At 43.6% G+C, this 72089-nt stretch overlaps 1 protein-coding gene across 1 annotated transcript; it reads right to left on the bottom strand.

Moving 5' to 3' along the window:
* Positions 1–26458: 26458 nt before the first annotated feature.
* Saysd1 (SAYSVFN motif domain containing 1) lies at positions 26459–32204 on the bottom strand. Its single transcript, XM_055605720.1, has 2 exons — positions 31976–32204; positions 26459–26980 (listed from the first exon to the last, which is right to left on the bottom strand). Exons 1-2 carry the CDS (start codon positions 32177–32179, stop codon positions 26630–26632), a joined length of 555 nt encoding a protein of 184 aa, XP_055461695.1. The 5' UTR covers positions 32180–32204; the 3' UTR covers positions 26459–26629.
* Positions 32205–72089: the final 39885 nt, after the last annotated feature.

Here is a 72089-nt window from a genome sequence, read left to right as displayed (position 1 = left end):
GTTAATGTGTGGTGTAGGCTTAACACTAAGTTTTGAGTTAGTTGTAGGAAAAAGGTCAGTGTATTGTTTTGGGTTAGGGCTAATGTTAAGTTTAGGACTGAGGCTAAGTCATGGTTAGGAATAGGCTAAGGTCCAGTACTATGTTTAGTGTTGGGCCTAGAGTCAGCTTTAGGATAGGGCTAATGTTAGGGTTTAAGTCTGCTTTAGAGTGGGGTTAGAGTTGGTGTTAAGTTTAGCAATAGACTAAAGTTAGGTGTGGAGTTGGTGTTGCTGCTGGGACGAGGGTTGGGGTGAGGCAAGCTTAGGGTTAGTCTCAGACTATGTTTAGTTCTAGAGCTGATGGACGAGAGTTAGGACTCTAGATATTGTTGTATTGCTGGAGTTCAAGTTAGGGTTAGGCCTTCTGTTAGGAATAGGGCTGGACTGTGGTTGTAGGTAAGGTTGTTGCTGGCATTATAGTTAGGGCAATGATTAGCTTTTGCTAGGGTTAGGTTTTGAGTTATTGCTAGGGTTAGGGCTATAGTTATGGTTAGGTTCAGGGTTAGGGTTAGGGTTACTGTTAGGGCTTGGCTTAGTGTTAGTTCTTAGAATGGCTTTAGAGGTAGTATTCCCATGGTTAAGACTAAGTATAGGGTTTGTGTTATTGTTTGATTTAGATTTATGTTTTGAGTTCATGTTTAAGATGAGCCAGGGATGGAGCTGGAGAGATGGCTCAGTGGTTAAGAACACTGTCTACTCTCCTAAAGGACCTGGGTTCAACTCCCAGCATCCACATGGCAGCTCACAACTGTAACTCCAGTTCCAGGTGGTCTGACAACCTCACACCAGTGGACATAAAATACAATTAAATAAATAAATAAAAAAAAGATGACCAGGGCTTGGTAAAGTCAGGTTTAAGGTTTAAACCTTAAACCTTTAGTTTGTTACATGGTTTAGATTTAGGACTTGTATTAATGTTTTTCTAAAACCTTGGAAAAAGTTTAGAGTTTCAGTTATTGTTAGAGTGAGGCCGGGGCATAGAGTTCTTTGGCTCTGCTTATAGTTGAAGCTAGGAATTTGAGTATTGATAGGTCTAGTGATACATTTAAAGTTAGGGTTAGGTACCATATCATAGCTACTGTTAGAGCTTTGGCTCTAACACTAGTTTTACAGCTGTTTCTAGAGTTATGTTTATGTCAGGTTTGTGTGGTTTGATATTTGGTCTTTTTTTGGGGGGGGGTTAATATGCTTGTGCAAAGAGGAGAGAGCCCTGAATAAGTGATGATTGGAGTTAATATGTGTTGTTTAAAAATGGTGTTGGTTACGTTTGGGTTGTATCTGACACCAGTGTCAGGGTAAAGGCTACGATTAAAAATGGAGATAGGCATGGGTTACATTTAGGATTAGGTCTAGGTTTAGCATTGGAATAGGGGTAATCTAGGCTCAGATTAGAATTAGGCCTAAATTGGTTTAGGATTAGGCCATTTGGCTGTGTTAGGTTTATGGCTAGGTTTGGGCACTCTTACGAGTTAGTATCAGTTTTAGGATTAATATTAGGGATAGGAATAGTCTAGGTTCAAGTTAATGTTAGGCCTAAATTTAGGGTTAGTTTTAAGGTTTTTGCTAATGTTAGGGATAGGAATAGGGTTAGCTATGTAGTTAGGTTAGGATTAGATGTAGAGTTACGATTAGGTCTAAGATTACATTTATGGTTAGCCTAGAGTTTGTTTTAATATTTGAGTTATACTTTAGGTTAAGGTTAGATTTATAGTTACTACTAGGGGTTCTGTTTTCTATCAGGTTACTCTTAGCCCTTACCTAATATAAGCATTCATGTTTAGTATTAAGAGCATGATTTTGGACTAGAGAGATAGCTCAGAGGTTAAGAGCACTGGCTGCTCTTCCAGAGGTCCTGAGTTCAATTTCCAGCAACCACATGAAATGTATGAAAACAGAGCACTCAAATGCATAAAGTAAATAAATAAACCTTTTTAAAGGGAGTATGGTTTATTGCTAGATTCAAGATTATTATTAAGGCTGGGCCATAGAGCTAGTGTTTTGCATAGTATTAGTATAAGATTAGGTTGAGGTCTGAGACTAGTTAAATTTTATGGCATGGGCTAATGTTAGGTTTAAGAATGTAGTTAGCCATTCTGATGGATGTAAGGTGAAATTTTATGGTCCCTTTTGATTTGCATTTCCCTGATGACTAAGGGCATTGAGTATTTCTTTAAGTGTTTCTCTGCCATTCAATATTCCTCTATTGAGAATTCTATTTATCTCTGTAACTCATTTTTTAAGTGGGTTACTTGATTTGTTGCTGTTTAACTTCTTGAGTTCTTTATTTATTCTGGATATTAGCTCTCTGTCAGATATAGGGTTGGTAAAGATACTTTCCCAGTCTATAGGCTGTCATTTTGCTCTGATGACAGTGTCCTTTGCATTACAGCAGTTTTTCGGTTTCATGAGGTCCCATTTATTGATTGTTGATCTTAGAGCCTGTGCTGTTGGTATTCTGTTCAGGAAGTTGTCTCCTGTGCCAATGAGCTTAAGGCTCTTCTCCACTTTTTCTTCTAAGTGTGTCTGGTTTTATGTTGAGGTCTTTGATCCACTTGGACTTTATAAAAAAACTCAAGTGACAACACATGCTGGAGAGGATGTGAAGAAAGGGGAACCCTCCTCCATTGCTGGTGGGAATGTAATTTGTACAACCACTTTAGAAATCGATCTGGCACTTTCTCAGAAAATTAGGAATAGTGCTGCTTCAAGATCTAGCTATACCACTCCTTGGCATATATCCAAAATATGCTCAAGTATACAACAAGGAGATTTACTCAACCATGTTTGTAGCAGCTTTATTCATAATAGCCAGAATCTGGAAACAACCCAGATGTCCTTCAACTGAGGAATGGATACAAAAAGTGTAGTACAGTTACACAATGGAATACTACTCAGCAATTAAAAACAAGGAAATCATCAAATTTGCAGGCAAATGGTGGGAACTAGAAAAGATCATCCTGAGTGAGTTATCCCAAAAGCAGAAAGACACACATGATATACACTCACTTGTAAGTGTATATTAGACATATAATATAGGACAAACATACTAAAACCTGCACACCCAAAAAAGCTAAGCAAGGAGGAGGACCCTGGGTAAGATGATCAATCCTCATTCAGAAAGGTAAATGGGTAGACATCGGAAGAGGGTGAAAACAAGGAACAAGACAAGAGCCTACCACAGAGGGCCCCTGAAAGACTCTACTCAGCAGGGTATCGAAGCAGATGCTACGACTCATAGCTAAACTTTGGGCAGAGTGCAGGAAATCTTATGAAAGAAGGGAGAGGTCAAAAGACCTAGAGGGGACAGGAGCTCCACAAATAGAGCAAGAGAACCAAAAATCTGGGTCCAGGGGTCTTTTCTGAGACTGATATCCAACCAAGGACTATTCATGGAGATAACCTAGAACCCCTGCACAGATGTAGCCCATGGCAGATCAGTGTCCAAGTGGGTATCCTAGTAAGGGGGACAGGGGCTGTCTCTACCATGAACTCAGTGGCTGGCTCTTTGATCACCTCCCCCTGATGGGGGAGCAGCCTTACTAGGCCACAGAGGAAGACAATGCAGCCAGACTTCATGAGACCTGATAGGCTAGGGTCAGATGGAAGGGGAGGAGGGCCTCCTCTATCAGTGGACTGGGGGAGGAGCATGGGAGAAGAAGAGGGAGGGTGGGATTGGGAGGAGATGAGGGAGGGGGCTACAGTTGGGATACAAAGTGAATAAATTGTAATAAATTAAAAAAGAATATAGTTGGAGTTTGGTCTAAAGTTAGTGTTTCAATTAGATTTAGGTCTGTGGCTAGGATTAGGTATCGAATGGGTTACAGTTAGAGTTACTGTGTAGGTTATAATTATGGGTATAATCGTATGGGTTATAGTCAGGGCTAAGGTTAAGGTTATTGTATGTTATAAGTAGGGTTAGGATTAAGGTTAGTGTTATTGCATAAGTTATAGTTAGGGTTAGGGTTATTGCATGGGTTATAGTCAGGGCTAGGGTTAGGGTTATTAGATGGGTTATACTTAGGGTTAACGCTATGGTTAAGTGAAAAGTTATGGTTAGGGTTAAGGCTAGAATTTGGGTTGGGATGTATCTGTCCATTTTTATGGTTAGAGCTATGGTTAGATTTAGAACAAGTGTTAAGTTAGCATTAAGGTGGGGGCTTTGGTTAGTATTAATACTTGGGCTAAGTTTATGGTAATTGCTAGGGTTAAGGACACTTCTAGTAGCATGGTTATGATTGGGGAATGGCTGAGATAGGATTATTGTTAAGGTATGATTTAGTAATAAGATTAAGGATAGTGTTAAAGAGACATTTAGGGATATGATTAGGGTTAAGGTTAGACAACTTATTCTGCTTCCAATGAGGTGAGTCCTCAGGATTACCTAGCTGAAAGTATGCTGATGGTAAGACGGGTAGAAAACTATGAGTGAGACTGAAGCCTTCTTTCACCAATACGCAGTTTACTCAAGAGTGTATCGCAACACCAGCTGGGTAGCTGAGGCCTGGGCTACCCCACACTCAGCTCCACCTCCTAACCTATCCTCCTGCTCTTGATTGCAGCAGGTTCTGGCTTTGAACAAGGTGGGCCACAGCCTTACTTTCCCATATGACATATGTGTGGCCAATTGCTGGATATATTTTGCTCTGCATCCATGCTGTCTATGCCAAGATTTTTTTGTGCGATTACATCTGTGATTCCAGAGACAAATTATCTTGGCCTGATCTTTATCCTCCTTAGCTGATACTGCTGGTGGTTAGGAAGTCTTTCTTATCCAGTATCATCAGGTTCACTGCATCTAGAACTCCTTCCTCTAGACAGGAGGTGAGCTCCTTTACCCTCTCATGACAAAGTTACTGTCAAAGACAGGCAGGCAAGGAGGGCTATTCTGAGACAGGGTCGGTAACAAAGCAAGGATCAGAGAGCAGTGTCCATAGGGTGTGGTCATTTATGGAGAAAGAGTAGGGTGTATGCAGTTGTAGCTCTGCTTGGGTCTGTGAAATAATAGCAGGAGATTCTAGAAATAAACCAAAATGATGCATGGAGCAGGGAAGGGTGCAAAGGAAAGTCATATTGAGCAAAGGAAGGTTGGCAGAGCAAATATTTTCTATGGTTTAGAATTTAGAATTAGGGACCTAGAGAGATAGCCCTGCAATTTAACAGCACTTGCTGCTTTTGCAAAGGACGTGGGTTCAGTTTACAGCAAACACATTGTGGCTCACAGCCACCTGTAACTCTACTTCCAGAGGACCTGACTCATAAGAAAAAATGGTTTTTTGTTTTTGTTTTTCAAGACAGGGCTCTGTGTAGCCTTGGCTGTCCTGGACTTGCTTTATAAACCAGGCTGGCCTCAACTACACAGAGATCCACCTGCCTCTGGGCTTCCTCTCCCCCTGAGAGCTGTGATTACTGGCATGTGCCACCATGTCTGGATATGAAATATTTTTAAAAATTAAAATTTAATCTCTCTTGCTCCTACTTATAGTTCAAAATGTAAGTACGCTCCTTGCTGTTCCTGATGCTATGTCTTTATTCTGCCATTATGAACTCTGACTCTCAGAAACTATAAGCCTAATTAAATGATTTTTTATATAAAAATAGAATTTAGACTTAATACCAAATACTTAAAAATTTAATACCAAATCCCATGTTACATTTAACACTCTCACTCTGAAGCAACCATGTGGAGGTAGACTGGCTCAGTGCATACTCCATGCCAGAGCTACTAGGGATACTGCCTGGCAAGGACAGAGTTCTCTGTGCAGGTGGCAGTACATTTTGAAAACAAGACAGAATGGTACTTGCATGTGCTTGCACCCATGCATGCGCGCGCACACACTGTAATAGTAAAAACAAAAATTAACAATACATTCTATCATACCATTTGCAGATAAAAATTATTGACCTCTTTTTCTATTCCTATGTCTCTATATTAGGCAGCATTAACATTGTGTGATAGACATCTTCCAATTCACGGTAGTGACAGGGCTTAAAATATCACCTTCCTCCATTCTGACCACAGTTTGCATACTCCCCATTCAACAGGTAGGGATAGGAAGGCTCGTGTTTCTGCGACCTCTTCTGGCTAAAAAGTCTTCATATGTTTGGCCTTAGGAAATGAGAATTTTCATATTAGGCATGGGGTGCCACCTTGTGGAAGTAAGAATTTAGTGCATCTGAGCAGCATCGTCCACCATAGTTGTCTTTGTCCTTTCCAAAGCTGAGTGGGCTATAGAGCTGGGTCAGCCTCACCACCGCACATTTTCTCTCTCAAACAGAAACTCAACTGTTTTATTCAGTGTTCTACTGTTGTGAAGAAATGCCACGACCACAGCAACTCTTAAAAAGGGAAGCATCTCATTGGGGCTTGCTTACATTCAGAGGTTTAGTCCATTATCATCATGGCAGAAAGCATGGCACTATGCAGGCAGACATGATACTGGAGAGGTAGCTGAGAGCACTACATCTAGATCTGCAGGTAGCAGGAAGAGAGAGACACTGGCCTGGCTTGAGCACTTGAAAACCGCAAAGCTCACCCACAATGACACACTTCCCCAACAAAACCTCCTAATAGTGTCACCCCCTAGAAGCCAAACATTCATATCTATGAGCCTATGGGGACCATTCTTATTCAAAGCACTATATTCCACTACCTGGCCCTAGAAGGTTTGTAGCCATATCACAGTGTGAAATGCATACAGTCCAACTTCAAAAATCCCCATAGTCTGGAACAGTCTCAACACTGTTTAAAAGTCCAAAGTCTCTCTAAGCCTCAAGGCAACCTCTTAACTTTAATCACCTATAAAATCAAAATAAAAAAGCAAATCACGTACTTCCAACATATAATGGCACAGAATATACATTACCATTCCAAAAGAAGGAAAAGAAGCATAATAAGGAAATACAGACCAAAGTGAGACCTAAAACCAGCAAAGCAAACTCCAAATTCGGCCTCTCCAAGTCTGATGTCAAAGCACTCTTCAAATATCCAACTCATTTCAGCTTTGTTGACTGTAACACACTTCTTTCTCCTGGGCTGGTTCCATACACCATTAGCAGCTCTCCTCAGAAGGTATTCCATGGCTCTGGCATCTCCAACATCTTGGGGTCTCCAAGGCAATCCAGGCTTCACCTTCACAGCTTCATGCAAAGGCTTCTCTGGGCCTCCATATGGCAGGGACACCCCTGACATATTCCTGGCCTCAGCAGCTTTCGTTAGTTGTGGAGGGAGATTCCATAACCTCTTTCTTCTATCCTTGACTCTAAAGCCAGAACTATGTGATTGAAGATGTCAAGTTCTTCTGCTTGTGGGGCTGGAACATGGTCCCCTTGTTTAATTGCTTCTTCATCAACTTTCTGTTTTAAATGGTTTCCTTCACTGCCTAAGCGTGGCTGTCCTGGAACTCCCTTCTGTGTACAGAATGTAAGATTAGGCTTCATCATGCCAAGAGGCTGTCATGACAAACTCAGAAACCTAGCAACCAGTGTGTTGCAGATAGAAGCCTCAGACCGATGTGAATAAGACATTACATAAAAATGTAAAGCCCACAAATCTAACGGTTTACATATGATCCACACCAATACTATTTTATTTAAGATACTAACAGTTTTTACAAACTAAAGATGCTATATGACTTTATTTTTCTTTCTTCTGAGGCAAGTTTTATTATATCGTAGACCAGACAGGCTTTAAATACATATCCACACCTGCAGCTACTGCTAGTCCCCACAATTAAAGATTTGTCCTACCACACAGGGCAGAAAAACTACTTTCAAAGTGTTTGGCTCATGATTATCCATACAGAAAGAGTTCTCTATAGGTTAAGGCCAGCAACTCTGGGATGTTGAGTACCATTTTCAAGCAAACAATTCTTGCTTATATAATGAGGGCATTTCTATGGTATCAGGTTTCAGGTCATTCTGATTAGCTGTATATTTTTTTTTTCCGTTCTGTGGCTCTACTTGGGTAAAGAGAAACCAAGGGTTTCCTGCCTAAGGAATGGCTTTTTTCACCTTGGTTGAAACTGGAGTTTATAGTTTCACCCCTTCTCAATTTTATTTAGGAATGTTTTGCTTGCATGTATATGAATGTTGGTGGGTACACCATGTTCATGCCATGTACCTGAAACCAGAGGAGAAAGCCGGATCTGTAGTAATATAGTTACTAGCCATCAGGTGAGTACTGAAAACCAAACCCAGGTCTCTGAAAGAACATGCAGTGTTCCTAACTGCTGAGATATCTTTCCAGCCTCCATCCCACTCTTCCCTGATGCCCCCCCCAACACTCTTAATCTCAGCTCCTCTTCTGCACTCCTCTGTCTGTAGCTGCTTTGATGCTTAGAGGTCCAATGTTTAAAATTAGAGTCTTAGGGCAGCATGATTGAAGTCCTCAGTAAAAATTTAAACAAAGGACCAGGTTATTTAAGACATGTCCAGCCCACTGCAGGGAGTATTCGGGCTTGACCACATTCCTTCCTACACTTAAGAGATATCATTTCCCGACAACCCACCAAGATGGCCCCTAACTTGTGACCATAGAGTGTGCTAATTGTTCTTCCCTAGCAACAGTTAATCAGCACATTCCAGGCATTACTCATGATCAAGCACTCTCCAGACAGCTGGGCCAGAACCATTTTATGGTCTTGACGCCTAAAGTAGACACCCCTTACCCAAAGCTTGGAGCCTGCTTGCGGTTTTTTTCACTCTAAAAATCCTGTTCAGCCAGAGCTCAGGGTCGCACCCCTCCTGCTTTAACAGAGAGGTTGTTGCAACCCAAGCTCGAGCTTGTATCCAATAAACCCTCGTGTGTTTTGCATCAGATTTGACTCCTAGTGGCCTTTGGGGGGGGGGGGGGTCTTGCAATCTGGGTACAACAGTTGGAGGTTCCACTGAGAATCTAGGATCTCCCCCCCAGACCTCCAGGACCCTGATCCAGAGGGTCTTACACTAGCTGGTAAGTGTCTTTGTGTCTCTGTGCAGTTTTCAGATGCATCTACTTTTTGTTCTCTGGTCTGAAAAGTCTCAAGGTATTAAGTTTAAATGACAAGACTTGGTTAGGAGAGGACACACTCGGAGGTCACAGCTGTTGGGGACCGGGAGACATCTCTGGCCTGGTGTAGTTGATGGAGAGCCCACCTGCTAATTGGAGAATTTTGGTGGATGGGGAGTCCCACCATTTACTCTCCTCTCTGTGCTTTTGGCTTCTGTAGCAGGAAAACCAGAGCAGAAATCTGAAGGTCCATGAGTCTGAAATTGAGTTGGGAAATGGCTACACAGAAAGAAGATGCTCAATGCCATTAGGTAAGAATCAATGTGTGTACTGTAATGAGGAGGCCCATTGGGCAAGGAAATGCCCAGAGAAGAGACCCAATCCCAAAGTCATGTTTGCTGAAGGAGATAGTGATTGAAGGGACAGGGTTCAGACCCTCTCCTCAAACCCAGGGTAACCCTTAAAGTGGAGGGGAAACCCTTGGACTTTCTAGTAGATACTGAAGCCCAACAGTCAGTGATCTTAAAGGCTGGAGGGCCACTATCTCCAAAGAAATCATGGGTTTAAGGGGCCACTGGCATTAAACAATGTTCATGGACTACTCAGAGATCTGTGGATTTGGGAATGGGATGGGTAACCCATTCATTCATGGTCATTCCAGAATGTCCTTACCCACTTTTGGGGAGGTATCTACTAACCAAAATGAGGGCCCAGATACATTTAGGGCCAGAAGAGGCCCAACTATTAGATGATAAAGGAAAGCCTATCCAAGTCCTAATAGTCAACCTGGCCTCAGACTCTGAATACAAATTATATGAACAACCCCTTGCTAATGAGAAAAATTTGAATCTTTGGTTGGAAGAATTTCCTCAGGCTTGGGTGAAAACAGGGGGAATGGGGTTGGCCAAACACCAGCCACCCATGTTTGTAGAACTCAAGTCGGCGGTGGATCCTGCCTGGGTACATCAATACCCAATGTCCGTTATTGAATCTACTCAACTTAGGGTTTTATTTGCTGTTCTCTAATAAGGTTAATTTGAACTCAGGTATAGGATTTTGCATATTGATGCAAAAATAAATCTACTTTTGATACATTGGTATAAGCTTTACTATATTGCTACAAATTCAAGGTTACTTCTAATACTTTTAAACTGCTATTAAAAACTGGTTAGGGTATTAGATAATGCAAGTTAATTGCTAGTTAATCAACTCATAGTCATGTCAGACACTAGTCTCATTTATCACAGGAGTATATATCCTAGGTTTAACAGATAGATATAATTTTGTAGACAGATTATATAAAGATAGGTAGGTTCAAAAACTTCAGAGACCTATAGAATGTAGCATTTAAAAATGTCTTTATTACCCAACAAAAAAAGAGAACTTCAGACCTATCTCTCTTATGAACATTGACGCAAAAATACTCAATAAAATACTTGCAAACCGAATCCAAGAACACATCAAAGATATCCACCACGACCAAGTAGGCTTCATCCCAGGCATGCAAGGGTGGTTCAACATACGGAAATCCATCAATGTAATCCACCACATAAACAAACTGAAGGAGAAAAACCACATGATCATCTCCTTAGATGCTGAAAAAGCATTTGACAAAGTCCAACACCCATTCATGTTTAAAGTCTTGGAGAGATCAGGAATACAAGGCACATATCTAAACATAGTAAAGACAATATACATACAGCAAGCCTATAGCCAACATCAAACTCAATGGAGAGAAACTTAAATCAATCCCACTGAAATCAGGGACAAGACAAGGCTGCCCACTCTCTCCATACCTCTTCAACATAGTACTTGAAGTCCTAGCCAGAGGACAACTAAAGGAGATCAAGGGGATACAAATCGGAAAGGAAGAGGTCAAAGTGTCACTATTCGCAGATGATATGGTAGTATATATGAGCGACCCCAAAAATTCAACCAGAGAACTCCTCCAGCTGATAAACACCTTCAGCAAAGTGGCAGGATACAAAATCAACTCAAAAAAATCAGAAGCCCTCCTCTATACCAAAGACAAAAGGGCCGAGAAAGAAATTAGGGAAACAACACCCTTCACAATAGCCACTAATAACATAAAGTACCTTGGGGTGACACTAACCAAGCAAGTGAAAGACCTGTTTGAGAAAAACTTCAAGTCTCTGAAGAAAGAAATTGAAGATCTCAGAAGATGGAAAGATCTCCCGTGCTCATGGATTGGTAGGATTAACATTGTGAAAATGGCCATCCTGCCAAAAGCAATCTACAGATTCAATGCAATTCCCATCAAAATACCAACTCAATTCTTTACAGACCTTGAAAAAAAGATTCTCAGCTTCATATGGAGAAACAAAAAACCCAGAATCTCCAAAACAATCCTGTACAACAACAAATCATCTGGAGGTATCTCTATCCCCGATCTCAAGTTGTACTACAGAGCAATAGTAATAAAAACTGCATGGTATTGGCATAAAAACAGAAAGGAGGATCAATGGAACCGCATAGAAGACCCAGAAATAAACCCACACACCTAGGAATACTCGATTTTTGACAAAGAAGCCAAAACCATTCAATGGAAAAAAGACAGTATATTCAACAAATGGTGCTGGTCCAACTGGATGTCCACATGCAGAAAAATGAAAATAGATCTATATTTATCACCCTGCACAAAACTAAAGTCCAAGTGGATCAAAGACCTCAACATAAAACCAGATACTCTAAATCTGTTAGAAGAAAAAGTGGGGAACAGCCTAGAACTCATTGGCACAGGAGACAACTTCCTGAACAGAACACCAACAGCACAGGCTCTAAGAGCAACAATCAATAAATGGGACCTCATGAAACTGAAAAGCTTCTGTAAAGCAAAGGACACTGTCATCAAAACAAAATGCCTGCCTACAGATTGGGAAAGAATCTTCACCAACCCTTTATCTGACAGAGGACTAATATCGAGTATATACAAAGAACTAAAGAAGCTGAAAAGCAGCAATCCAAGTAATCCAATTAAAAAATGGGGAACAGAGCTAAACAGAGAATTCTCGACAGAGGAATATCAAATGGCAGAGAAACACTTAAAGAAATGCTCATCCTCATTAGCCATCAGGGAAATGCAAATCAAAACGACCCTGAGATATCACCTTACACCCATCAGAATGGCCAAGATGAAAAACTCAAGGGACAACACATGCTGGAGAGGTTGTGGAGAAAGGGGAACCCTCCTCCACTGCTGGTGGGAATGTAAACTGATACAACCACTCTGGAAATCTATCTGGCGCTTTCTAAGACAATTAGGAATAGTGCTTCCTCAAGACCCAGCTATACCACTGCTAGGTATATACCCAAAGTTTGCTCAAGTACACAAAAGGGATATTTGCTCAACCATGTTTATAGCAGCTTTATTTGTAATAGCCAGAACCTGGAAACAACCCAGATGTCCATCAACGGAGGAATGGGTACAGAAATTGTGGTATTTTTACACAATGGAATACTACTCAGCAATCAAAAAGGAGGAAATCATGAAATTTGCAGGCAAATGGTGGGATCTAGAAAAGATCATCCTGAGTGAAATATCCCAGAAGGAGAAAGACAAACACGGTATATACTCACTTATATAGACCTATAAGATATGATAAACATAATGAAATCTATACACCTAAAAAAGATAATCAAGAGAGCGGACATGGGGTAAGATTATCAATCCTCGTTTTGAAAGACAGAGGGGATGCGCATTGAACATATGACAGGAGTCTACTGAGCGCATCTGAAAGTCTCTAACTAGCAATGTTTTCAAAGCAAAGACTCATGACCAAACCTTTGGCAGGGTACAGGGAATCATAAGAAAGAAGGGGAATTAGTCTGATGAGGAAAGGATAGGAGCTCCACAAGGACCAAAGATATCTGGGCCCAGGGTCTTTTCTGAGACTGACATGCAACCAAGGACCATGTATAAATATAACCTAGAACCTCTGCTCAGATGTAGCCTGTGGTAGCTCAGTAACCAATTGGTTTCCCATAGTGAGGGGAACAAGGACTATTTCTAACAGGAACTCAATGCCTGGCTCTTTGATCTCCCCACCCCCCAAGGGAGGAGCAGTCCTGTTAGGCCACAGAGGAGAGCTTTGCAGCCAGTCCTGAAGATACCTGATAAAACAGGATCAGATGAATGGGGAGGAGGTCCCCCCTATCAGTGGACTTGGCAAGGGGCACGGTGGAGATGAGGGAGGGAGGGAGGGAGGGAGGGAGGGAGGGAGGGAGGGAGGGAGGGACTGGGAGGGAATGAGGGATCGGGACACGGCTGGGACACAGAGTTAATAAAATGTAACTGATAAGAAAAAAATAAAATTCAAAAAAAATGTCTTTATTATTTTAAAGATTCTTTAACAATGAGACAGGTCATCTCCTGGCAGCACTCCACCTACCTCAAAGAAGATGATGAGCATCGAAGAACCTCCATATGGAGATGACTTCAAATGTGGCAAATGAGCCACTCATGTAAAGAAAATACCCTCACTTCCCAACAGACAAATTCTGCCTAAAATGGGCAAGCTTAAATGCAGGACAAGTCGACTGCCAAACTCTGCCAAGACAGGGTAAGCAAGTCCTAAATACTTGCTGCTTCACATATATGTCTGTCAAATATTCTGAGCCAGAAGGCTGAAGATGATGCTCCAACGTTATAGAGAGTTATGGGTGACTGCACAGGCAGCAAACTGTCTCTGTCAATTTTTTATTTTTTGGAAGCTGCTAAAATGCACTTCTTATTTACTCTAATAACTAATTTTATTCCTTCTCAAGTCTCTGATAGGGTTGAAGACCAAATAGTTATAGTGCCACAATTAAGCTTAAGTTGTTTAGAAGTTAAGAAATGCTTTCATATAGGTAATACCAATAAGGATAAAAGTTAATTTAAGCTTTAATAGAACTCTAAACTTGTCAAGATAGATAGGTTAATCAGATATTTTCTCCTAAGTTGCTAAATAGACATGAACTGGACATTGCACATGTAAATTTTACCTAACAGTTTTCATAATTTCATAATTATTATTGTATTGAAAGAAAAGAAGCCTTTTATTGGACTTAAAGGGGAAAATATTAGTATAATGTTCTTTTGGAATGTATATTCCTTACCCTTGTTCATTCAAATGCTGATTTCTCTCCCCCATTATCTGATTTCAACCTGGACACTGCATTGTGATGCTTATTCTAAGCATCACCTGTCTCAAGTTTGTGTAAACATGCCACCATTTGTTCTCTAATTTGTCAATTAAAACAGCCACAATGTTGAGCAATGGAGAGGATAGGGTGGGACATCCTGGTTCAGAGTTGGAGGAGAGGAAGGAGTAGGAGGAAGGAAGCAGGAGGAGAGGAAGGAGTAGGAGGGAGAGGAACAGAAGTTGGGAGAAGAGAAGCTGGAGGAGAGGTCTTGGAATGACATGGAGAAATGAACCAGACCTAAGGTATCACTAAAAGCAAGTATAATGGGTGAATCTCAATGGTAGAAACTATGCGGGCTTGGAGGTTTAGGATGGAGTAACTATTGCCCAGCATTGTGTTCCAGGTTAACTAAATAAATCCTAGTCTCTGTGTGGTTATTTGGTTATACAGTTGTTTAGGATTAACTGCAGCTTTACTAAAAGATATATCAATAGTAAATATTAAATACCAAATACAACAGTCCATGGAGGCTAAAAGGGGAATAACTCCTCACATCCATAAATTACTCAAATTTGGGATTCTCAGGCCTTGTCAATCTGCCTGGAATACGCCCCCCCCTGCCCCCCGTTGCCTGTTAAAAAGCCTAACTCAAATGACTATCAGCGGGTCCAAGACCTGAGGGAAGTCAACTGGCAGGAGACAGTACCTACTGTACCTAACCCATACACGTTGCTGAGTTCCCTACCTCCCAAAAGAGACTGGTACACCGTCCTAGACCTGAAGGACACCTTCTTCAGCCTCCCCTTGGCACCCAAAAGCCCAGAATACTTTGCTTTCGAATGGCATGACCCAGAGGCAGGCATCAATGGACAGCTGACTTGGACGCACCTACCTCAAGGATTTAAGAACTCACCCACCATCTTCAAGTCACTGCGTGAGGACCTGGATGAATACCAGGCTAACAACCCTGATGTTACCCTTCTCCAGTATGTAGATGACCTCTTGGTGCCAGCCAAGGACCAGGCAAGCTGCCTAGAAGGGACCCTGAGGCTCCTACAAGTCCTGGGAGACCTAGGGTACTGAGCCTCAGCCAAACAGACACAACACTGGAGAACTGAAATGACCTACCTTGGCTATATCCTGAAAGGAGGGCAACCCTGAGAAACTGTTCTCAGCATTCAAGTCCCAAACAGTCGCCACCAGGTAAAGGAATTCCTAGGGTCACAGGATATTGCAGACTCTGGATCTGAGGCTTTGCAGAGATAGCTAAGCCCCTTTATGAAGTCACAAAAGAGACTGAGAACTTTAATTGGACCTCAGAACAGCAACAGGCATTTGACAAGTTGAAGCAGGCCCTGATGTCAGCACCAGTCTTGGGGTTGCCAGATATTACTAAGCCCTTTCACCTGTTCGTGGATGAATGAAAAGGGATTGCCTAAGGAATTCTGACTCAAACATTGGGCCCCTGGAAATGTTTGGTAGTGTACCTGTCCAAAAAGTTGGACCTGGTAGCAGGCGAATGGCCCCCTTACCTGCGCACTATCACAGCTATGGCACTGCTTGTCAAAGACACTGATAAGCTGACATTGAGCCAGAATCTGATTGTGACCACTCCCCATGACATTGAAGTAATACTCAAACAGCCACCAGATCAATGGTTGAGCAATGCTCCCATGACCCATTATCAGATCCTGATGATTATCCTGCCTGAGTTGTCTGCCAGCCCCCTGCCTCCTTGAATCCAGCAACCCTCCTGCTGGATCCAGAACTGGAACAGCCACTGTATACTGTGAGGAGATCTTGGCTCAGGTACACAACACCCAACATGGTGCCAAGCACACTTTGTTCACCAATGGGAGTTTTGTTCATGAGGGTCAGAGGAGAGCAGGTGCAGCAGTGATCACTGAGATTGAGGTAATTTGGGCTCAATCCCTCTCCCTGGGAACTTCTGCTCAAAAGGCTGAATTAATCACCTTAACCCAAGCCCTTACTCTGGGCAAAGGACTAGCCATCAATATCTACACGGACAGTCAGTACGCCTTTGCCACTGCCCATGTGCATGGAGCCATATACCAAGAAAGAGGGCTCCTCATGGCTGAAGGAAGAACTATTAAAAATAAAGAAGAAATTTTACAGCTCCTTAAAGCCTATGGCTTCCCAAGAAGCTGGCCATTATCCACTGCCCCAGACACCAAAAAGGAACCACCAATATGGCCAGAAGCAACAACCTAGCTGATAAGACAACCAAGAAGTTGCATTGCAAAAGACAACAGCCACCATCATGGCAGCTATTTTGCTGGAGCCACCCAACCCAAATTTGCCAGAGGAGCCTTATTATACTGAAGAGGAAATAAAATGGGCCAGAAATCAGCCCATGAGCCAATATTTGAATGGTTGGTGGTATTCAATAGATAGTAAGCTAGTCTTGCCCAATTCCTTAGCCAGAGTTGTTCTCAGGCAAATTCATAGAGTCACTCTTATGGGGGCAAAAAGAATGGTTGGTGCAGTAAGACAATCTAGAGTGATTTTTAAAGACATGCATAAGACTATTGATGACACTGTGACCAATTGCAAGGCTTGTCAGTTGACCAACACCACCAACAATCCACAACACCCAGGATCATGCCTGGGTGTTTTGAGATAAGAGACCTGGAGCTTACTGGGAACTTGATTTCACAGAAATTAAGCATGGAAGGTATGGATACAAATATCTACAAATATCTATTAGTGCTTGTGGACACCTTCTCAGGATGGACAGAGGCCTTCCCCACCAAGGACAAGACCACACAGGTAGTAGCTAAGAAATTATTGGAAGACATTTTACCCAGGTATGACTTTCCTCATAAGATAGGGTCAGATAATAGACCGGCTTTTGTGTTGAAGGTAAGTCAGAGTGTAGCCAAATATATCAGGGAAGATTGAAAATTACATTGTGCTTACAGACCCCAAAGTTCAGGACAAGTAGAGAAAAATGAATAGAACATTAAAGGAGATCTTAACTAAATTGACCTGGGAGACTGGCGGTGACTGGGTGATGCTCCTACCCTTTGCCCTGTATAGAGTCAGAAATTCTATCAATTAGGACTGACACCTTTTGAAATCATGTACAGAATGCCAGCCCCTAATCTTTTTTTATTCTTTATTAATTACACTTTATTCACTTTGTATCCCCCCCCCCGTGGTTCCCTCCCTCCTCCTGTCCCAATCCCTCCCTTCCTCCACCCTCTACATGCATGCCCCTCCCCAAGTCCACTGATAGGGAAAAGACCTTCTTTTCCTTCCTTCTGGTCCTAGTCAATTAGGTCTCATCAGGAGTGGCTGCTTTGTCTTCTTCTGTGGCCTGGTAATGCTGCTTCCCCCTCAGGGGGAGGTAATCAAAGAGCAGGCCAATCAGTTCATGTCAGAGACAGTCCCTGTTCCTATTGCAATGGAACCCACTTGGATACTGAACTGCCATGGGCTACATCTGTGCAGGGGTCTTAGGTTATCTCCATGCATAGTCCTTGGTTGGAATATCAGTCTCAGGAAAGACCCCCTGTGCTCAGATTTTTTGGTTCTATTGCTCTCCTTGTGGAGATCCTGTCCTCTCCAGATCTTACTGTTTCCCACTTCTTTTCTAAGATTTCCTGCCCTCTGCCCAAAGGTTGCCCATAAGTCTCAGCATCTACTTTGATAGTCTGCAGGGCAGAGCTTTTCAGAGGTCCTCTGTGTCAGGCTCCTGACTTGTGCCCTCTTTTCTCCTTCTTCTGATGTCCAGCCTCTTTGCCTTTCTGGATAGGAATTGAGCATTTTAACAAGAGTCTTCCCTCTTGATTAGTTTCTTTAGGTGTACAGATTTTAGTAGGTTTATCCTATACTATATGTCTATATGAGTGAGTATATACCATGTGCATCTTTCTGCTTCTGGGATAGCTCACTCAGGATGATCTTTTCCAGATCCCACCATTTACCAGCAAATTTCATGATTTCCTTGTTTTTTATTGCTGAGTAATATTCCATTGTGTAGATATACCCCAATTTGTGCATCCATTCCTCCACTGAGGGGCATCTGGGCCAGCCCCTAATCTTAAATCTGATGCCATTACTGAAATAGATGACGATGACTTGATCCCAATGCGCTCATAAACATGTTTGTCCTAAACTGTGTGCTCTCTATGAGGCAGGCCCGGTTCCAGAACCCCACAAGTTCTAGCCTAGAGACTGGGTCTATGTGAAGTGGTTCCGACAAGGCACATTAGAACACAGATGGAAAGGGCCATACATCATTGTACTGACCACTCTGACTGCCATTAAGATTGACGGGATCACTACTTGGATTATTTGCATGCAAGGCCAGACAACCCATTCTCAACCCAAGAAGACTGCCTGACTCCTGCTGCCCCAGAATGGAAAAGGATCTTCACCACTCTAGCTAAAATTATCACATTCATGATGGGAGCACTAACTGTATGTATATCATGCCAGCTAGGTTTAATGCTGGGGACCTCTAACCCTCACCAGCATAGAAACCTAACTTGGGCAGTTAATAGGGGAATCCATGGAGAAGTCAAAGTCTACATCCTGCTTTGCTCCACTTGGCACTTGGTTCCCTGGCCTTGCATTTGACTACAGAGATCTTATCACCGGGGCTGTTATTAGCTACCTAAGAAAGGCAGACTTTATGTCTGCCCCCATAGGGCAGGGACAGTTGGCAGAAATTATGATTTTTACTGTAAAGAATGGGGATGCGAGACAACAGGTGAGGGTTCTTGGATAAAGACACAGATCCCTATATCTGGCTAAAATGTGATGCTACTAGCCTTAGCTGCCAAATAAATGATGGGACTTGGAAGGACTACTGTATCCCCCTTCGATTAGCCTTTACTACAGAAGGCAAGAAGCAAGATTGGAAAACAGGAAAAACTTGGGGACTCAGAATACATGCCCCAATAGAAAAGGATCCAGGGGCTCTCTTTACAGTAAGGCTTTTTGAGGCAGCCCCTATGCTAGACCCCCCTGTTGCTCTAGGTCCTAATCAGATCCTGGCAAATCAACCACAACTCTCATCTGATTTGGAATTCCATCCTAAGGCAAACAGACCCAGATCCCCTAATCAGATCCGGACACCCAAGCCAACTCCAAAACCTAGGACAATACCTACTCTTTCCAGCTCCACCCCTTTGTACTTAAAAGAAGATACAGATCCCTTATGGTCAATGGTGGTTAGTACTTTCTAGGTCCTAAATGCCTCCAACTCTGACCTCACCACCTCCTGCTTGTTATGTTACAACCCTAAGCCTCCCTTTTATGAAGGCATTGCTCTAAGGGTGGCCTACAGCTTCTCAGAGAAGCATTCAGCTTGCAGATGGTCCCACAGGGGCCAACAATAACCCTTCAGGCAATTACGGACAGGGGACATATATACGGACAGCCCTGCCATCTCACCAACATTTATGTAACAAAACTGAACCCAGAACCCACTCTAAATGGAGTATACACCCCGAACAGGCTTGTTGGCATGCTCTACTGGGGCCATCCCTTGCATGTACGAAGTGATTGATATATTTACCCCAATTTTATATTCTAGTTCTGCCGGCCCCCCACATATCCTACTACCCTAGAGAAATATTGCTAAAAACATTAACAAAGGAAACAGAAGAGAACCTTATAAGACAAAAAAGGGAACCTGTTTCTTTGACCTTGGCCTTAATTTGGGGGGCCAGCCTGGCAGGAGCAGGGTTGCAGCGCAAGAAAGAAATTTTAACAGTCTCAGAGCAGATATAGATACAGATATTCAATGCCTGAAAAGGCCAGTCTATCACTTAGAACAAAACGTAGACTCCTTGGCTGAAGTTGTGTTGCAGAACAGGAGGGGATTAGATCTACTATTTCTGCAACAAGGAGGACTTTGTATAGCATTGGGAAAGGAATGCTGCTTTTGTGCTAACCACTCTGGAGTTATTAAAAAGTCTCTGGCTAAGGTAAGAGAAAGCTTGGAGCACAGGCAAAAAGGAGGGGAACATTCCAAAAGCTGGTATCATGCTGTCTTTGATTCCTCCCCATGGCTGACTACCCTCATTTCTACATTAGTTGGGCCTCTAGTTATCCTATTGCTCCTATTGATCTTTGGCTCTTGTATTATTAACAAATTCTTACAGTATGTTAAGCAAAGGGTGGGGATCATTTAACTAATGGTGCTATGATCACAGGACCAAAGATTAGCCATTAATTAAAGTGACAGCAATCTATGATTTTTCTGTTTAAGTAATAATTCTGTTCCTAGTCTGTATCCAGTTCAATAGGTTTTCACTTAATGGAGCCCATCTGGAAATCACCTACGTAAGCTGATGGATTTGCTGATAGCCACTTTGTATCCCAGCTGTAGCCCACTCCCTCATTACCTACCAATCCCACCCACCCTCCCTCCCACATCTCCTCCCTACCCCTTTCCAAGTCCACTGATAGGGGAGGTCCTCCTCCCCTATCCTCTTAAAAAGGGGGAAATGAAAGGTCCAAAGTTTAAATTAGAGTTTAAATTTTTAAAAGTTTAAAATTAGGGCAGCATGATTGAAGTCCTCAGTAAAAGTTTAGACAAAAGACCAGGTTAATTAAAACATGTCCAGCCCACTGCAGGGAGTATTCGGGCTTGACCACATTCCTTCCTACACTTAAGAGATATCATTTCCTGACAACCCATCCAGATGGCCCCTAACTTGTGACCACAGAGTGTGCTAATTGTTCTTCCCTAGCAACAGTTAATCAGCACATTCCAGGCATTACTCATGATCAAGCACTCTCCAAACAACTGGGCCAGAACCATTTTATGGTCTTGGTGCCTAAAGTAGACCCCCCCCAACCAAAGCTTGGAGCCCCTACTTGCATTTCCCCTCCCCCTTTAAGAACCCTGTTCCCCTAGAGCTCAGGGTCATGCCCTCCTGCTTTAACAGAGAGATTTCTATAGCCTAAACTCGAGCTTGTAACCAATAAACCCTCATTTGCATCGGATTTAGCTCCCGGTGATATTTTAGTCTTGTGATCTGGGTACAACAATACCACCTGCCTTTTACTGTGTTTTCCATGCAGAAGAATTGTGAGTGTGTGTGTGTGTGTGTGTGTGTGTGTGTGTGTGTGTGTGTATACAAAGGCTAGGATGCCTAACAAAATGATTGCCAGGTTACTCCCATCTATTTAAAAAAATGGAACGTTGCTATAACTATGGACTCTTTCCAGACCTAACTATGGCATGTGAATACATGCATACTCATTTGCTTTATCTTAGTTTTCTCACTCCAGATGACAGGAAGGAAGCAAGTGGAAGCAGCAGGGTTCTTTCAGGTTAGAGGACAAATAGGAATCATTAAAAAGTGACCAATGACATTTGACAAAGAGGACAAAAGATAGGTATTATGCCAGCCTACCATGGATGTCCTCATTTCCTCAGGACAATTCATGAAGACCCACTTGCCAGAAGAGGTCACCCAAATATTACTTTAGTTTTCCACCTATTGGATGGGAACCTGCTTTACACATGGCACAGGTCTGTGGGCAGTATATTTCTGTGCTGGGGCCCCTTCATTTATTTTATGTGTATGGGGTGAGGACATGTTCCACAGTCTGTGTACGAAGAGTCAGAGAACAAATGCATGTGTCCTTTCTCTCATTCTAACATATGGGTCTCAGGATTGTAACTGGTTGTCAGGATCACTAGCAAGTGTTTTGCCTTTTGAGCCATCTCACCTCACTGGCCCTAGGTGATTTGTTTGTTTGAGACATTGTTTGGCTGTGCATTCCTGGCTGCCCTGGAACCTACTATATAGAACAGCCTAGCCTCAAACTCACAAATATCTGCCTGTCTCTGACTCCCTAGTGCTGGCATTAAAAACATACATCATCACATCCAGCCCAGATGACATTTATTTTAATTTCTTTTAGGTTTTGAGATACTACATGTATATATAATGAATATATATATATATATATATATATATATATATATATATATATATATATATAATATGTACATATTCTTTCCCATTTCTCTCTCCAAACCCTCTCATATACCCTTCCCATTCTCCTTCAAATTCATGGCCTCTTTTTTCAATAACTTTTATTGTATGCATACAGGCATATATATTCTTGAATATAATCTTTTCTGTCCATATATTACTTGTATATTTTTCAGGGATGACTATTTGGTGTGTTCTTCCTGGGGAAGACCATCTCTCTCTTTTTCACCTGTCCTCTGTAGTTATTTGTGTAGGTTTCAGTTTGGCATATTCATTGGGGTCATCCTTGTTCAGCTTGCATATCAACAGTCATGTTAGTGAAACTTCATGGGTGTAGTGTCTAATGTTACTAGGAGACAAAACCTCATAACAAACTCCTTGATCCTCTGGCTCTTAGAATCATTCCACTCTTCTTCCACAACTGTACCTGAGCCTGAATCTGTGGGAGTGTTTGTAGATACAAAAACTGTATTTTTCTCGGGTATGTCAATCTCTTGGTGATTTACATAGACCCAAAGTGTCACCTCCTTGCTCCCACATTTTTCTGGCAGTATCTGGTCCCCCTACAAATTTAGTACAATGTCCCTGCCTCTGGGAAGCCTTCCAGACTCTGCAGGTGATGTTCCTTTCTTCTCCTTTGGCCTCCCTTAGACATTAAGCACTGCATTGCACCTGTCTTATTCTGAGCTGCCTTCCCCATCTGCCTGGGAGTTGCCTGGAGACCACAACTCCTCATTGCTCACTGGGGAGCCTTGGAGCCCAGTGCCAGCCTGGGAAAGCCAGGTACTCTATAAGAAGATAGATAGGAAAGGGTGGAAATGACAAAGTGTACTCCCCACCCCAGCCTTGGAGAGTGTCAAACCATGAATTCCCCTACATAAAACTTCATAAGCACATAGTGTGTCAAATGTGTGCCAGTAGGTGGCAGAAAAGAGAAAGTGTTCTGACCTATGAACATCTGAATGATTAGGAGGCTAATATTTCCTGGAAAAAAAAAAAAAGTGAGCCTGAGATGACCAGCAGTCTAGCAATTCGGGACAGGCTCCCAGGTTGGGGAGCAAGCTAGAGACTGCTAGCTCCAAGCAAGAGTGAAGTGGAGACAGACTACCCCATCAGTGGGCCAGGTGAGGAGTGATCTGCACCATGTGGCCCAGATCTGCACCATGATCTGCACCATGTGGCCCAGACAGGAAGCTAGCCTGAGATGATCACCAATCTGGTGCCATGCATGCCTGGTGGTGTGAGTGGGGGAAAGACCATGCCAGAGATGACCCCTGTCCAGGCCCTAATGCACAAGCTGGGCATAGCACTACTGAGACCACTCCTACAACAACTCCAGACACTCAGAGACACTGGCACCACTAAAAAAAGAAAGTGGTGGAGATATGGAAGAGAAAGAGAAACAGAAGGAAGAGCACAATGAAGAGGCAAAACTAGAAACTTGAAGGTAGTAAGAAACAGGCTGACATGAGTAGCTGGTGATGCCACCTGGAACCATGGTGGAGTCCGAGCCTGTGCTGCCACTAGGGGCCATGTCTGGGTCTTTGGCCCTGCAGGAGCCTGCTATCACCCTGCTCTGGGCTGCCAGGTGGGGACATGTTGATGTCAAAGGGCTGTGCAGAACTGGCCCTAGCCCTCACCTGGGCATCACAGGAGAGATGGCCCTGGGAGCATGAAAGCAGGAGAGCTGACCCCACCCCTACCCACCTGAAATACTCTGGTAGGCCCACACAATGCAGTTGTGGGTGAGCAGGTGCTGAGGATACAAGCATGGGAGAGGTGGCCCACCACAGGTCTGTTGTGGAGACCTCACCATGGGCTCTGTACCTCACCTGGGCAGCACAATAGAACTGGACCTGGATGTGGGGGTTGCAGGTGATCCAGCCCCAAGGGTATGTAGAACACTGAAAAAATGTACAGGATACATTATGATGCTACATGATATAAATATATAAACACACAAAAAGAGAAAAGGAAAAACAAGCCCAGAGCAGTATGTTAATAAGATGCTCTCATGTTTGAGCTTAAAAAGCATTAGGTCTAGTCACAAGCAATCCACAAACCTCTTGATTCCTGAGATACATGCACACAAATTTAACACTCAAATTTGTTCTTTTTGTATTTTCAGAATGTTCCAAAATGAAAAACTTGGGAAGTAAAGTGCCTTTGGTTATAGTTCCCGGGAGTCTCCTTGTTTTAAAGTTTTCTGTGCTGTGCTGTTGCATTTCTTCACTCTGGAGTTCCAGATGAACAGCTGGAAAATGACAAACCTGTTGCCCCCTTCTAAAACCACACCCATCTTTCTTTGACTAATGTTACCATCACTGAGTCAGCTTTCTAAGTCAGCCTTCCAAGTTGGTGCTGGGAGCTGTACTGCACTGAAGCACTCAAGCCAGGGAGAGGAGGAGGCAGCTGTTCAGGGGTGTGGGTGGGATCCCAGAACCCACATCTAATAGGACTGGAGGAATTGTCTGAAAGGGTCAATTTTTTCTTTCCTTTTCACATTTTTCTTTCCTCCTTCATTCCTTTCTTCTTTAAAAATGCATGTTCGCGTGTGCAGGTGCGTGTGTGGTAGATGCATGTGTGCATGTAAGTGAGCACGCCCATGCACAGGCATGTGGAGGCCAGAAGATGCCCTCAGGTGTCCTCTCCATCATTCTATGCTATATTCCTGAGAGTACCTCACTGAACTTGGAGTAACTGCCAGCAACCCCTCCTGTCTCTGCGTCCCAAACCCTCAGCACAGGGATCATTCAGCTTTATATGTAGGTACTGGGGTTCAATGTAAAATTCTCATGTTTGTACAGCAAATGCTCTTACCCACTGAGACATCACTCCAGCCCCTCACATACACAATTTCTGTCTGCCTGCCTGCCTGTGTCCTGCCTACTTTCCTTCCTTTCTTTGTTTTCTTTCTTTCTTGAACAGTCCCTCATGTGTCCTAGGCTGCCCTCAAACTCTCTGAGGATGACCTTAAACTTCTAATCCTCCTGACTCTACCTCACAAGTTCTGGGTATTATGGGCATGCATCACCAGTGCCTAGTTATATGTGGTCCTAGAAATCAAGTTTGTGGCCTGAAACATGCTAGGTTTGGTGGTTTGAGTGAGAATGGTTCCCATAGGCTTATGTAAACATTTGGTCCCCAGCTGGTGAAACTGTTTGGCAAGGTAATGGAACTTTTAGAATGGGAACCTTGCTAGAGGACATACATCACTGAGGGTGAGCTTTGAGAGTTTGTAGCCTTACCCAACTTTATGCTCTGTGCTTTCTGTGTATGGGGTTGAGATGGGATCTCTCTGCTTCCTGCTCTGGCTGTATACCATCATGCCTCACCTGACATGGTGAACTCTCCCTCTGGAACCATAAACCAAAATAAACTCTTTCTTCTCTAGGTTAATTTTGGTCATGGTGTTTCATCATAGCAACATGAAAGCAGCTGATACACTAAACAAGCAATCTACCAATTGAGCTGTGGACCCAACAGACTACTTTTCGGAACACCTAATATAGGAGTGGTGGATTTGAGAGGCAAGTAATATACAAAATTCACAACTTAAGTGATTATTTGGACAGGGAACATGGCTCAGGGGTAAAGTCCTGCACAAGAATAAGGACTTGAGTTCAGACCTCAGCACCCTATAAAAGGCTGCTTTTGAGCCAGGCTTTGATGACACACCCAAACAGACAGAACACAGGCAGGTCTCTGTGAGTTTGAGGGTAGCAGGAAAATGAAAGATGGGGATGAGCAGTGTATAAGGACCTGTTTATAGAAAGAAAGAATCTTAAAGACATTTTATATTTCAATAGCATTGATGAACAAAAAGAAGCAAGACAAAAACAAAACTTCCTAAAACTTGCAACTTGAACCTTTTGGAAAAATAATTCTGTACATTGTTTGAAAGGCTAGAGAGATGATTCAATGATTAAGAGCACTTGTTGCTCTTGCAGAGGACTGAGGTTTCAGAACCCAGCATCCTCATGGTGGGTCACAACCACCATAACTCGTTACAGAGGATCTGATGCCCTCTTCTGACTTCTGAGGGTACTGGGAACACACATGGTACATCTGTATACATTTGGGCAAAACACTTAAAACATTTAAAGGGAAAGAGAGACCAGTCTCCCTGGCTGGCCTGGAACTTAGTTATGTAAATATTAAACTATTTTAAAAGAGTATTCATGTGTAATACAGAGCCCTGATGTGCCTACTTATCCACCAAACCACTGGGTAAACCAGAGAACCTCACAATGCATCTTTAGTGTGCCACTATCACCATTCTCCAATAATGAGACACACCAGCCTCCTTCTTATATGACTTTATAGACTGCACCAGCCCCACTGAGAGCCCTTTAGAAAATTTCGCCCAAATCAAAGAGAAGTTCGAAGATGAAGCTGCAGCATATCAGGGGGAAAATGGAGAATGTGGCAATCCTGCAAGCTGTCCTTTGTCTTGTAGAGTCCATGCTCAAGACTAGGAGGACCAGCTAGGAATGGTCCTACCTCCCTCCGGGGGCCTGAGCTGTAACTCACGCTCCAGCTGCTCTGCAGTCAGGGTGCCCTGGATGGCTTCACAGCCAGGGTTGAACACGGAGTAGGCGCTCTTCTCCCCTTCTTTCTTCTCCTCGGGACCCCGAGTCCCTACATACATCCAATAGAACATGGACAGGACAAAATAAGCCAGGCCAAATTCCAGTTCCACAAACAGACCCAACAGGACCAACCAGAGGAGAACCTTCAAGAAGGTGATGTTGGTCAGGAAAGACTGGCAGCAGGAAGAAGGCAGAGGAACCGCAGTGCTCTGAGGGGGCTGCTGGCCTGCTTCCTAGGACATAGAAGCAAACAGAAGTAAGAATGGGAGGTCAGTGGAGCTGAGAGGATTCAAATCAATTGGAAAAGGGAGGACTTACTGCTCTAGGAAGGCTGTTGAATGACTGTTTTCTATTTTCTTGCCTTCCTCTCTAAAACAATCACTGGCAGAGAGCTTAGCTTTCCTGGTCCAAACAAATCAACACTGATCAGCACACAGCAAGATGTGACCCCACAAAAACTTGGCACCGTTGAGATGGGCTGCATTCATGGAAGCCATTTCTTCAGTTTAGTCAGCTGCTAACAAAACCTAATTTGTGTCCCTGACAGAACCTGACCAGTAGCTGATAATGCAGCAGGTGCAATACTTGTCTCCTACACAGTGAACACACATTTGCTGATTTTATTAGATATCCAAAATATCCAGAGTAACTCAATTCCAAAATGGAGTCCATCCCCAAAACAGGAAACAAAAACCCCTTTCAAATACTTTATGAAAAAAAAAATTACCAAGCTATGGTCACTGGCCATTACCCCCTCACCCAACTCCCATCGTACCCAGATTCTCATCACTATACCCAGGCCTGGGAAGCACCTCCTAACTAGACTCCTTCCCTCTTATTTCTCTCCAGTCTCCAAGCCAGCCTGTGTATAACTGATTGATGAGTTCTCTACATCACCTTCACCTTGCAGCCCACACAACTTCAATAAAATCCCGTTGCCTGCATGTTAAAATCTATACCCAGTGTCAGATGCTAAGGGAATTCCCTGGTGTGTGGGTGGCTTTCGGAGCTTTGCCTGTTCTCTACTATTTTCTAAGCGTTTAAGAGTCTCTTTCTGACACATAGCAAGAAATGGGTTTTATCTTGTAGCCCAGAATATGGGAGCAATGGAAACAAATTCAGCACTGCCCACCTGGAAAAGCTCTCTTGATTCCAAATTATTCAACAATTTTTAAAGGGAACAAGATCCTAGGTTGACTGTACAGCCATGAATGAGTCATGACTTGCATCTCAAAAAAATAAAAGCCTAAAGATTTCCTGCCCTTTTTTATTTAATTAGGTGCTCTAGGGGGAATGGTAGGGTAAAGGGTTGAAAGATGAGCAAAGTTCACGGTAAACAAACTGTCAAAGAGAACAAACATGGAGGCACGTATGGAAATTCCTCTGACTGAGAATTGTATCTAGTGCTGATTCAATTTGCAGCTCTGACAACAGCCATGTGCATAGGCATTTATGGTTGTACATTGCTCATAGATATGGCTTAGAGAACATATTTCCATGCCTCCACTAGCAAGTGGCTTCCTACCTGAGAGGTCTTTCCAGAGAGAGACAGAAAGAAACATACGCAGAGGCTGCGAGACATATAGAAAGCATGATGATACTGTGTGCCTCATTTCAATTGATTTCCACCTTTATTTTTGATACAGGATCTCTCACTGAACCTGGATATCACCAATTATGATAACCTAGCTGAAGTTCCTCCTGTCTATCACCTCACTGCTAAATTTTGATGCACCAAGCTTGGCTTTTTATGTGGGGAAACTCAGATTCTGAACTCAGGTTCTCCAAACAGCACATTTGAGCCAGGCATGGTGGTAAACACCAGAAATCCCAGCACTCTGTGAGGCAAAAAGAAAGAAGAGGAGGAGGAGTGGGCCCTTTGAGCAAGGCTGGAAGGCTGGGAGTTGCAAACCAGAATGGAGAATGAACCCCCAGGACTGAACTACCTATAAGGCCAAAGATTCTGGGATTAAATTCCAAGGGAGTAAACAGTTACAAGCAGAACCTTATGAATTGGGGAAACTACTTTCCTTCAAGAAAACTTTGGGCAGAGGAAGATGAGTAACATGAAATTTATCAAAGAATACTAAAAAGAAAGTATTACAAAATAGATGGCTAAAGAAATCTCCAATGGGCTCAGTATACATTACAATAATTAGGAAGAGTTGGATTGCAACTTAGAAAAAATAACTTTTATTAATAAGAATTTTTATACCAAGGCAAACCCAGGAAGAGTAATAGGAAAAATAGACCTAAAGCCAAGTCTCTTAAGAAAGGCGGGGTGATTAATGCCAGTCCCATCCCAGTGTTGCCTCTCATCAATTTCTGGGTTTTTATAAAGGAAGCTTTCTCTTGGGTTGAGCATCTCTGGCCTCAATTCAGTGATTTTATATTCCTTTGGAAATGAAATATACAGTCAAAAGCACTTTGTGTGGTTAGACATAGTTTTTAAACTGGAACAGGGGAAAGGAGGGGAAAAGAGGAGGGGAGATGTATTCTCAAGCCTCTGTTTGCTGATGCCTAATCCACAACAGTTACCCAAAGACAACTAAAGTTGTGCAAACTGCACTGAAGGAAAAGGAGGCTTCACCCTCCTTACCTTTCCCTTCAAGTAAGTGGGAAACTTGAATACTGTAGAGAGAATGTGAAGTCAAAACTGAGCAACTATACCTTCTTCCTAATTAAAAGAAAATTCCTTAAACTAGAAACTGTGTAGTTGTTGGGGGCACTAGGAAAACCGGAAATGTAAACTCGCAGACGTATCTTCTCCATGGAGGAAATAAAATACCTGCTTTCAATCCAGAAAACTAACAGTGGATATTGTTAATAAGTTGGTAATATTTTGCTATCTGTAGAGCCAGACCTCACCCAGAATAATTATTCTAGACTTTATCCTTTGCTCCCATTCTTAGGGGAGATGTCACATGTACTTTGTACACTGCTGACCTCTATGCTGTTTCAATCAGAGACCATACCAGATTCTAGACCCTTAAGCTACAGAACCCATCTTCAAGGTCACATGTACTTTGCAAAGGAGTTTCTATGTAGTCACACCTGAAGCTTTATTATACACCTGGAATTGAAATGATTGTTTTCTGGAAACCTTTTCCCAAATTCTATTGTGTTTAAATATAAATACAATAAACCACCTGGCATCAGACTCCCTGAAATATGATCCAGGTAAATGAAGTCAACCTGAAAGAAGTTTTCATTCTCATCTCTTCAAGGTTCCTTGCTTGCCCTAATACCTGCAGGGACCCTTCATGCAGTAATAGATCAACTTAAAGGAGATGATTTTAATGTGAGCAAGATAAGCTGTTCTGGTAAAATGTGATTTTGAAGCAGAGTGGGTTCTTTGTTTCTGACATGAAGTCTTGCTTATGTAGCCCAGAGCACCTTCATAGTCACAATCTGCCAGCCTCAGACTCCTAAGTGCTATGATTACTAGCATGCACCACTACTCTACCACTTTATTTTGGGGAGGTGGTCCTGATGATGGAACCTAGGGCCCTGAACATGTCTGTAAAGTACTTTACCACTGATTTATAGTCCTGTATTCATGTATCCATTATCCTGGTGCTAGAGGTCAAACCTGGTACTTCATGTACATAAGAGAAACACTCTGCCACTGAGCTACAACTCCAGCTCTTCAACTTTTTTTTTTCTTTTTTCTTTTTCCTTTTAATTTTGAGATAGGATGAAAGTCAGGCCTTGAATTTGTAATACCCTGCCACAGCCTCCTAAGTAGATAGGATTACAGGCCTTCACTACTAAAGGAAATCCCTCACCCTAAAACCAGGGCCTTAAAACAGGCCAAAGACTTCAAGACACCTGCCACTCAGGAAAATTCTAGAAAATTCCATAACATACACTGGAGTGCAGAAGTTGACAAAAAAAGAAACAGAAAAGAAAAAAAGCAAACTGACTTTATCTTTCACCCTGCAGCCCAGAGGTTGAACAAACTGACTTATCTGCCACACTAAAGTTTCAAAAAGCAGCTTATCCAGAAAAGCAGTTTCTGGGTCTGATGAAGCCATGCTCTCCCCGTTCCTGACCCTACATGGCACATGCTCCTGTACCCTCAGGTACTGAGCAGCAGGGTTTGGGTGTGCCAACTTCTCAGACCAGTAAGGCTGCTCTCAGCTGACTTCTTACAGTTCCCTGACCCAGCCATATGTTATGTATTTATTACGCTTACAAGAAACAAAGGTCTTGTGGCTGCTGAAAAGCATAGTGTACCGTTCATTCCTTGTCAACTTGACCCAAACTAGAGCCTTCTGGGAAGAAAAAAACCTCAACTGAGAAATGAAATTGCCTATAGGCAAGTCTATATCCTGTAAGCTAAAATAACCCCTTTCTTCCCCAAGCGGCTTTTCAGTATGGTGTTTACCACAGTAACAGAAACCAACCCAGGGAGATTTTCCCCTGGGAGTGTTTCATAGTTCCACCCAGGCTTTCCAATCTCATTGACAAATCCCCTGGCCAGGATAGTCCTGAGTGACGACTACATAAAGACACAAAGAGCTATCATCCTAGCCCAACTTTTCTTTGATCAACTGAACTTGAATACTGTCTGTATTCCAAGAGTGGCGTGGAAGCCTCTGTACACCACCACTGGCAATTACAGTCGCCACACTTCAGAACGTTTTGTAACCAAACCCCATTTCCCACATGCCCGACCCTGCTCAGCTTCAGAAATGAGTTGTATTCACGATAGGATGGTCATGGTCTCAAACCCTCTTAAGGTTTGAGGTTCCCCCTCCAAATCTAAAACACAAGCTACCTGCGGCACTGGTACCTCAACTCAAGGTGTGAATAAAGTGAGGCCTTAATTACTGCCACTTTTGATCAATGACTAATTAGACCTTTTACCCTCCACTAGCAGTGGACTGCGGCTGTGTCCTTAAAGCCATGTGGACTCTCTGCTAGTAACTCGCAGTGCACAACTCAAGCGGGAGATGCTTCTTTCTTCAAGGTCCTTAGACCTTCGCTTTCTCTTTGCAACGAGTTGCTGCATAGGATTGTGTCTGGGAAGAAAAATGTCAGGGCCACTTGTCACGTGCTGACACACACTGAGGAAATGCGGTGCCCAGCCACTGGACAGACGAGGAGAGAGCCCGCAGGACAGGGAAGGGCTTTGAGCGCCAGAAATCGTGGGTGTGGCTTGTGCGGAGCGAGGCGTGGCCCGCGCAGGTAGCCGAGCTTCAAGGGCCGGTCTCTCTCCTCACCTGAGCCTGGTTGGCCCGCACAAGGGCCGGGCTTGCTTTCCTCTTCAGGAAGCGTCTCAGCCAGCCTGGGGCTGGCTTCGGGGTCGCCGCCTCTGGCTCCGCCTTCGCATCTGAGATCTGCTCGCCCAGCCTCGACGAGGAGGGCTGGCCCACCAGCCCGGCCCGTTTGCGGGCCTCCCGGAACTCAGCTAACCGCTGTTCCATGGCGCGCGCCCGGGCCCGTCCTCGGCCGCCGTGCGCCTGCGCAGGCGGCGTTCTGTTGCGCCTGCGCGTTGCTGTTGCACCGGCGGGAATTTTCCAAGACTGTGACGTCGGGTGGCCCTCTTGTACCTGGAGCAGCTCTCTCTGCAGACGCTCGTGGATGGAGTGTCCATCTTCCATTGTATGCTCCTGGCTGTTGACCGGACCGCAGAACTAAGTTGTGACGTGTTGCGCCTCGTCTCAGCGCACTTGTCTTCAACATCCGGCGTCAGGTTCCGTGGAGCCAGTGGTCCTCACCATAGAAAAGGCGATCTCAGAACGTGGGAGGAGGCCTGTGGTCTCTGGGAAGTTCCCCGTGTCAGGAAAGCAAGATGCTTCCTACCTTCTTCCTCTTCCTGGGGTATGCTAGTCTCACTAAAGGTTGCACACACCTCCAGTTAGTTTGGAGAGAGATGTACTGACGTGACAAGTCAGGAATGTAAAACAGACGAACTTACTGGGGTTCAACTTAAAATACAAAGCTAGAAGAGGAGGTCAAAAGATTTAAGAGCCGGGGTAGGAGGGAGCCGGACTGAAACAGTCAGTGTCTTCTGGCCATCATAGGACTACAGCACTCATGAACAAACCCCCAGCACCTGTGTTTACCTGCACAAAATCAAGCTAGCCAACATGCCAGGACGGATGGGCTTGCAAGCCCCCACCCCTGACTGCGGAGCTACTAATGGGTGATGGTTTTTTTGTTTGTTTGTTTTTTGTTTTTCTGGGGGAAGAGTCAGTCTAATGTGGGCCCTGATGGGTCAACCACACCCTGGTATGGTGTGGTCCCCATACCCATGAATATGTTTGAGCAGCACACAAATAGGAATATGTGGACTATTTAAAAATAAAAAAGAGGACAAGATGAGAGGGGATCAACATGGAAGGAATTGGGGAGAGAAATGGGGAGTGAATATGTTCCAGTATAGTTGTATGCATGTATGAACTTTACAAAAATGAATAAAAATATATTTACAAAATGTGCAGGTCTTAACTGTAGTTTCAGCTATGCTCTTGTGTAACTACCACCCAGAAAAGAACATTTCTAGAACTCTTGGTGTTCTTGTTTCTTCTTGGAATTTACCCCCCCCCCAAAAAAATACAATTTCAGATCTGACTTTTACAGATTTTTAAAGCTCTATGCTCAGTCCCTAGCACCTAGCTAAGTGCCACTTGCAGAACTGAGTCTCAAATACTTGTTGAATATTGCTGAGTTTGAGTCAAATACTAGAGAATGGAGTCTGTTCATTTAACAAATGTTTGTCTAGGGCTGTATGTTGAGTACTGTACCAAGCATTCAGGATTGAGGGCTCACAAACGAAACAAAGACCTTTGTTTCATTCTAATCAGAAAGATGAGCAACAAACAAATATGTCACTACATCTATAATGTCATGTCAAGTGCTGTGAAGACAAGCCAAAACTAGTGGAGATGTTGCAGCTATGATCAGTAATCTAGGAGCCCAGGCTCTGCTGTTGGCACCTCTGCAGTGGGATGCCCAACAGTGTTTGAGCTCTGCACTCCAAAGGGTATACTGTGAGACCAGGCATGAAACCCCAGAGAAGCGTGTTTGGGAGATATCTGGTTGCTGTATGAGGTGGAGCACACACAAATGGGGCTCCTTCCATCCTGGCTAGTCTTCCTGGGCCCTGGAAGACTGGCTTTCCAGGGAGCCCAGAAGTCCGCTGAATCTTCTTGCCTATCTGTTTTGCCTGACTTGTTTATTCATGTGCTCTGACTTGACAGGCTTAAAGAATGCAAATAATATCAATATGAATATGTGGCCACTAGATCTGCTTTCAGACCCTTGCAAGAAGTCTGATGGCAGGGCATGTAAATTTTCCACTAGAATTTGGAACATAGGCAGAAAGTGATCCAACAAGACTGGGATTTATAACTAGGATCTGGAATCTCCCCAGGGTTCAACAAGTGCATGCTACTCCCATGAAGTATCAGCACTGCTGTTCAGTGTTCAGTATAATCACAGTCTTGCTGTGCATGCTGACAGTGTCTACAAGGACCTGGAGCTTTTCTCTGTCAACTAGTGCAACAGGCAGATAGAAGCCTTTAAAGTAGGTGCTGAAGAGATACATTAGTGGTTGAAGCACTTACCATCAAGGATACGGCCTAGGGTTCATATTGCCATCACCCATGTAAATGCCAAGTAGATACAAGGTGGGGAGAAATGGAGGAAAACACATAATCTCAGTCTCACCTCCATATACACATATACATCACACTTGCATATAAGTGAAAAAGTAAGTGTTGGGACAGTGTCACATACTGTAGGTAGGAAATAAATAAATAAATAAATAAATAAATAAATAAATAAATAAATAAACAAACTTTTGAAAAGGGAAACAATATCCTGAGGCCTTTCTCAGGAACCTAGATAGAGGGTACTTATGTGTGAGAAATTCTTAGAGTGATTCTGACAGAGACCTGCCTGTGACCCCATTTTCCTTCAGGAGATCCATCACCACCCTGCCTTTACAGATCCACCAACTGAACTTTCCTAGTTGTGGGGTTCTCTGCAAACAGCAGGGCCAGCAAAAAAGTAACAATCCATGTGGAGCAAGAAAAAAAAATCTGGTTCAACGACTCAGTAGCCAGTTGGCTCAAACTTGTGGAGTCTGACACTGGAAAGCTTATCCTAACCATAGTTAGGCACAACACAGTTTTGGAAAATAGCTTCCTGGCAGCGGTTAACTCATCCAAAGTGTGCAACAAAGCTTAAGACATGATTACATTGAAACTCTTTCAAAGTACATATAACTTCTTTCATAAAGATGGGTTTTATTCATGGAGGACAATGCTTAAGATAAGGATCTAGAAAGGTGGGAACCAGATGTAGCCTGGCCATACAGATAGCAGAGGTCACCATCAACCACCTCTGCTCCATTTGTAAAGTATATGTGACATCCCCCATAAGGATGGGGCCTATTGACTTAGAAACAATGCTCAAGATAAAGGTCTAGGGAGGAAGAGTCCAGGATAAACATGAGTCTTGGGGGTCAAGCCTAGCCCTACAAATAGCACAGATGTCATCAGGCTATTAACTACATCCATTCCCTGCCTTCTGGGCAGAAAACAGGTTATTATATCTCTTTCTTTGAAGAGACAATCCTGTGTGTTAAAATTTCCTGCTTTCTCTAGTGCTTATCTGTTAGCACAAAGACCTCATACTCTCCTTGCCTAGTGATAGGAGTTTCCCTCATTGGACTAGAGGCAGAGTGGTTCTTGTTTGATATTCTTTCTAAATTCTAATCCTCCCAGTTATTACAAAGTCCAAAAAGCTTTGAACTTTGTCCAAGATGCTCGGTGACAAATCCAATCTCTTGAAGTTTAAACACATAACTGAGCACCTCAAGGCTTTGCCTTAGCACAAACCCAGCCATTGTACATCTTGTAAAGAGGTCTGAAAAAAAATCATTAGACTTTAGTTGGACCTTGATAGAAGCAGCTTCTTCGGTTTGAACATCTGTCTCCCATTACTCTGAGCCCACTAATCCCCTGGACAAAGCTTTAGAAATTGCCCAGGCAGGGACTGAACCCTATGGTAATAATAGGATGCTTATTTAGTGCCTTTGTGAGCCATGCACTCTGCATACATCATTCCCTATAAACGCCTTTGGGAAGCTGGAGATTAGTGGCTCCAGTTTATAGTTGAGGAATCTAAAGGACAGAAAAGAAGGGCTTGTGAGATGGTTCAGTGGGTAAAGGTTCTTGCTGCTAAGTCTGATGCCTGAGTTTAAATCTGAGTACCCATGTGGTGGAAGTAAAAAACTGACTCCCTTGAGTTACCCTTCACACAGGAGTGATGACAAGAATGTTGTCTTAGTTATTTTTCTATTGCTGTGACAAAACACCATGATGAAGGAAACTTATAAAAGAAAGCATCTAATTGTTGGCTTATGGATCTAGAGGGTTAGAGTTCATGACCATTGTAGCTGAGACCATGGCAGCAGGCAAGCAAGCATGGCATTGGAACTGTAGCTGAGAGCTTACATCAAGAATTCTCAGCCTTACACAAACATGAGGCAGAGAAAGAATATGCTGAGAATGGATTAAGCTTTTGAAACCTTAAAGTGACACACCTCCTCCAAGGCCACACCACCTAATCCTTCCCAAACAATTCCACCAACTGGGAAACAAGTATTCAAACATATGAGCCTATGGGGATCATTCTTATTCAAACAATCACAAACATGCAAATGAAAGGAAGAAGGAAAGAAGGAAAGAAGGAAGGAAGGAAGGAAGGAAGGAAGGAAGGAAGGAAGGAAGGAAAGGAAGGAAGGAAAGGAGTGATGGAGGGAGGGAGAGAGGGAGGGAAGGAGGGAAAAGAAAAAGTAAGGGAGGAAGGAAGGAAGGTAGAACTGGTTTGCAAATACAGATCTGTTTGAATTCAAATTTTGAGTATAAACTTCTTCCAACCTACCCTCCGTGTGTGTGTGTGTGTGTGTGTGTGTGTGTGTGTGTGTGTGTGTGTGTAGAAAGATAAGTTGAGAAGCAGCTTTTCCTTGTTGGGGACTGCTGCCCAATTTCTTTTGCTGTCCCTACACACCTTTACATCTCAAGTAGATAGCAGTCAACACAGGAACAAGCAAATATACTTGGAGGCAAACTTTAGCAAGGTTGAGATTCATTGCAGAAATGGCTTCCCCTCTCACATCATTTCAGAAGCTGGGTGGACCCACAAATATCATTCCCTGGCTAACCACATATGTGCCAGACAGCAATGATATACAATAAATGATTAACTTATTCATCCAATTCCCTGAAAACTATTCACCAAATTCATTGAAAGATACTTCTATCCAACATACCATACAGGATCCTTTCACTCTATCTCCACTCTGTGCTAATTCACTCTGTACTGTGTCCGAGTCATTTGACTCTTCTACTGCAACAGAACTAAATGGGAGACGTCCAGGACTCGAGATTACGGTGGGGCAAGTGGCAGTAGGATTCATGAGCAGTAGGGTCTGCGTGCTCCATAATCAGAGACACCCTGAATTGGAAGCACCTAAAGGAGGAAGACAGCCACCTCATTCGTTCCTGAGATTTCTTTGGAAAGTGAGTTAATCCCACACTCAAATTATTTGCTGCTAAAGGTAAACTATGCTGGGCCCTTAGGTCATTTAGTTTGAGTGAATTTTCCCACAGCACACTGGACACTCCTGAGCCTTAGTTAGTTTTAATGTAGAATTGTTTTAAAATAATTCATCTTACATGGGCTGGTCTCCAGCTTCCCAAAACAGGTTGGATTATTCAACACTGAGAAAATTCTCCTCAGTCAGTCCTATGTTGTAGCATGCCATTCTGGGAAGAAAAAAAAAAAAAAAAAAAAAAAACCCTAATGGGAGGGTAAAGGGAAGGTGATCTTGTATGTGCCTTTAGCGTCTTTCACTGCTGTGGCCAATGCCATACTTGTCCTCCAAACCTGATTAATGGGTCTGGGATGCAGCGCAATTAAAAAAAAAAAAAAAGTCTTATTCTTGTATCATCTAGAGAAGGGAGTGGCTAAACAATAATGCCAACCGAGTGTAATATCCGAAAAAGGGCTGCCAGAGTTCATTCTTGTACCCTAACCACACAACCCACCCCATTACCTTACTTTCTTCATCTGAGATCAAATAAACCAGTTGGGCTCAGTACACTCTAGTGTCCTTTGAACTGATTGGAGAGGACATTATTTAAGGCCATATAATTATTTTAAAACAGAGTCTCCCAGTCTTCACATGCCTATCACTTTAGGCAGGTGATTGTCTGCTACAACAGTTATGTATATTACAGGATGTTTAGCAACCTCCAGTCTCTACTTACAAAGTGCCAAGACCACCTGTTCCCTAAGTTGTGACGGAAAATATTGTTTACAGACATCAACTAATATTTTTCAGGGAGAAAAAAATTTCCCTTAGCTGAGAGCTATCTTCAGATGTTCCATTGCCTCCAGATAGTGTCCTTATTTAAATATGAGGGAGGATTGTTCCTACATGTGGAATCCCTTACTGGAGGCATTCATAGGCCAATTAAAACAATCCGATGGTTATAACCTAATATGGTACATATGATTTCAAGAAAGATACAGAGGAGTGGTGGGGGTGAGGTCAAAGAAGATGAGGGAAAAGAGAGCTCTGAAAGCTTCTGGAAAAAATTAATGATCAAATACATTAAAGGGTAAGTAGAAAACAGCCAGACATTCCCAGCTTAGGGGCAGCATGAGAAGACATAGTGTTGGAGACAAGCCCTAAGAAATTTCTGACCTTTTCTCATTCCCCCCACCCTGCTGCACCTGGTTGACCAACATCCTGCTTGACAGTTGCAGAAAGGTGCTAACTGTACCATGACTTCCCGAGATAACTGCAAAGTGTTCCGGGCCCGGGCCAAGAAGATTCTGTAACTTCCACCCTGCCCTCCCTGAGTTTAGAAACTCTAGAGTGAGACTTTCCAACCTACCCCTCCCTGAGTGTTCTACACTGTGCTCCTCCCTCGCCCCGCCCCTATCTAAGGTTGGCCTTAAAAGCCTGCTCCGGTTCAATAAAATTTGACTCTTGACAAGTGCACATTTGCTTGAGTCCGTTCTTCTCTCTCGCCCGTTTTTCTTTCAGGCATGGTCCTCTTTGGAGACCCCACGAATTACTAGTCCCGCAGGCGGGTACAACATAGTAGTGATAACCACATCCACTCCCAAGGAGCTCTTTCAGTGGAATCAGATCAATTCCCTAGAGGCAAAGAGAGACTACCCTCAAGTCCCAAGTCCCAGCTGCAAGTGGTCTTTTAATATTATACAGAGGGGAAGCAGTTTAGAACATCAAGAGCTCCTAGGCAGGGAATGGTGGCGAGAACTCTCCATGGTACTGAATGGTTTCTCTGCACCCCATGCCCTTCAACCAACTGCTCTCTACCCAGACACCTAACTGAGACCCTGTCCTCCTGACTATGGCTAATGCCCTTGGCTTGATGGTCTGCAGTTGGAAAGAGCATCGCTTCACCACCTAAATGAGCTCCATGAGGGAAGAACCAAATAGAATTGTCATGAATTCTTCATTATGGTTCAGCATTGTGGTGGCCTTATGGTTGTTTTTAAACATTTAGCTGAAACTTTATGTATTTTCTAACTATAATAATAATAATAATAATAATAATAATAATAATAATAATAATAATAATAATAAGCTTGAACTTCTTTAATAGAAAAAAACACATCATTTAGGGCTCATTATGGTAGCATACAGCTTTAGTCCCATCATTCACTCAGGAAACTTAGGCAAGTGGATCTCTTTGAATTTGAGGCCAGTCAGTCTACATGCTGAGTTCCAGGCCATCCAGGGCTACGTAGTAGGACCACATCTCAAAAATATATATAATTTAAAGCAAAATAACTATGCAGAGCTTTGAAATAAAATAGGCTCTGAACCTTAACTATGCCACATCACAGCTGTTGGACCTCAGTAAGTTAATTTAATGTGCCTGGATATTATTTAACTGATAAACTGAAAAATGGACCCGTTTCCAATAAATCCCCAGTGCTTAACATAGTGGCCTCTTGGGAATGGTAAATGAGCCAGGGCACAGGTGTGAATTTTTGTGTCTTACATCACTACAATAAGCTCTGTCTTTTCTGTATGAAGGAAAACAGTGTCTAACATAGCAACATGTCTTGTAGGCATGAACTAACAGTTCCCTTCCCATCTCCCAGTCTTGTAGTCCTTATAGAAACAGTATTTGAAATAAAATTGATTCTGAGGGATCCTTCATTTATATGCCATTTCCACACTTGCCTCCTAGCACCTTAGCATCTAGACCTTACCTTCCTACCAAGACAGCAAAATCATTCCTGGATGCTCTAACCGTCTGAAATATATTAGGTCTTTTAATATTATACAGAGGGGAAGATAGGATACAGGGGGTCCTATCGTGTGACCCAGCGAGATGACCCTGCTTTGAAGTTCAAAGCTGACAGGCCTACCTACCTGCTAAGAATTTCCTGTTCTGTCTGTAAGCTTCCCATTCACTGTCAAGAACATATACCCAAGTTTTGTATCTAAGAATAGGCTTTAGCAGGGGAGGATGAGACAAAAAGTCAAATAGAAGAAACTTGGCAAAAGCAAAAACAATATAAGGAAACAAAATTCTATGATTGATATTCTTATTAGAATGAAGAACACCCATGGAACAGGAAGAAAATATGTCCTTTTTGTTTGTTTGTTTGTTTGTTTGTTTGTTTCTTTTTTGTTTGGTTTGGTTTTTCGAGACAGGATTTTTCTGTGTAGTCCTGGTTGTCCTAGAACTCACTCTGTAGACTAGGCTGACCTCAAATCAAAGATCTGCCTGCCTCTGCCTCCTGAGTGCTGCAATTAAGAGCACACACCACCACATCTAGCAAGACAATATATCAAAATTTATTTTTATTTTATTTATTTGTTTGTTTTTTGAGACAGGTTTGCTATGTAGCCCTGGCTTCTGTGAAACTCACTATGTAAACCAAACTGGACCTCAACTCACAGAGATCTTTCTGCCCAGAGATCTTCCTGCTGGGATTAAAGGCATGCACCACCACACCCAGCTTATTTTTACTTTAAACTGTGCGCATGCGCACATAAGCACAATCACCTGTGGAGGCAGCAGAGAATATCCATTCCTGAAGGCAGAGTTACAGGTGGTTGTGAGTAACATGGGTGCTGGGAATCAAACTCAAGTCCTCTGCAAGACCAGCAAACACTCTAAGCCCTGAGCCACCTCTCCAGACCCACAATGATGTCTTTAATAGAACATTCAGAGACTACCAGGAACTCTTGAAAATGAGAGGGGAAATAAAAAGCTCTGACTGAGAAGGCAGAATGTTGAGAAATCTTGCCTCCTAACACTCACTGTCACCCCACACAAGAGCAAGAACATCTAGAAAGAAACAGAAAACAGATCTTAAAGAATTCAGGACAAATCATGAAGGGCAAATACTAAAATGGCAGAAAATATTAGAAAAGGGGGGGGCAGGTGTGGTGGCACACACCTTTAATCCCAGAACTAGGGAGGCACAGACAGGCAGATCTCTGGGAGTTTAAAGCCAAGCCTGATCTACAGTAAGTTCCAGGATAGCTGGGAATTCATAGTGAGACCTTGTTTGGGTGATAGAGAGAAAAAACAGGAGGAGGGGGAAGAAGAGGGAAGGGAAGAAATTACCATAGAAATAATGCAAGAATTTTCTCAGAATAGAGCTCACTAAATACTTGGCTTAATAAAATACAGAAGAAAATTTAGAAGGCACACATACTATCAGAAATTGTATGATTTCAGATTGGAGGTAGTAAAGCAGTTCTACTTATGATCAGGTAGAATAACAAATATCTAGGTAGCAGAGTGGCTTCAGACTTCTCTATGAGAATCCCTGGAGCAAGAAGAAAATAGACAAATGCCTTCAAAACCCTAACAGAACAATGGATCCATCTGGCTTAGCCCTGTACTTAGTCAAGTGCCACCGAATAAAAACAGCTCTAGATTTCCAGAGTCTTAGCAGGTTAATTTCCTCATGCACCCTTCCGCAGGAAATGACCGGAGGATGAGATCCACAACCGATGATAAATCAAGAAATAGACAGAAATTAGATAAGGGATACATGAGTTCAACTAGAAGGGATGAAGGCATGGCAAGAACAGCTGGGCACAGGCGTAAAGGTCAAGTCAGGGTTACAGAAGAATGTCTCAAGAAACAAATGTCTGAGAGATGTCGGCACCAGGCCCTACTGCTGTCAACCTATTTCTTCAGATCTAAGGTTAGGGATCCTGAGAGAGTTTGACTTGTCAGCATCTACCAGATGAGGAAGCCACTTTTCTCTGACTTGGTTTCTGCACCATCTGAGGACCTCATTTCACACTGCAGAAGTGCTTTGCTTTGCTCTACTACAGCCATTTGCAGTAGGCTGGGTGAAGCACAAAGTTTGGGCCCAAGCTGGAGAGACAGCTTAGCGGTTATGAACACTGATTGCTCTTGCAGAGAACCTGAGTTCAAGTTGCCAGTGCCCGTGTTGGGCAGTATAAAAATCTCCATAACTCTAGTTCCAAGAAAGCTTGGGTCCTCTTTTGGCCTCTTGAGACACTGCATACACATGACAAAAAAAAATTAAATTAAATTTAAAAAAAACCTCAGATATACAAGCATGCACATAATTTAAAAATAAATCTTAAAAAAAAAGTCTGGAGTAAGATGAAGCCATGTTTTGAGGTATATGTTTTCCCCTAGACTCTCAGTTCCTGGCCCACACTACAATTCTACCAGATGCCCAACTACAGCGACCTGCTTATGACCATATTCGTGTGTTATCCCAGAAGGTATCTTTGGAAATTCTAATGGAAATTGAAATCAGTTTACCCAGATAATCCCAACCCCTCTCTTCTGAGTACTTTTTATTAAAACATTACCTCGTCGTGCTTAGATATATTTGTGCTTCTACTCCATACACACTGTTTTGGAAACACACACCTAGGTGGTAAGACTCTACAGTTTATGGGTTAGCACAAACATCAAGATGCTGCTTGGGGAGGAGATCTAATGGACTGTATCTCCAACATGCATATGTTTCAAATACTCTATTCACAGAACAATTAACAATCTATAAAAAAAAAACAATTAACCAAAATGTATGCAGCAAGCAGGCACTAAAGCAAATCTACTTTGTGTAGTAATGAGATTGTGTGTTCATTTATACCAGCTGAGCTCTGAGCAGAGAGAACAAGAAAATGGAAACAGGACTATAGAGAAAGCTCTTGTTTGTGACACAAGCATGAGGGACAGAGATACCATAATCCATGTAAATACTACGTGGGTGTAACATCCCACCTGGAATTCCAGGCTTGGAAGGTGGACACAGAGGATCCCCAAAGCAAGCTGGCTAGAGAAATTAGCTGTTTGGCCAGTTCTGGGTTTGATTGAAAGACTTTTTCTCAATTAATAAAGTGAAAGATCGATAAAGTATAATTCCCAAATCACACCCACATGTGAACATGTACCCTCTCGTATGTGCCCACACACATACCAACATGCATACACACATACATACATACATACATACAGACATACATACATACATACATACATACATACATACATACATACATGTGGAAAAGGAAAACATATGAAAGGGGACATAAGAATTCTCCATCTTTCAATGACATTGTCAGGAGACAACAGAATTTCAATAGAGCACCAGCCAGTGGCCCAGTGCTTCTCTCTCTCTCTCTCTCTCTCTCTCTCTCTCTGTCATTCTCATGTGTGCATGCATACATGCAAGTGTATGTTTATTTATATGTGCATACACATATGAATGTAAACCAGTCCCAAATCTTAGATGTCTTTTTTTTTTGAGAGAGAGAGAGAGAGAGATCTCTCATCAGGACTTAGCACTCTCTGACCAGGAAAAGCTGGCTGGCTAGTGGGCCACAGGGATGTCCATATCCCTGTCTCTCCAGCACTGGGATTACAAGTTCATGTCACCATACCCAGATTTTCCCTGGGTCTTAATGATGAAGCTAAGGCTAAGTTATCTCCTCAGTGGTGTCTTCATTTTTGAGACAGAGTCCTACTAAGTTTTTCAGGCTGTCCTTGAATTCACACTGTAACCCAGATAGGCTTTGAACTTGAGATCCTCCTGCCTTAGCTTCCTGAGTAACTAGGATTATAGTCCTGGGCCACTGGGCTGGTTTTCTTACTTGTTCCCGCCTATTTATAACTACCTTTTTATTAATTGTTCATTAGTTAAAGCATTTTAAGTGCACCGTATGTTTCTCCCCAGGACTGTGGCTGCTATTATATGCCTGCATCTCTGCCTAGGGTGGCCTTTTCATAAGAGGACCAATATGTCACCAGAAGCCCCAAATTAGTGGCTTCCTCATGGTATGGTACTTGGTACAGAGTTCTGGAAACTTCTCTGTTCTGCTCTCCAATCACAATATACATTAAACTATCTCTACAAACAGCTTTGTCCCAAGGAAACTACACATCTCAGAACGCTTTTAGATTTAACCCTGGATTTTTGTGCAGAAACTACCCATTGATTTCTTAACCTATTGATTTAGATAACAAGTCATTCTCTTAACCCCATGGAGAAAGGTCAGGGGACAGTCACCTCTGCCTTGAGGAACCTTCATTTCTGTCACACTTCTGACCCTAGGAAAGGAAGGATACACTGGTCACCAGCATCCTTTCTGGTTTCTTTCACAGGGTGAGTCACAGGCTGACTGGCTCTTAGCATCAGCCTTCCCCTCTGGAGATCAAAGCTCTCCTCAGGAGAACCTCTCAGTGAAGAAACAGCCAGAGGAACCCTGGGCCAGGCAGGAAAAGCCAGTAAACAAGCCAGTGACGCACTTACAGACAGCTCTGCTGGGGGCTGTGTGAAGAGGGAAGTTGAGGAAGCCCATCCAGGATGGAGGCGGGAAACTTGAGGGCTTGGGTCAAGGTAGGCCTCCAATAAAACAAACATGGGGAGGAAAAGCTATTTGTGTTGAAAAACACAAGAAGAGAGGAAGTGACTAGCTGGGGAGAGAGTGGGTTTCAATGGAATGTGCCCTATGTCGGGAATGAATATGCTTGGCTTCTGGGAGACTCCAGGGGAAGGAGAAGAAGCCTGAACAGAAGGAGGCAAGGTCTGATATTCTTGTACTGGGGATCTGGAGGTTAGCAGACCTGTGTTCAAGTCCTGAGGTGTTCTTTTTTCTTTCTTTCTTTCTTTCTTTTTTAGGTATATGTACACGTGCATGTGTGTGCTTTTATGTGCACATCACTGCAGGTACCTACAGAGGCAAGAAGAGGTTATCACATTTACTGAAGTTGGAGTGACAAGTGGTTCTGGGGTGCCTGACCTAAGTGTCAGAAACTGAACTCAAGTCCTCTGCAAGAACTGCATGCTCTTGGGTGCTGAGACATCTCTCAAGCACCCCCCCCCCCTTTTAAATGTTATTTTATTGACTTGTTTTTTAACTGTATAAATTATCCCTTAGCCCTACTATTAAATGCTTCTATACCTTGGGGTTTTCTTAAACTATACCTTTTTAATCATGTGTATGTGTGTCTATGAGGGCGTGTGCGTGGAAATCCAGATATCCTGAGACCAGAAAAGAGCATCAGGTTCCCTGAAACTGAAGTTACAGATGGTAGAGAGCCACCATGTGGGTGCTGGGAACAGAACCAAGATCCTCTTTGAGAGCAGCCAATACTCTAACTACTGAGCCATCTCTACAGCACCCACCCTGATTTTATTATCTGTGGAATGGCAACAATAATTTCCTGCCTAAGAGCACTGTTGGCTATCTGACACAGAGAAAATTCTAAAAACAAAAACAAGAAACAAATCCTTCCTTCATGTTGGGATGATGGTCTATCAAGCAGTGAGATGGAGAGAGTGGGGGAAGGGTAGCAATGCGCTCTAGGCGTTCTGCACTAGACTGCCAGGCGCTTCGGCTTTGGTCAAGGCTCCAACGCAAGGTCACCTTGTGAACCTGAGCAGGGAGCTTCTCACCTCTGGAGCTGGGTGTCACCTGTCTAGAATACCAGAGTCCAGGCTTCTTCCTAATGCCAAGATCCTGGTTCTTAAAGAAACCTATCGGGGGCTGGAAGAGAGCTCAGTCAGTACCTGCTTGCCCTAGAAGCATGAGGACCTGAGTTGGACCCCCAGAAACCTCATTAAAAAGCCAAGTATATAGTGCATGTGTGTAATCCCAGCTCTGGGAAAGCAGAGCCAGGCAGATCCAGGATTTAATGGGCACATAGCTTCGCCTGCTTCGCATGCTCTAGCCCAGTGAGAGGCCCCATCTCAAGATACAAGGTAGACGACAGCTGCAAAATGACACCTGAGTTTCACCTCTGTCCTTCCTACATACACACACACACACAGGTGATAGTGGAAGAAACTTCCAGAAAGTTTTCTGACTTAAACATTATGCCAACAGAGTCATGGAGGTATGCTCACTCACTCTTATGGTCTCCATGGAAATGATGCTGCAAATTCTCAAAATACTCAGATTCATTGGTTTAGAATTAATTACAAACTCAATTCTTGGAGCCAAATTAAAAATGAGCCTTGAGTTTCTTCTTTCTGCTTATTTTATTCTTTGAGAGAAAAACAAACAAACAAACAAACAAACCTCTCATTCCCTTGAGGTGAATTTCACTTCAAGTCCATCTTTATCTCTGACTTGCCGAGGATTTAATGGCATCTCTCTTGTCCCTTGGTTTCCTCCTCTGAAAAATTAGGATAATAACAGCCACACTAGCATTCTTACCAGAGCTGTTAAGTCAGAGCCTGGGCCCAGGTGGCCCTAACAGGTTAATCTGAGCAACTTGTCCTCTGGAGTACAATTAAACAGATGAATAATTATGAAAAGCAGAGAAAAGAGACTTATTTAATGTGCCCACACTGAGAAGAGAAGCAAATAAAGACATCCAGGGATTCCTCCCAACCCAGAGCAAGTTTCAGGTCCTGACATGATGTTTAGGTTTAAATAGAAGGCAGACAAGAGGTACATACAGCCAAGCAGTCCTGGGGTCTTAGTTAGGGTTACTCATGCTATGATAAAAACATCATGACCAAAGCATTTTAGGGAGGAAAGGGTTTATTTGGCCTTTCACTTCATAGTCCATCACTGAAGGAAGACAGAGCAGGAACTCAAAAAGGGCAGGATCCTGAAGGCAAGAGCTTCAAGGGCCACCACTTACTAGCTTGCTCGCCGTGGCTTGTTCCGTTTGCTTTCCTATAGAACCCAGGATCACCAGCCCAGGGGTGGTACCACCCGCAATGGGCTGGGTCCTTCCCTATCATCCACAAATTAGAAAACTGCTGTACAAGCTTGCCTGCAGCTCAATCTATGCAGGCATTTTCTTGGTTGAGGCTCCCTCCTCTCTGATGCCTCTAGCTTGTTCTCAGGCTGATGTAAAACTAGCCAGCATACCTGTTTATGGCATGGTCCCACCTACCACTGACCCACCATGTCTCTTATATGAGGTAGCTGATGAATTGTCAAAAATATGTGAAATCTCTTCCTAGGAGGCAAGCTCCCACTCTGGTGGGTAAAGCGGTAGGTAGTAGTGGGGTACTTCTCTCAGCACAAAATTCCTTAAGACATTTTTATCCTGTGATAGCCACTGTTTCAGTAGTCTGATAATATAAGAGTGTCTCTTTAAAACACCTTCTTTCCTGCCACAATAGTTACAGCAAGGGCTAGTGGTTAGCATGTAGCTAGAATTCAGGGGTTCAAGGGCAAGTCCCCAACTTCAAGATCACCTCTTCCTTCTATTAGTCTTTCCTTTGTGTGTGTATGGGGGTACATGTGTATGTATGTGTGTGTATTGTGTGCATACGTGTATGTGTAATTGTTGCAGGATAGTTGATACCATTGTGAACTCCAAAATTATAAACTGTAAAACACTGTTTCTTATTTGTGGTTGAGCCCTATAACACACCTTTAATCCAAGAACTTTCTGTTTATTGTAAACAGGTGATTATGGTGTGGTTCACTCACCATAATCATACATTTAATCTAAGAGCTTTCTGTACTCAGGATTTAATAAAGTTGATCCTAGGTCAAGAGACAGAGCAAGAAACCAGATGACAAGGATTAAAGAGTAGGAGGGACTTTGAGTTGAGGGATATTTAAGACAGCATGGAGAAGAAGAAAGAGGTATTAGCTCAAGCTCTGGCTTTAGTTTAGGCTTCAGCACCTCAGCTCCCTGGCATTTTGGGCTTTGAGCTAGTAAGCCTCTGGCCTCAGTGTTTGTTTGTTTGTTTGCCTTTGCTCCTGGGCTGTCAGCTGAGTTAGTAAGCCTTTTGGGTTTTTCCATTCAGACCTGAGCTGAGAAGGAAAGTTAGCTAGTTACTTTCTCTGCCTCTCTGAGCTAACAGGTTTTCACCCCTGCATCCAGCTCCTGAGTCTTTATTGGTAAACTAGAACGGTTGGGATTTTCATTTTTATAAAACATTTTGGGGGTCCAACGAGTAGCACAACCCCACAGACAGAGAAATCACTCCAGCAGCAGATAAACTGAGAAGCCATCTGAGTCAGTTCCAAAAAGATGATAGGGGCCCCAACAATGACTCCACCACCTGGATTTTGTAACAACAACCACTGGGGGAAAAAAACTGCTCCATGTTTCTTCTGCTACCTAGTTCTACACAAATAATGGAGACTTTTGAATTGACTGTTATGTTCTGCTTAGTCAGGACTGCCACTAAGCTGACAACCACCACCCAAAGATCAACTGTAGACTACAGACTCCTTAGGACATTTAAAATGCTGAGTTCATATGAGACTAACACATACATTTTACAGAATTTTGAACTCAAAAACGCTTAATCCTAAGACTGCCAAATACAACCACTGATGAACACTGTGGAAAGCTTAGCAAAAATTGCTTTATTTTTGTAAATAGTTTCACTGTATCATTTATTAAAAAAAAAAAAAAAAAGGGGATATAGAACAATATAGGAACAATAGGGAAAAAAGGGATAGATTACTGAATCTACTCTTATAGATCTTTGGTTACAGCATACTAAGTCTCAACTCTTTTTAAGGTATTGTACATATGCAATTCTTAATAATGCTGAAAGATCCCCGGAGGGTATCTTCCGTCAGAGAGACCCCCTCCCAAAGAACAACGAGTCCATTCGGATGCAAACAGCAAGAGGCTTTTATTTTGATTCACGAGTACTCGGGGCAGCAAGGTCACTCGGGAGGACCTTGTGCACCTCCTTGGGGAAAAACTGGGGTTTTTATAGGGTTTTAGAGCAGAAGCACTGGTACAGAAGCGAGAGGGCATGGTTACAGGGGGCTGATTGGTACGTTTACACGAGACCACAATTTGCGTCAAAGTTTGGCAGGGGCACCAAGATTCCAGGAACTGGGTGGTCAAGGGGGGTAGGATGACCCCTTGACGTGGCCCGCCACCTGTTATTTTGTTTTTCCCTATCTTAGCTGAAACAGTCTCACAGATATCTATGAGAGTGATTAACACAAACTGTTTTTAGTATGACTGGGGCAGCCTGACCACAGATATCCCAAGTGGGTGACACAGCTAGGATTTCTCAGTAATTTTCCAGTTTCTCATCTGGCCTTCAGAGTTTTATAAAACAGTGGTGTCTCACAAAATGGCGTTAGCTATGTTTAACTTAGGGTGAGGCTGGGGTCTTTCAATGCAATGTGAAGTTTTAGCCCTTTTGAAAGCTACTCTCATAAATTGTTTAAGATAATTAAGAAATGCAAACTAATAGTAAATCAAATTTGTGGTTTTATTAGGTACTAGTTGGGCTAAACACAAATGTTTTCTAAGTCAGTATATAGCTAGAAACAAGTAATTTAGATATACTAGAGATAGTCTTCAAAAACCTCAGAGATTTATAGAATTTGGCATTTAAAGATATTTTATTAATTTAAGAATTTTTTGGCAAAGAGACATGTCAGCTCCTGGAAGCACCCCTTTTCAACACTGAAGATTATGAGCATCAAAAAATTCTCCCTTAGGAGATGGCTTCATATGTGGCAAGCTAGCCACTAGACAAGAAATGTTCTTGCTTCTGCGGCAGACAGAATGCTGGTTAAACTGGATGCAGGAAAGTCGACTGCCAAGTTTTGCAAGGACACAGTAGACACGTCCTTAATAACACCTACTTCACAGAAAAGTCTGTCAGATATTCTGAGCCAGAAGACTGAAAATGATGCTCCAATGTTATAGTGATATCTTGGGTAACTGTCCAGGCAGCCAGCAGTCTCTGTCATTTCTATAGTTTTGGAAGCTGCTTGCTCTGCACTTCCTGTTTATTTGAATAATACTAATCCTTCTCATGTCTCTGATGGGGTTGAAGACTAAATAGGTATAATCTTAGAATTATGATAAGTTCTTTAGGATTTGAGAAGATGTTTTAGGTCTAAAAAGATGGTTTTTGATTGGCATTGCAAGTTTGATACAAAGTGATTTAGGGACAGAACTTTTGACTCACCAAGATAGGCTAGATAGTAGAATACTTTCTTAAGAGGGATTAAGGCTTTATGAATACATGGCTTGGGCTGAACCCTTGTGTTTCTATCTAACTATTCCTAGGCCTGGGTCTAAAGCTTCTAACCTCCATATAATCTAATCATCTGCAAGCCCATACCTTGAAGGCTTCAGCTTCCAGCCTCTGTATGCTAACTAGGCCTAGAATGTTTTCAGCGTTCAAGACTTAACGCTGAATAAACTCACCCTCTCTAGTTCTGTCTGAACTCTGGCTGGCTAGTTCAACTCACCTGTTCTCAATGAGGCTCAAAATTCTTCTCCCAGCTGACTGTTTCAAACTGGCTTCTCTCTGCTTCCTACTGAATTGTTCTGCTTGAGAAAAGCTGCCTCTATGAACTCCAAGAACTAAACTGCACAAACTCAACTGCACTCATATACTGTATTCCCAAACTCTACTGTACTGTCTTCATGAACTCCCCTGCTCTGTGTGTGGGGTGGGGTCTGTCTCTTTCTGTCCCTGTCTATCTGTCTATCTATCTATCTATCTATCTATCTATCTATCTATCTATCTATCTGTGATTCTCTTAAGTAGCTTCTCATTCCCATCTGTTCTCATGAGAATTGGGCATATCCTATCTCTGACTCATTCTGTTAACTCTTTGTCTCTCAATTAGACATCATTCTTTGGGATTAAAGGTGTATACTACAGGCATGCCTATATTCCAGCCAGAGGGATTAAAGGTGTATACTAAGTGTGTGTCTGCATTCCAGCCAGATCGCAGAGACCAAGGTCTTTGGATGTGATCCCTTGCCAAAGTAGCCATTACTGGATTAAAATTTGTCTACAGTGCTTATGACATTGAGACCAGAAGAAGGTATCAAGTATCTTCCTCTATCTTCCTCTGTCTTCTTCCTTGTAAGGCAAGGTCTCTTTTTGAGCCTTGAGCTTTTGTCTTGTTTTTCTTATAGCTAACAGCCAGCAAGCCCCAGTGATCCTGCCTCTGCCCTCCATCCCCCAGTGCTGAAATTCCAGGTATGTACAGGACCATGTCAGGCACACTACATGGGTGCCAAGATCTGAACTCTAGTTCTCATGCTTATGCAGCAAGCTCTCTCTTAAGAGAAAGTCATCTCTCTGGCCCATATCATCACTTCTTAGAGGTTCTGCCACCTCCCAATAAAAACCAATCTTTCCACACACTGGCCTTTGAGGGACATTGAAGACACAAACCAAAACACTCTCTTAGTTGAAGAGTGGAATTTTAATTCTGTCACTAGGAAGTCACATCTTGTCTTCTGTCTACTAACTGTGCATTCTTCCCTGTAGCCACTCTGCTGCTTTCAAACCTATTTGTGAAGTCTTTACAGCTCTGCATGGGGGAACATTTTCTTACTATGAGCAGTAAAAGTTTATAGCTGGTGGGAAACAAAAGGAAACCTTTTTCTTGCTGACTTTCTCTTTCTCTAGTGATCAGGTCATTATAGTCTTTCAGAGGTACACTTTTATCTGTCAAAGCATGTATGTAACTCCTGCAGGAGATGCTATAATTGTCAGATACTGACAGTTCCATGGAGCGTGCACAAAGCCAGCTGCCTGAAGACTGTAAAATCCATTCAAGTTTTTTTGTCCTGCAGCCAGGGCTGGCTTGATGGACGTGCCACCTGCACAGTCCCATGAGTCCCATGATCAGAAAATTCCTACCCTTGATATATTATTAGCACCTACATTTCAAACTGGCATCACACAATACAAGGAGCAGCTAACCATTGTGGTTTTCTACATAGAAGGGCTTTGAATATCAAAAACACTGTGACAGCTGAAGGGTGCCTCAAGAAAGAGAAAAGCTTTCTGGTTTTGTTTCTGTAGTGGTATTTTCTCTTGATTTTTGAGCAAGGAGACAAGCACTTTGGTCTGCATGGTTAAAAGAGTCCAGCCACTATGAAAACAATGGTGGTCTTCTTCTTCTTCTTCTTCTTCTTCTTCTTCTTCTTCTTCTTCTTCTTCTTCTTCTTCTTCCTCTTCTTCTTCTTCTTCTTTTTCTTTTTCTTCTTCTTCTTCTCTTCCTCCTCCTACTGCATCTCCTCCTCCTTGTCTTCATCCTTCTCCTCCTCCTTCTTCCTTTTCCTCTTCTTCTTCCAGGGCCATCACTAAATGGGTTTCTTCATCCTTCTGTGTGTGTGTCTTCCTTTTCTTCTTTCTTCTCCTCCTCTGTTCCCTCTTCTTCCCTCCCCTGCTTCCCCACCACTTTGCCCTCTTCTTCTTCTTTTTCCTCCACAGGGTCTCATGTAGCCAAGGCTGGCCTCAAACATACTATGTAGCCAAAGATAACACTGAACTCTTAATCCTCCCATTTGTTCTTCCTGAGTGCCAGACTGACAGTGCCCGACTAACACACCCTGCTTATTTATGCAAGGAATCTAAGCTAGGGCTTTGCTGAGTGTTTGATAAGCACTCTACTAGCTGGGCCTGCCCTGTCTGTCTTCAGGCTCCTTTGCTCTAATCTTTACCTGTTTCCCCTCCTACTTTCAGAATTACTGGAGAGGTTGGACTGGAGGCACCAGTGGCTTAGAATTGGGAGACATAACTATTTCTTTCTCCACCATCACAGTCCTGGACAGTAGCCAACATAGCTCAGCCATACTCCAACCCCCTTCTCTCAGACTTTTTTCTTAGCTTGGCTGGCATCAAACGAAGTTGCTATTTCCCAAAATGCTCTAGGAGAAGTGTATTTAGTAACCTAAGATGTTTGCAAAGCACTAACATATCATTCCCTAGTTGGAGGCTCACAACATACTACAGTGCACGTGGTCAAGACTCTGGAAAGTCCTGCAACAAAGACAGACAAAGAGAACACTCAGATGCACTTTGAATAACCTAGAATCATCAAAACTTATTATTTTCCAGACCAATTTCAATTATTTTCTATGCAAAGCACTTCTGAAGAGCCTCAGAATCAACAGAATCAACTCTATGCTCACAGATCAGAGTCCCACAGCCTGTGGGTTTGAATCAAGCCCTATCAGGAGCCTAGAAATGTATCTTAATCTCTTTAATTTTTGATTGTCTCATAAATCATATGAGATTAATAACCCTATTTTGTTAGGAGGGTAAAGTAAGACCATAAGAAATGTACATAGTAAGCACTTTATGAAGACAAAGCTGTGTCCAGATTGGTGTTGCTGTTTTCATTTTTAATGTTACTTTATTCTAATTAACATTGCTCTTGTTTGAAACAGGGTCTTGTTTTGAAACCCAGAATGGCCCTTAACTCACTATATAGCCTTGGATGGACACAAGCCCACAACTCTTACTGCTTCATCCTCCGGGGTGTTGAGGTTACAGGTCACTGTAACTACTAACACCCAAAGAAGAGCAAGAGCTTCCTTCCCACAAGCTGTTGCTGTCTCTGCAGAAACATGCTGTCTGCCTGCTGTCTCGTGGCTATCAGTCTCTCGTTGGTTTTAACCCTCAACTTGGGCTTGTTAAGAAACAGCACCCACCAGCCCAGCCATTCATGTACATGATTCATCTACAGTGCTAGGGACAGTATCATACTTTTCTCTCTCAGATCACTCTTCTGAAACAGAGCATAATGAGGAATGAGCCAGGGTATGAGCCAGGCCACCTTTGCTGTCTAATGATGATAAATATTCAGTCTATGTCCTCATTTGAGAAACGCATTTGTTTGTTTAAGATGTGCCTTTAAAATGTACTCATGTGTTTAAAGCTATCAAAAACTACAAAGTGATGAAAGATGGTTGGTCCATTGCTGCTGAGAGTCAGAATCAGCCTGGGGCTGAGCAATAGCCAGAGGCAGAGAGCATCATGTTCACAAAACATTCCCAGTCTAGAGGAAGTGTCTGTTTCTTGCTGTCAGTTCAAAGCAAAAACACCAGTATGGCTGATGTTGAGCCCTGTGTTGCTGGCTATTGGCTGGCTGTGAGCTGACTATTTCTCTCTTCCCTACTTAGCTTAGGTGAAGAAGCACCTCTCTTCACACTGTGTCTCTCAGCCAGTTTCTGTTTAAGAGATCCCAGGATCCTGGCTGACCTCAGACTCAGCAGTCTCCCTACCTCAGCCTCTAGACTTCTAGGCTTACAAATATAAGCTGCCATGCACAGTTATCAATTAAACTAACTAATTAACTAAGGCTGAGATACTTACAGGACTAAATAACAGGAGTAAGTGACAGGAGTCACTTTGAAGCTAATGGTTCAAGGTCACACCTCTAAGCTCCAAGCTGCTGATGTTGCTGCAGCTATCAACTTGATGTAAACCCACAAAGCTGGTGAGCTGTAGCCAGAAACTAACATCTCAGCTGTGGTAGCCATAGTCTGTTTTGTTTACTTCCTTCTTCCAACATTAGCTGTGTTTTTTGTGCTTTGTTGTTATTGTTTGTTTTGTTTCTGGTATTGTCTCAGCCTAAGTCATTCTACCTGCAAGAGAGTCCAAGAGCTGATTTTTTTTTTATTCTATCATTTATACCATGGACAGAGAGAGGCTAGGGTTCATGGAAGAGAGTAGACTAGATCTCAGGAGACTATTTACATAAAAAGATACAGCTTCTGCTTATTGTATGCTTACAATTTGCCTAGTGCTGTTAGTATGTAGTTTATATTTGTGTCCAGTTGTGTTTCCATGCTGTGACTGCACTATAAGCACAGCCATGCCCAACTTAAATTCAAACATTTAAAAATTTGAAGATTGCTATTATGAGCCGTTCTTGAAGAAGTATTATGAGACCAATTTCAACCTGAATAATACTCAAACATAAGATGATAGAGCCACCCAAGCAACACTAGTCCATGAGAAAATCATGAGTCCCTTGTTAGGATGGATGTGCCTGGAGAGGACTTACCTGTTCTGAAAAGACTGGAAATGTTATGGTGCATAAGCTTAGAAATGCCACAGAAGACAGCCAAGAAATAAGTGCAGAGAAGCAGCCACACCTGACAGAAGTGAGATTAAGAATTCCCATACTGACAAATTATGGTAATACGCTGCTGAGATTGAGAGGCCAGCCTGGAATTTTGTGATTTTTCTTTTTCCATGCCAGAGAGCCAAGCCAGAACCTTGTGCATGCTAGGCAAACACTCTACCCTGCATCCCCTGCCTGGGTTTTCACAAGGAGCTCTGGATATGTGGAGTGTGTGCTGTCTGCGCGGATGTAGTGCATTTACTAATTTTTTCCCCCTTAAGGACACTGGAAGAGAGTAGAAAATATCAAGGGACTAACAGGTTGTGCAGCAGTTTAAAATGATCTCTCAGAATTAAAAGAAAAGAATAAAAAGGCTGAAGTGATAGCTCAGCCCATAAAAGTGCTTGCTGTGTTTGAATGAGGATCCAAGTTTGATCCCCAGAATCCACATTACAAGAGAAGAAAGCAGCAGTGATGATCTTCACTTGTAATCCCAGCACTGAAAATACAGAGAATGAAGGACCCCCAGGGGCTTGCTTGCCAGATAGTCTAGTCACATCAGTGAATTTCAGACTGGCAAAACATCCTATCTCAAAAAACAAGGTGGAGGCTGGCAAGATTGCTCAGTGGATTGCTCAATGAGCAAGATTGCTCGCTGCCAAACCTGAACCCTGAAAATTGTCCTTTGACATTTAAACACTATGACATGGGAGTGCCGGGCATTAAAATAATTAACTAAAACGACTTTACAGCCACCCAAGGAAAGAACCAAAGATTGAACTCTGCTGTTCACAAGTATGTGTACACACGTGCTCATGCTCATGCTCATGCTCATGCACACAAACTCCAAGAAATTATTACAAATTATCAGATTCATCTTGGGGATGAGGCTAGATATTTTACTAGCACTTGTATGTTAGAACTTGAAATATAATCGGTGTTTTTACCTTAGTAACTGGGCGTTCATAAGGAAATATGGAAGGCAGTGCTGTCACCTCTGTGACCTCTTGCTTCCAAACTATTCAGCTAAAAAGTGCATGTTACACTTGAAGCAAAATGACAAACTATTTGAAGTAGGAAACAGTGCTGAGGTGTTGATGGTGTAAGGGCAAAGTTACCGAAGCATAAAGCTATCTCATTAAGAACAGAATGTCAAGGCAGCAGGGCTATCTTTTAGAGGGATCAGGACTTGAAGTAAACATCTCCCTCAGGAAGTATCTGGCTTTAAAGATACAATCAGATGACTTGAAATAACTCACATGCACAGGAAGAGGAGCTTGCTACTGGGGGAGCCAAAAAAGAAAAAAAAAAAAAAAGAAGAAGAAATGAAGAGACATCTCAAAGCTAGAGCTCAGTAGAAAGGTAACATGGTTTTACTGGTAATTTTATTTAAAACAAACAAACAAACAAACAAACTTCCAGAGGAAAGGAAATTCCCTAATGAGGATAAGCCAAGCAAAGAGGTAATGATGCCTGTACTTACTTAAGTTCAAGAACATTTCAGAGTTAAGATGACATGGGAGGAAGAAGATTGCAATGGATGCTATACCAAGATGAGTGAATGAATCAAATTCTGCCAGAAATTTCAGAGTGTTCTATGAAAGGGTCTGTCACACAAACAGGATGGAATGATCACCCTGAGCATGACCCTGGGCTGACAGAACAAGTGATTGCCAGGGAGAAAAGGAAAAAAAGTCACAGAAGATGAACAGTAGCTGCTTGGAGGTCAGAGTAAAGATTGATTTAACAAAGTCAAGTCCACACCAAATCTGAAGTAAGGGTTGGGGTTCCAGGAAGGCATGAGCAGGGAGCACACGGAAGCTGGATGCTGAACACCGAAAGGCACAGATTCTCATCAAAGCACTCCTGGGAGGACGTACGGCTCTGCAGCAGGAGCGGGGGTCTCTGTGGCTGAGCCAAGCAGAAAGGCTGGGAGAGGTGTGTGTGCGACTCCACATGGAAAGAGCTAAGGTTCTCAGCAGCAGGGAAAGCAAAAATTTGTTGGTAGGTAATTTAAGAACCAGGGGAACGAATTGCAGGGACAAAGCTAAGACCTAACAAGACCCACATTGCTCTTGATAACAGTTGGTGACAGGAGGCAAAGGCTACTGCAGCAGAAAAACAAAAACAAACAAACAAAAACTTGTGGCGAGAGGCCAGCTGCCAGCCTGGGACAGAATACAATAAAGGCCAAAAGCCCGTGCTTCACACACTGATGACCTAACGCAGGAAGACACACCATCAAATCCTGCCACAGAAAGATCCGTGAGCCCAGATGGCTCTCCCAGTATACCTCCTGGAACTGGAGTTGTTATCTCCACAGAGCCAGCTACAGGATCTGTCATATCCAGTGCAAAAATGGAAAGTGGTGTCCCTTACACAAAGCAGGGAACAACATGAAGAACAGTGCTAAAACATATAACTTTTTCTTTCTTCTGAGGTCAATCTCTCCAAAATGACAACAGGGTATGAATCTAAACTGTCTGAGCATGTGGCCACATGCAACTGCCCAAACTGCCTACCCAGAGAGTCAGCCCTTACTCTATCCCCTGTCCTAGTTAGCTTTCACTTGCTGTGACAAACTACTATGACCAAAAGCAACTTGAGGAGAAAAGAGTTTATCTCACAGAAACCCAAAAGGCAGAAACCCAAAACAAGAACCTGGAGGAAGGAACTGAAGCAGAAGTCATGGAAGAATGCTGGATAGTAGTTCCCTCACTCACTTTTGTCCAGCTACCACTCTTACACAGCCCAGGCCCACCTGCCTGGTGATGGCACCGCCCACAGTGGTGACACCCGAGGGACTGACTCCTCTTCACCTGTAGACACCTACAGGGCTTCCTTTCCTCACAGATATCTTCTGGGGCTTCTCCATACCAAGAAAAGCTTTCCTGCTCTGTCTCCAGGAATAACAATGCATCAGACATCCATCAATACAAATCTTTCTGGTTTCTTGGTCTAAAATCATGCCTCCCTTTAGCTCTTACCCCATTGCTGCCCACACAGCTCCCTCAACCTGTTAGCAACTTCTGTGCCTCACATCATTGGCTTTTGTGGTGAGACAGAGGCTTTTCTTGGTCTTTTAGTGTTAGACCACCTGCCCAGTGATCGCACCACCCACGGTGGACTAGCTCTTCCTACATCAGTTAGCGATCAAGAAAAGGAGTGGAACATTTTTGGACATTTCACACGCTTCCAAACGAAATATGAGTTTACTTTACACCATGGATGTGTGCTTGGCATTTAAAATGTGTTTTTAAACCTTTTCTCTTTGCTAACCACACAGGTTCATGATGAGGTTCATGTTTCCTCATACATGGGAATCATCTCTGAATGGCTGAGGAGATGGCTCAGTAGCTAGATCATTTGTCCTTCACACGTGAGGACCATAGTTCAGATACCCATTACCCATGTAAGTGCCAGATGGACATGGAAGCCTGCTTGTAATTCTTGCCTCAGAAGGCAGAGACAGGATGGCCCAGAGCAAGCTAGCTAATGACACTAGCCATATCATCATGTTCTGGGTTTGATTGATATTTTGAATCCTGCTGGTCAGGAGTTTAAAAGGAGACTGAGGAAGTGCAGATTCCAGAGCAGAACCTCTGGCAATCTTATGCTATGCAAGTTCCTGGTGACCACTGACATCCAAATCCCACTGACCTGATCCTAATGCACATTTTCTAAGTGTGGGGTATGAGTCCCAGAGACCTTGCCAATCAGATGCAGTGGGTGTTTATGTGTACTGGAACTCAGAGTGGGGGCCGGAAGAGGACTTTGGATCCCTGAAGCTGGGGTTATAAACAGTTGTCAGCTGCTGGCCATGGGTGCTGGCAACCAAACTCAGGTCCTCAGCAAGAAGAGTACATGATTTTAACTGTCAACCCATCTCTGCAGGCCCCAGATCTTATCATCTTTAGCCTATCCCAAGTCCCTGCACCAAGGCACTGACATTATATGTAGCTTCAGAAAACAAGCTTTGTTCCTTGGTCACCTCATGAACTCTGAGTAACAAGGTTCCAATCAATCAAAATGAGGAGTCAGCACAGCACTGGTTGAAGAGAGTAAACTTTTTAAATGGATGGATGATGGATGGATGGATAGATAGATAGATAGATAGATAGATAGATAGATAGATAGATAGATAGATTAAAAAGAGGGAGCTCACAGCTAGGTTTTACAACTTTGCAGTTTATTTTCAGATTACTCTTATATTTCTGTCTTGAAGTTCATTGCCAATCTTCTTAGCAGAGATGGGTTTGGAAGATAACAGAAGTCAGGGATCCCAACAGTACCAGGTTCTCAGCCTGCCTACTCATGTACACAAGTTAGGGTCCAAAGAAGAATGACCCTTAACAGAGCCATTGTCTCCTCAAGTTCAAGAATGCCACTTTCACCATCCCTGTCTCTTGCCTGTGGCTGGGTCAGTTTGGGTCAAAGTTCAATTTGATCTAATATTTATAATAATCTGCTGCTTTCCACTTGAGCTGCCGCCATTTTCATTAGCAAAACACGTGGCATCCCTGATGAAATCAGGGGGCTGACAGAAAGGAGCTCATTACTCTTTATGGCCTGGGTAACGTTTCAGTCAAGGCAGTGTGTGGAACTGACTATGTGGGCACATCAGCTTCTCTGTGTTGTATAGCTGAGTAGGGGCTGACTGTGCCGATGACCTCTGTGATAGCCTGATAGCTGCTGCTCTCTGTGGTGGAACATGTAAATACCTTGACTCTTGGGTGGGAGGGAAGGCTCTTCAACAAAGAAACCTGTCTTTAGAGATCATGAAAGTCATAACTCTACTTCTCACCTCGAGTAGATCCTGTTTTCCAAAAGAACCAATGTCAATCAAATTTTCCAAGTATCAGCATATGCAGCATCCAAAATGAAAGGGTTCTGTAGATCTTTGTTCCCACACTCTCTTTGCAGACTAGTTTTTATGTCAACTTGGCACATGCTAGAGTCATTTGGGAAGATTGAAAATAAAAAAAAGTCCCCTCAACATTGGCCTGTAGTGCGTTTTCTTTACTGATGGTTGACGAGGGAGGGCCCAGCTCATTGTAGGTGATGCCACCCTGAGCTGAATGCTATAAGAAATCAGGATGAATGAATCAGAAGGAGTAGGCCTGGAAGCAGCACTCATTAGTTCCTGCCTGAGTTTCCAGCCTGACTTCTTTCCTAAAGGACTGACTGGGACAAGTAAGCTGAAATAAGCCCTTTCCTACCCATGTTGTTTTTATCATGATGCTTTGTCACAGCAGTAGAAACCTAACTATTCAGATAAGGAAACTGGGGCCCATAAAGGCCCCACATATTCAAGTAAGAACAGCAAATAGAGAAACAAATACAGGGGGCTGGAGAGGTGTTTTGATTCTTAGCACCGATATGACAGCTCATAAAGGTCTGTAACTCCAGTTCCAAGGAATCTGATGCCCTCTTCCGGCCTCCACAGGGACTACACACATAAAAATAAACAGGTCTTTTAAAAATAATAAATATACAAGATTCTTAAATGGATGTCTAGGATATTAATATTCTTCTGTTTTAAGAAATACAACTAAATATTTGGACTGGTACTGTTTCTGATCAATAAGCTATTTTTCTCCAGACAGTTACCCTTCCTCCTAGCGAACACCCCACACACACACATACATATATGTACACACACCCGGGTGTGACCAACAAAGTGGCAGCTAGGCACCTTTTTGCCTAGAGATAAAGACACACATTTTTCCTTTCCATAACTAACACATTCATTGACTTCTCAAGCCCAGCCCGGGCACCTGATCTTGAGACAAACAAGAAGATTGTTTTTATTAAACAGGGTTATCTTTGCCTCTGGCTAATTTGGATAAGATAAATCTCTCTGGGTGCCTATAAAATCCTTCCTTTCCTCCATAAACCTTTGGAAGAACAAATGGTCACTCATCTGCCAAAGAAGTTTGGATTTTCTCTGTATTCCTGTGGTGGAGGGGGGAGAGAAGTCTGTTTGACAATGGTGTGTCAGGGGGGCAGTGCCAAGAGCAGGGAAGCAGGCCTAGCTATGCTCAGAAGTGACTTTTGCCACCAATCTTTATGACCCAAGTTCAGCCACAGAGACCCGCAAGATGGAAAGAGATAACCAAGTTCTGAAAGTTGTCTTCTGGCCTCCACATGTGTGCTCTGGCACACTCACACAGACACACAGACACAGAGTCAATCAATAAAATATAATAAAATGTAAGTACAGGGAAGCAAGAAAACAAAGAGATACAGTCTTTCCCTTTTAGGCGGGGGGGGGGGTCTTCTGTTATCTTCACTATGTCTATGCCTCAGCTCTTTAGACTAAATAAATCTCTGACATTCCTTTGGTGAGCTTTGGTCTGTGTCATTTCAGAACAGGGATTTTTGTAATTTCCTGGGCATCTTTGGAATCTAGTGAATCTGGTTGGCTCCCCAAAAAGGAGCTGTTCATGTATTTTGACAAACAACCCCTCAAGCCCATCCTTGGATCTCAAGTTGAAAACAATTTAGACCCTAAAGTTGGGAGCAAAAGTCATTCTGGACCTTAAAGGGGTAACAGACACCTCATGATATGGTGACCCCTTACCATAAAATTATTTTTGTAGCTACTTCATAACTGTAATTTTGCTTCTTCTATGACTAATAATGTAAACATCTGTGTTTTCTGATGGTCTTAGGTGACCCTTGTGGCACAGGCTGAGAAATGCTGCCTTAGAGTAAAGGAGAGGACCCTGGCAGGTCTTGCTCTGTAGGAAATAGTTCATGTTAGGTTTAGCCTGTAATTTATTAGTAATGTCACAAGGGGGCGATGTTGCAAATGAATGGCCCTTTCAAAGCCGTCTGTTTGCTGACCTCTGGGTTCCAAAGCCAAACCAATCTTTCCACACTCAACTTTTTCCATAACTCAGTTATAATTGCAGAGAGCCAAATGCTTTCCAAGTGACTGCTCATAAATTTAGATTTTGGGGGGCACAAAAATAAAGAAAGCACTTGGATATCTTTACTTTTCAGCTTTTTACTTCCTGCAGTATTTGCCACCTTGGAGCTAGGTTTTCTTTCCTTTAGCTTCCAACTGCTCTATCCTTGAGAGACAGCTAATGAGTGCCTGTAATTTCAGTTTTCTAAGACCTGTGTGGGTTGTGCCAGTGTTTCCCCTGGGTCTCTGAACTCTGTCTGGGGCAGTCTAGTCTCTTTCGTCCTATTTATAAGAATAAGAATTATTTGTTAATCAGGCTATTGTTAGAGACATTTCACTAGCTACCAGGGAGATCAAAAGTTCTCTCCACAAGAGTTAGAGTTCCTGAATATTCCACACCTTACCTACAGTGCCTGCATGAACACATAAACTCTCTCTCACTTTTGCACAAACACACACACACACACACACACACACACACACACAACTCTTTGGGCTGTTGAAGAATTAACACTGCATTCAGGAGGAATGTGAGCCTAGGGCTTGAAAGAAACTGATTCTCTCTCCAGCATTTTTTTTCCTCTCTTTCCTGGCTTCCCAGGTCCCAGTGACCTAGTACTTAGCTTTGTCAGTTACCTAGTGCTTCAGCATCTTGTGAACATGGTTGGCCTATCCTGCAGGACATGCATCCTGAAGCAAGGACATCCATGGCAAAATGCTCAGTGAGCAACATGGACCAGTGAGTCAGATGTGAACACTGAGGAAGGAACTGGGGTGGGCGCACTGAGCAGGAGGAATGAGTGGCTGGACACCGGGGAGGAGGCTCCGAGGACTGGTGGGAGAGTGTGGGCACCCAAATAAAGGATGTGTCACAAAGATAGAGGTAAGGCGGGACAGGTAAGGAGCCACAGGACTGAAGGAGGGCCTTGCTTGCCAAAGGAAAACATTTGAACTTAGCGGAGTGGGCAGGGAGAAGCCAGCAATGGTTTCAGGGAAGACTCCACCAAGCAAGATTCGAGAAGAGCAGGACAGGTACTCAAGGATCTGTTAGGACCAGCCAGGGTCCGTGGAGACACACAATCAGGCGATGGATGTTGCTGGCTGACTTGCACAATACCCTGAGGATGACAGGGTGGGGTGTGTTGGGGTGACATGGCTAGCAGAAGAACAAGCTATTGGAATCCAAGGGCTACTTCTGAGGCACTCCACTCCACAATTTCCTCCCTCACACTCTCCTTTCCATGCATGTCTTCCTCACAATGCTTAGTCTGTGTCCAGCCTTTCCACAGCAATCTGTTCCCCTGGGTGTGTATATTCCCACCGGGGTTTACAGAAACGGAGCTCTAGGAGCTCCCACAGCAGCACATCAGGAAAGATGTCAGGACAAGATGAAGATGGGGAAGCTCCAGAGAGGTTATGCAACATAGCCAGGACACACAGCTTATTGGAGGCCACAGTGTTCAAACTCTACTACCTAGATCACAAACGGAAGCTGGGAATGCTTCCATTCTTGGGGGAGTGGCTTGAAGAGGGTATTCAAATCAGAGACAGAAATATCCCTTCTCCAGTTCTGGCCCCAGCCAAGGCACGTCAACCCAGATATGGACAGGAACCCGTTCTTCTCTTGGGTTGCAACCACAAGGGGGCAGTGGAGCCCCGTGATGATAATGCCGCTGCCTGGCTTGAGCCTAGAGACTCAGCTTCAGGGGAAAATTCCTAGATGTCCCAACCTCCAAGGCCCCTTGCCAGGCCCCGCTTTTCCACTCAGGCTACTCAGCCTTTGGCACATAACTGACTCAATGTCGTCTTCCCTTAGTTCCCTGAACTAGGATGGATGATGGAGGATTCGCTGCCATCCGTGGTCCCTTAAATACCACGTTTAGCTCCAACTCAAAATCCCTGGGGCCCCTTACTCCATCCATCTGGACCGCGTTCTCTATCCCTAGGCACCAAGGCTGGGCACAGAGAGATTCTTATCTACCATTGTGCCTTCCTGAAAGTTTAAAATCTAAATCAGAAGAGAGCAGGCCCTAAAGGGTTGCTCACTAGGCTCCAGTGGTCAATGCAAACCTGCTAGGGAAAGGACTAGGCACCAGTCCTCTCTTCTCCTCAGATGCTGCCCTTCCTCAGAGGTCCTGGATTGTAAGCAGTCTCCTCCAACTCTTCCTTTGCTTCTTCCCTTCTACTTTTTCTTCCCCTTCCTCCCCTCCCCTTCCTCCTCTGAGGAGGGTCTTTGCTGTGCAGTCTAGAACTCACTATGTAGACCAGGCTGCCCTTGAACTTTCAATGGTCCTTCTGCTTCAGCCTCCCCACCTGGTGGGGCTATAAGCCTGCTCCACCCTGCCTGGTTATTTTGGGCTATTTCAGGCTTCCTTTGAAGATAGCATTTGGTGAATGACGCAGGGGAATCTTGAGCTCAAGGCCAACCTGCGCTACACAGAAAGGCACTGTCTTAGGAAAAATAGACCTCTTTGAAGGAAGGGATCCACTGCTTGGGGGGTAGGCGCTATTCTTTGAAATAGTCCTCATATTGTGGGTGAAAATGTGAGAACATCAGAGATGTGCCTTGAGCACAGGCTACCCTGGAGCCCAGGTCCCCTTAGCACCTGGTCTCCCCCACATTCCCTCTTTGGGCACATGAAGTGAGAAGTGAGTAGAAGAAACGAGTAGCTGTTGAAAGCACAGCAGAGCAGAAGTTGGGGAGATAGATGACTCACTTGATAAAGCGATTATGTTTCTTTCCCAACACTGTGTACAAAATAACTCAGCTCAGTGGTGTGGGCTTGAAACCCAGCACTGGGGAGGTAGGCTTAGCCTAGATGGTGACTTCCTGGCTCAAAAAACAAACCGAGGTGGACAGTGCCTGAGGAATGCACACACACACACACACACACACACACACACACACACACATACACACACAATGAAGGGAAGAGTGGGGAGTGAAGGGATAGATCAGCTGGAAAAGAATGGACTCCTCCCTGGGGAGTCTCAGAATTCAAGTCTGTCCAAGGTACATCTGTTAATAAGGATGTCTGGGATCAACCTCACACTCCATACAGAGCAACAGCAGTATTCCCTGGACATTTGCACAGGAGCTGCAGGAAACCTGGGAGAGTGGGCTCCTCACAACCTACAGAATGCACTCTGAACGCTGTGGCTTAAGTAGGCCTCGTTTAGATCCCCAGAGAGCCCCAGTCTGAGGAGCTATGACCCGTCCTCAGGGAGCCTCTGTGTGAAGGGCAGGACAGATGGTTTCAGGTAAGAAAGACAGATGTCTTACTTCTGAGGGTCTCTGCAGGATGCCCTGCCAGGTCTCTGCCACTGCCCTCTGCCTTTCTACCCCAGTCTGTCTGTCTGTCCGTCTGTCCCATCATGCATACGCACTGACAGAAACAGAAACATCTCTGCATCCATGAACAGAAGTCTCTTGTTTTTCCTTTCTTTTCCTTTCTGTGCCAGGGATTAACCATCAGACCTCACACACCAAGCTGTATCTCCAGGGCCCTTTTCTTAATTTTCCATTTTGAAACAGTTTTGATCTTGGACCTGCAAATCCCCCTACCCCAGCCTTGAAAGTGTTGGGATCACAAGTGTGTGACAACATGCCTGGCTAGAAGGAAAGCCTCAATGAACTCAGATCTTAATTAGTGACAAAGGGCACAGACTCCCAGTTCCAGGAACTCCGGAAAGCCTAAATGGGCAGTGAGTCAGAGCCCAGGGAAAGCTTTGAACTCACACTGCTGAGGGTGAGGCTCAGCTCTTATTTGCACTCAGGGGTTTTGAACCACAGTGTGCCCTCTGAGCGTCAGGGAGCCTCACCTTCAGGAGCTGGTTCCAGGTCTCCTCTGTGGTTAGTAGGGATGATGTGAGGGCTCCGCCCTTGCAGTTGTTTCCTCCCAGACTCGCAGGCTCTGAGTCTTGGCCTGGCTGGTGAGGAAAACAGGGCTAGGAAGGAACATTCATGGTGGCTGCAAACAGTAGAGGACTGGTGACACAGGAGAGCCTGAGCTAACCACCCAGATGTGTAAGCCTCCACAGGAAGGCCATACTGAGAAGCAGAGACCACTGTCACCCCCTGGCAGGAAGAGCATGAGGCTAGGTATCCTTCAGGAATTTGTTCATCATCCTTGGCTGGACCTCTGTACAGGAGGTCAAGAGTATGATCACGGGAACTGGAGAGATGGCTCAGTGGTTAAGAGCTCTGGCTGCTCTTCCAGACAACCTGTGTTCAAGTCCCAGCATCCACACGGCAACTCACAACTGCCTGTAACTCCAGATCCAGGGGATCTGACATCCTCACACAGATGTGAATGCAGATAAAACCACCAATGCACATGAAATAAAATTAAATAATTTTTTAAAAGAGTATGAGCATGAGGGGACCCCAAATATGGTTCCAACCCCAAAATATTTAAACTTGCATGAACCTAGTCACTTCCTGTCTCAGGAAAAGGGACACCCAACTATTCATAACCATGGAAATCAGAGGCTGTGGCCTGGAACTCACCCTGTCCAGTGGGTGGAGGAAAGGGACAACTCTAGGTGCCAACTCTCCTCCTTGCACTCCTAGCATGTATAACTATGGAAGCTCAGAGCAGCAGAAGCACATGTCCGCAGTCAGTGGCAGTTATCTTGTGTCACTGCGTGGAGCTCATGTGTATTGCCTTGACTTGGTTGGTCCGCTCAGCCTGTGCAGTGTGGACTTCTGGGCCACTGTCCTCCACTCTGTCACAGATGATCACATCAAAGGAGGTGTCAGAGTGCTGACAATAGGGGAGTCTCACCGCATTCCTGGGAAGACAACTGTGTGGCTTTGACTCTGCTTGGGAAGCCTGCTTTCGTTGTTCTCACCAGCCACGGATATGGGGTCACATGGTAAAGAGTCATGTTATAGCTTAGCTACAATGACACAGGTAGCTTAGCTCTGGCCTGTCCTTTCCATTGGCTAGGAGTGGAAAGTGGGCGCCAGGACCTGGCGTGGAGCCTCTTGCCTTGGCCTTTCCCGTGCCTAGATTATGGTTTGGCCAGACTTCCTGTGCAGGTCTGGCCAGTCCTAAACCCTGGGGGAACAAGAGGAAGTGTGTGAGCCCTAGGGCTACTCTGCATGTCTAATGAGCCAGCCAGGTGCTTATTCAATGAAGGAAAAGTGGGAGAAAAGAAGGAGAAGGATATTTCTGCTACCTTCTCCTTCTGGTGCTAGAGACTACCCTAGAACTCAGAGCACTAAAGAATTCTCAGGAGACACAGGACATACGGTGACATCACACCAAGGAACTATGATCCCAGACACACACACACACACACCAGGACACCATACAACTAGGAGGACCCTGCTGCACAAAAGCCTAAAGCCTACATTATTTTTTCCGCTGGCTGGTAGCAAACATTTCTGGTATGATCTTTTTTGTGTGTGTGTGTATGTGTGTGTGTGTGTGTGTGTGTCCTTATCATATATTATATATATGGTAAATACAAAGTCTCAGTCTTTATATTATATGATGTATATAATATATTTTATGATATATATAGAGAGAGATTGAGACTTTGTATTTTAAAGTCAATAAAGTTAGTTAACCTGGAAAATCACATACTTAAACATGGCTCTGATCCAAGAGTACTCTAGCTGCCATCAATGCCAAGGTGACGAGCCAGCAGGAAGGAGAAGGAAAGAGCAGTGTGGGGAGAGGTGCATGCAGTTGCTGGCTTGTGGTGTGGTGCCTCAGCTGGACAAGCAAGATCGTGTCCTTGGAGGCTGATGGAACAAAACATGTCTCCCTGAACTAAGGAGCCAGGCTATGGGGCCCCAGCTAGGGACCAAGCTCAGAAACGATGTGGATAGATTGTTCTAGATAGAGGCAATCTGGGCCCTCTATGGTCTCTCTACTTGCAAGTTTGATTCCTGAATACATTAGGTACTTTTCTCACCACTGTAAACAAATACCTGACAAGAAAGAAGCAAGGGTTTCATTTTGGCTCACAGTTTGAGGGACTACAGTCTAACATGGAGGGGAAGACGTGGTGGCAGAAGGCTCTGCGGTGGCAGGAGTGCACAGGTGGGTTGCTCTTGACCTCTTCACATCCTGGGGGATGTGAGCATTCTCTGAGGGATTTAACTGAGGAGGAAAGACCTACTCTGAACATGGGCAGGACCATCCCTATGCCTGGGGTCCCAGACTAAGCAACAAGGAGTGAGTGAGCTGAACGCTCACATTTATCTCTCTGCTTCCTCACCATGGACACCACATGACCAACCACTTCACACCCTTCTCCAACCAAGTGCCTTCCAGCCCTGACAGGCTGTATCCGCTCAAATTGCAAGCCAAAATAAAGCTTTCTTTCCTTAAGCAATTTTTGTCAGGTATTTCATCATAGCAACAAGAAAAGCAACTGATACATAGAAGCTTATAGGAGAAACCACCTCACTTTACTCTCACATAGAAGTTTGTGAGTCAGTGGTTCATTGTCAGACAGCTCAGTTGGAGAAGCCAGGGGCCTTCTAATTTGTGCTCCTTTCCTATGATCCAGGACGGCTGCTCCTGCTCCTGACGTTACATTTACAGCCTTTCCTTCTAAAGACATGATCCATACAAGTCACTCTCACGCCTATCTCATTGGTCAAAATGGCATCATGTGGTGATACCTAGCTGCAAGAAAGCCTGGGAAATCTAACTTAAAATTAATTATTATCTAAGAAAAGGAGCTTGAGGGGTTGGGTATATAGCTCAGTTGTACAGTGCTTGGCTAGCTTGGGTTCTGCTCTCAGTACTGAAACAGAAGTGGGTATCTTGGCTACTAGGGGAACAAGAAGTAGTTTCTGCCACATGGGGTGACCAACGTCTGAAGGTAGGCTTGGAACTGGGTCTCTCCGTAGTCCTTCCCTCGGTCTTGAGCTGCTCTGGCCTCCTTCACTAACTTCATCAGACCCAGGCTCCCTCCTGCTCATGTCCACCCTGGTCCTGCTGGCCTCAGGAAATGGATTCAGCCTGTAGAGGCTTTGGTAGTATAGGGTTGCAGTGGTGGACGGTAAGCCTGGCACTGGCTTCATCTCTCCCACCTGCTGGGTTCCCAGAAGCTTCCTGCCTGGGGCTGCGGCAAGTTTTCACTCACACTGTTGGAGTTTTCTCCTTCTGCAGGTTCCTGTGTCCCCTCACAGTGGGAGAGGCAAGTGTGGGTGGGTGGTGGGCTGGCTGTGTGCTCATTCCCTGAACCGAGGACAGTCAGGTAAACCTGACGGCAGCAGCTGAAGCGGCTTAGGCTTAGGGGCTCTTTCCCACCAGATAGTCTGATCTTGCAAAGGCCAAAACCAACAGCAGGCAATTCCCAAGGCTGTGCCCAGCCCACTCTCTGGGCTGCTCGCCCCAGGCTGCAGCTAGCAATGGTCCCCTCTCTGTTCTCCACTCCTGTTTTCTCTGAGGCTCAGTGACGCAGGTGGAGCAGGGGTTACAGGAGAGCAGTGTTTCTCAAACTGCTCACTATTGACACTTGGGGCTGGGTATTCTGTCTTGTAAGGGACTATTCTGGGCTCTCTTCCTACACTAGAGCCGGCTCTAGCCTTGAGATAGCAGATGTCCTCAAGGGTTTCAGGGGAAAACCTACCAGAAAATCACTGCTGTGAAGTGAAAGGTCCTAATTTATCAAAGGAAAAGGTTAAGGGCAAGTGAGGATGGGGCACAGTATCATGTACGCAAGCCCCTGGAGATTGTACAACCATTGGGAGATAACGCTGGCTAACCTGGAGAGCAGAGGCCATCCCAGAATTCTAGTGTTGGGGTCAGATCTAGTCTCCAGAATGCCCACCACCCCTTGGCAGCCAGGCAGCAGTTTTAAAGTACACATGCCAGGTTCCCCAGCTTCTCCCGGGGCTCCTGGGGAGAAAGGAGTGAGAGTGTGGCACCTCCACACTGCCTCTGCTCTGCAAGCTTTCTGTTTTCTCCTAAGACCCCTGAGACAGCAAGCCACCACCCACCAGACAAGAGTGAAACTGTAGGGTGGGTAGGATTTCAGAGCTGTGACGAGCACCTCAAAGAAACATGTTTTTAACTTTGTTTCTCATAGTCCTGGGGATAGAACCCAAAGCATTGCACAGCCAAGGAAGCCCTTGCGTTGAGCTGCATGCCCAACCCAAAAGGGTCCCTCTCAGCTTTTCTCTGGAGTTTAGAAACAATACTTCATTAGCAGCTGGAGAGATGGCACGGCAGTAAAGGACACTTGTTGCTCTTGCAAGGGACCTGAGTTCAGTTCCCAACACCCACTTGACACCCATATGATACCCTATAACTCCAATTCCAGAGGATCCAATGCTCTCTTCCAGCCCCTGAAGGCACTAGGCAGACATATGGTGCACATACACATATGCAAGCAAAACACCCATACACATAAAATAAAAACAAATTTTTTATTTATATTTATTTTTTATTTATATTCTAAATATTTTTAGAAAAAAATAGTGTTACATTTTATCAGTGCATAATAAATAAATAGTACAAAGAAATGATAGCAAGATTATAACAGTTTTCATAAAAACGAATCTAGGGAAGATCTTGCAGACACAACTAAGGAGAGTTTGAACACTGAAAAGATGTTAAAGACATTAGTTATGAATTTTCATAGGTGTGGTGACAGTGTTGTGGCCATACTGTAGAATGTCCTTACTGTTAGGATCTGGAAGCTGAGGGGGTGGAAGTGGTCAGATACGGGTTTCTCTACACAGCCTTGGCTGTGTTGGAACACACTGTGTAGACCAGGCTGGCTTCAGAGAGTTCTGCCTCCCTCAGAGATCTGCCTGCCTCCGCCTCCAAGTGCTGGGATTAACGGCACACACTATTATGCCTGGCTTGAAGTAGTTTTATTTTTTAATTAATAATTACATTTATTAGTGTGTGTGTGCATGCATGCACATGGTACAACACCTTTGTGGAAGTCCAAAGAAAACTTGGAGAAATTGATTCTCTCTTTCCACTTTTATGTGGATTCTAGAGATCTCTGTGAGTTCAAGGCCAGACTGGTCTATATGGTGAGTTCTAGGCCAGCCATGGCTACACAGTGAGACTCTGTCTCTGAAAGAGGGGGCAGGAGCTGGAGAGATGGTTTGGTGACTAAGAGCACTGGTTGCTTTTTCCATAGGTCCTGAGTTCGATTCCCAGCAACCACATGGTGGCCCACAGCCATCTGTAATGGAATCTGATTCTCTATTCTGGTGTGTGCATGAAAACAGAGCACTCACATAAATAAAATAAAATAAAATAAAATAAAATAAAATAAAATAAAATAAAATAAAATAAAATAAAATAAAATGTTGAGAGTGAGAGAATATTTCAAATAGTCCTACCAAAATATACAGGGAGAGCACAAATTGGCACACTATTGACAATTATTCTGTCCTGTCTGTGCAGTGGCCATCAGCTACTTGAACTGAGTACACCACGAAAATAAAATGTGCACTGCATTTCAAGCTTACTTTAGGATGAGTTCACTAATGATTTTTGTATTCAATACACATAGAAACTATATTGGGAGCATGTGCACACCCATACACAAAATAAATGTATAAAATTCCAAAAGGCTGGCAAGAAAGCTCAGTGGGTAGGTACCCTCCGTGCAAGCCTGATGACCTGAGTTTCATCCCCAGAACTCACAAAAGGTGAAAAGACAGATCTGGTTCGACAAAGTTGTCCTCTGACCTCTATGATCACTACACCCTCCCCCACCATGTATATAGATACAATATTAATTTTAAAATTTAGAAGAAATTATATTTTAAAGTAAATAATATATCATCAAAACTAATTTCTTTTATGTGTGTGCATCCTTGGGTTGATGTTTGTGTGTTTGTGTGCAAGTACATGTACTTGAGTGTGTACATGTGTGCAGAGGCCAGAGGATAACTTCAGGAACTGTTCCTCAGGAACACTCCCACCTTATTTTGAAACAAGGTCTCTCACTGCCTGGTGCTCAGTCCCCCATCATGTCAGCCCTAAGCATTCCCTTGTCTTAACTTCCTGCTGCTGGGATTACAAGTATGTGCCATCACACCAGCCCTTATTTTTTTGGGAGTTCTGGGGTCTCA

The sequence above is a fragment of the Psammomys obesus genome, unplaced genomic scaffold, assembly GCF_907164565.1.
Source record: "Psammomys obesus unplaced genomic scaffold, mPsaObe1.curated_primary_1811, whole genome shotgun sequence".
Taxonomy (NCBI): Eukaryota; Metazoa; Chordata; class Mammalia; order Rodentia; family Muridae; genus Psammomys; species Psammomys obesus.
This window is presented reverse-complemented; position numbering and strand designations above follow the sequence as displayed.

Bases quoted from the DNA above. Each gene is read 5' to 3' on its own strand.
- Saysd1 (XM_055605720.1), bottom strand. From the start codon at position 32,179: ATGGAACAGCGGTTAGCTGAGTTCCGGGAGGCCCGCAAACGGGCCGGG. The intron at 26,981-31,975 runs GTGAGGAGAGAG...TCTATGTCCTAG, and splicing joins TGCGGGCCAACCAGGCTCAG to GAAGCAGGCCAGCAGCCCCC.